Source organism: Silurus meridionalis, chromosome 11 (genome assembly GCF_014805685.1).
Source record: "Silurus meridionalis isolate SWU-2019-XX chromosome 11, ASM1480568v1, whole genome shotgun sequence".
Classification (NCBI taxonomy): Eukaryota; Metazoa; Chordata; class Actinopteri; order Siluriformes; family Siluridae; genus Silurus; species Silurus meridionalis.
The window spans coordinates 2,600,638-2,670,372 of NC_060894.1; the positions used below are offsets into that span (position 1 = coordinate 2,600,638).

The 69,735-nt window shown below is 38.0% G+C and overlaps 1 protein-coding gene across 2 annotated transcripts; it reads right to left on the reverse strand.

The window, feature by feature from the left end:
• Positions 1 to 6,513: 6,513 nt before the first annotated feature.
• phf24 (PHD finger protein 24) lies at positions 6,514 to 43,843 on the reverse strand. Of its 2 annotated transcripts, XM_046861880.1 has the most exons (9): positions 43,503 to 43,843; positions 30,848 to 31,239; positions 23,848 to 24,033; positions 14,700 to 14,778; positions 14,230 to 14,432; positions 12,789 to 12,955; positions 9,725 to 9,760; positions 7,899 to 7,991; positions 6,514 to 7,588 (listed from the first exon to the last, which is right to left on the reverse strand). In XM_046861880.1, exons 2-9 carry the CDS (start codon positions 31,235 to 31,237, stop codon positions 7,492 to 7,494), a joined length of 1,251 nt encoding a protein of 416 aa, XP_046717836.1. In that variant the 5' UTR covers positions 31,238 to 31,239; positions 43,503 to 43,843; the 3' UTR covers positions 6,514 to 7,491. The 2 variants fall into 2 exon arrangements, with proteins under 2 accessions (XP_046717836.1, XP_046717837.1); XM_046861881.1 differs by lacking the exon at positions 9,725 to 9,760 and having other exon boundaries at positions 43,503 to 43,832.
• Between the last annotated feature and the right edge of the window lie 25,892 nt (positions 43,844 to 69,735).

Here is a 69,735-nt window from a genome sequence, read left to right on the forward strand (position 1 = left end):
TCCAACCTCCCACCTTAAGAGTAACTCCAACCCCAACACCACCAATCTCAACCCAAACCACAATCTCCTAACACCTAACCCTAACCTCTAAACCTAACCCTAACCCTAATCCCTAACGCTAAACCCCCAACCGTAACCACTAACCCTAACCACAGCCGCCTAACCTCACCCCTACTCTACCTCTAACCCCCAACCACTACCCCTAACTCTAACTCTAACTCTTACCCCTAACTCTTACCTCTAACTCTTACCCCTAACCCCAAACCCTAATCCTCTAACCTTAATCCCAACCCCTTAACCCGCTAACCCCAGTGATAATCCCCTAATCCTAACCTTAATTACAGGAAATCATTCAACATGTGGATGATAAAAGTAACACCGTTTCATGGAATCACAACACTGTTGATTACTTACTTTGTTTTTCCAAATCAATATTTACTTTCACACCTGAAACATGGCTGATGTGCTTGTTAAATCCGTTCACTGAAGGTTAACAAGCAAGAGGACCCTCCTTTCCTTTTTTTCTTTCTCTATTAATGCACTCTTCTCCTTCTTCTAGATGGATTCACTCTACTATAAGAGATTAAGTAATAGATTAATGTTTAGGTCATGTGATTTTCAGTTTTTACTCTATTTTGAAGCATATGGATGTGAGTTCGCTGCAAGGGACTGGTCCTCCAAATGTGTGTGAGTGTGTGTGTGTGTGTGTGTGGTTAAGACTTTCATCATGTTTCAGAGTTATGTAACAGTGCTGCTGATGTGATGCTTCAGGGAGATAAAGTGACTGATTCCACTATAAATACCACTCCAGTTCCAGTTTTTCTTATTACTTATAATATATAATACTTATATTAGTACACAATTTAAAAGATTCTTCTTTTCATAGGGGATCAACCACAATATTGAGACACCTGATTTTTCCAGCCATATCTGCTCCTTAACCAAACTGTGCCCACAAAGTGCAAGGCACACAATTATCTAGAAAATCTTTAGATGGGAAAGGATTCAATTTTCCCTTCACTTAAACAAGGAGACCCGAACCTGTTCCAAAGCCGGCTCCATGAAGATATGGTGTTCTGTACATCAGTGGGTGTGGAAGATCTTCTATTATAGAGCTCCAACCCTATTGAACTGATGGATTGGGACACGGATTGGACCCCAGTCCTCCTCACCTCACCTACATCACTACCTGAATTTGTGTCTAAATTTTACACAAACCTCCACAAACACACTCCAAAATCTAGTGAAACATCTTCCCAGAGGATGGAGACTAAATGTGGAATGGGATGTTCAAAAAAGAAGGACATACCTATCTTATGGTCAGGTGTCCAGACAGACAACATAGTAGACTTTTGGTTGGACCATCTTCATCCTCACACAAGAGACAGGCATTTGCATAAAGCATACAATTATAGAAGATGAGTTGCGTGTGTGTGTGTGTGTGTGTGTGTGTTGGGGGGATGCACATCTGTGACCCATAAAGCACTATAGGCCTGGTTCTGCTCCCATTTTTTCCCACTTCATCCCAAATCTCAGTACATTTCCTGACTCTGAGTGCAGTCTGTAAAAGCTCGGAGAGAGAATTGTGTTAATGTTTCATGATGGCGTCCAAAAAAAAAACAACAAAAACAGATGAAGTAAAGATTCAGGATCTCCCTGGAGCTACAGAAGCAGACTCCACCAGCTGGTTTTGTGTGTGTGTGTCTGTGTGTGTGTGTGTGTGTGTGTGTGTGGAGAGAGAGTCTATGTGAATGTTTGTAGGAGTGTTGGGAGTTTTGTAGGTATGTGTGTATGTTCACTACTCTATTAAACAGTGGTGTGTGTGTGTGTGTGTGTGTGTGTGTGTGTGTGTGTGTGTGTGTGTGTTCACTACTGTGATAAACAATGAACACTTCTAAACACTCACCTTTTCATCACGTGTGTGAGTGTGTGTAAGTGTCTGTGTAGGTTTATAGATGTGTGTGTGTGTGCAGGGGGGGTGTAGGTGTGTGAGTGTGTGTGCACTACTGTGATAAACAGTGAACTCTTCTAAGAACTTTCTTTAAACACGTGTGTTTGTTTGTGTGTGTGTGTGTGTGTGTGTGTGTGTGTGTGTGTGAGTGTATGTACCTGATGCGGTGTTATGCTTGTGTGGGTGACTCCGTAGCAAAATTCACACTTCTCCTAGAGAACAACGCCTGTCTTTCTTTTTTTTTCTGCTGCTGAACGAGGGATAAAAATAAACGGCAGCAACTGCTTTAAGAAGGAAGCTCTTTGAGAAAGAAACGAGACGCATGGCCTTTTCAGGGCTGTTAGTGCTGCCGGGATGCACTGCTGCAGCCACGGTTCCTGTTCCGCCGAGACTAATTGGTGGACTCGGATCGGATCAGAACCCCCACGTCGTGACCTTTCAAAACATCTCTCTGTGATACCCAGCATGCCTCTGTAGACGGGCGATACTACTAAATGCTGCGTCCACATTAAAAAGTGATGCGTTTGTGATGTCGCATGCTGAGCGTGTCATCAAACTGACATACTGTAAACAGTTTCAAGTATATTTTACTATATGTCTATGGTAAGATCAATATCTGCTTTTTGAACATCCCATTCTACATTTAGTTCCAATTTGCTTTTATAAAAACCTCCACTCTTATGGGAAGATGTTCGACTAGCTTCTGAAGTGGCCTTCAGTTCGCTCCAAACCTTCTGATGCCACCTCATAGTTCAGTTTTGTTCATGTTTGTTTATAGAAAGTAGCCAAATTCGCTTTGGCGCTTCAATGCAAAGCTAAAGAACAATCCAAGCACGTCGTTAGTGTTATTTACATGACTAGCGAAATGTCTAGGATCCAGCTCACACAGAGGTGCTTACAAACAAGCTACTTTGCTCTGTAATGTTTACGATGAAGAAAATAATGCGAAGAGCAGCGATTGCAAACACCTGGACTGATTCAGGTCGACATGTGAATTTGATCCCATCCATACAGGGTTACAGCGCATCTGATATCATTTACCAATCCTTTAATTCCTGCTATTTCTATCACAAAACAGGTCATACTGGAAGAGGTTTAGGTTTCCAAGTTTCATGCTACATTACCACATCCAAAGATAATTGTGTACAGTTTGGCTGTAATGGTCATGTGTCAACAAATATTTGCTTATGTGGTGTAAGACCATAAAATATCTTTCATCATTTCTTTAAAAAAATGTAGCTGGTAAAGTCATTTACAAAATAACCTTTGATAGATGAACGATGATCAACAATACACTGAGGAATAACATCATGACATTATAACATTATGACTGGTGAACTGAATAACACTGAAGATCTCTACATCATGGCACCTGCTAGTGGGTGGGATTTATTAATCAGCTAGTGAACGTCTTGTCCTCAAATTCGACATGTTAGAAGCAGGAAAAATGGGCACGTAATTTGTCAAGCTCGAATTTGAACGAGTTTGAAACTGTGACGTCTAGACGTCTAGACGTCTGGGTCAGAGAAGAGAAGAGAAGAGAAGAGAGAAGAGAAGAGAAGAGAAGAGAAGAGAAGAGTGGAACTTATTATAGCAGCAAAGATTAGACTAAATCTGGAGTGTTTAAAAAGTATTATGGTTTTAATGGTTGATGTCCACAAACCATATGGTGTATTTTAAGGTTATGTGACAAGTCATGGCCACCATGCGCAATCTTCTTCCACCTCCTGAACAGCAGGGGGCACCCAGACTCTTTTTTATTTATTATTTCTTCTATTATTGCATGTCACACCTGGTTGCTGTTCCCCTGATTAGTTTGTCTATATAAGTTCTGTGCGTTTTTCCTCTTGTTAATTTTAAAGTGTTGTGTATGTGTTATTTGCCCAGGCTAAAGTCTAGTCCTGGTTTTTTTTTTTTTTTTTGTCCTTGGTTCAGTTATTTTTCTTGTTTATGATTAAATTTGGTCATATTAGTTGTTTATCATTGAATCACTCAGCACTCAGAGTTCGGGGAGTGAATCTTGAAAAGTGATAATTTAATGCCATTGTGACCTCATCAGCCAAAAAGTTAGGGGATGTAACAGTACAAAGCCAAAAACAAGAGATGGCTACAAACATGCTAGTGCGTTTGAAAAAAGAAGGAACCGTCACAATAGGATAAAATAATTTGTATAAATATTTCTTCGACATAAGCTTTATAAGAAAGCTCAGACCCTTTGCATCAACATTTGCTGGGAGCGCCAGTGCCTCCCATTTCTCTTGATTGTTCCTGAGATATTTCTACACCTAAATAAGAGTCTACCTGTGGAAAGGTTAATTGGACATGATTTGAAAAGGCACACATCTCTCTTTTGAAGGCCTCACAGCTGACAATGAATATCAGAGACAAGCCATGAGGTCAAAGGAACTGCCTGCAGAGCTCAGACACAGGACTGTTGCACACATCTGGGGAAAGCTACAAAATAGATTGTTGCGGCACTGAAGAGCAAAGTGGCTTTTTATATATATATATATATATATATATATATATATATATATATATATATATATATATATTGCTGTAGTCCAATTTTGGCCAAATTTTACTTTTAAAATGTATCCATAGTTTTAAAAAAAGTAAATAAATTACAATGACATACAAATGATTTCGGAAATACTTGTTAGAATCTATTTTTTAGAACAAGGTATTGATATTTAAAAAAAACAAAAAAAAACATCCCCCATCAACTATGAGTATAAAATCTGGCTGGAGGCAATCAGACACAATTCTATGATAACCCATGCTGAATAACTCAATCTGACATTCTAAACGGAGATCTGATATTTAACAGAGAATGTCAGATCCAGGATGTGTCCTCTGGGAGTGCAAGACTTCTGCCCTCAGAGCAAATTACTTTACACACACGCTGTGTGTTTTGTGAAAGAAAAGAGAGGAAGAAAAAAAAAAGTGTCCAACCTGAGGTCAAGTTTTTCCATCCTCTAAATCTACAGGAGCTTTTTCATATTAATAAGATTAACATTAAGCTTTTCAAAGTGCTGCATTTGTCTGAAAGGTGTGTGTTTGAGTGTGTGAGAGAGAGCGCATGTGTGATAATATGACAACGTCAAGTCAAGTTTATTTCTATAGCGCTTTTCACAACAGACATTGTCTCAAGGCTGCTTTACAGAAATCAACAGTGAAGGTGAACAATGTGTATTTATCCCTGATGAGCAGCCATGGCGACTGTGGCAAGAAAAAACTTCCTTAGATTTTATGAGGAAGAAACCTTGAGAGGAACCAGACTCAAAAGGGGAACCCATCCTCATTTGGGTGACATCAAGAGTGTGATTATAGTCTTTAAACAATACAGAACACTGGAGAGTGAGAACTAACATGAGCACTGAAGTGTGTGATTTATGAGCGATGTCTTTTCTACAGTCTTATACAGTCATTTGAGGTTGTGGAACCAGGAGCTACTGAGCAACTCATAAAATAGTTTAACATTTGTGATCATCACAGATCCAACACCAGCTTCCCCATGCCAGAGCCTTTAAACACTCCAGGAGGTCCACTGTCAAAACTCCACATGAAGTGGGATCCAATTGGCGCTGGTACGTCTCTAGATGGTCCGGGATGTTTGCTGGGTCGGCATCTACTTCTTTAAAGGTCCACAATCTTCATGAGGTGTGTGTGTGTGTGTGTGTGTGTGTGTGTGTGTATATATATATATATATATATATATAATAGTGTGTTTTGAAGTGAGGAAAGTTCCAGTTTGGTTCTTTTTAAGGTTCCTTGTTGACATTTCCTGTTGAAGTAATCAGCCTTAGCATCCTGGGCTAAAATACCTTTAGAATTTTGGGCTGATTTAAAAATTCTCAACTAGTAATTCCCACTTGCTGAGAAAGAACAAGGTTGAAATGAATCACCTCGAATAGAAAATAATTTTTTAATAAACATTTTTTTTTTCTCATTTAACTAAAATGATTTTTCTAAGCAAAAGCCAATGGGCTAAAGTTCTTCTGTGTCTAGTGAACTACTAGTTTTAGGCTTGTGGGCAAAATATACTGGACCATATTTCTTTAAATACCGTTCCTGGTCAGGTGTCTGTCCATTATTTCTATAAATAAGGTTCCTGGTTGCGTTTCTGGACATTATTTTATGAGTAAATTCCTGTTCATGTTTTTTAGATTGAACTTTTTTGATTAAAGTTCCTTGTTGGGTTTCTGGCCCTTATTTTTTTTTATGAGTTAAGTTCCTGGTCAGGCTTTTTGATGTTTCTGTACAAAAACCAGAGCTATGAAATATAGAAACTAGTAAATAGAAATTCAACTGCCAAAATTCCAAACAGATTTTTGGAAAGGTTTTGTATCTAAAGAAATTCCAGGCTTCATGTTTCTGGGTTAAAACCTCTGCGTAAAGACATACTTAATGTAAAGTGATCAAGTTTAGTCATAATTGCTAATTTAATTAATGTGAGCCATATGAGCCATAGTTTTTGATTAAACTACTTGAAATCATGTGGAAAATATAAATCTAATTCTAGTCCAGTTCAATATAAAAACGACACAGACAGCCCACACTTGTGGAGTTAATGCCATGCTTTTATTTCCAGTAGCTGCTGCAAAACTTGGATCGTTGCACTTTCGATCGACTCAACAAGTGATCACCACTGAAGCAAGAACACTGAGCCGGACCCTCAAGAATAACAACTGTAAAAGCCACGTACTGTTTAGAAGAGGGGATTGTTATAGCGAGGCTTGTTTTGCTTTGAAGTAGGGTCTAGACAGGGTTTCATCATATTGATCATTGGGATTAAACTGAAAAAAGAAAGATTCACACCTTTGGGAATGTTCAGGAGAATTTTAGCCAGGGATTTTAGATCATTAGTGTGTAGATTTAGTCGATAGATTCAACCCCTATCATTATAACAAAAGTCATAACAAACATTGTGCATCTAAAACCAGGACATATTTAAAACTGTGAGGTTCGGGAATAAATACACACATATAATACATATTAATATTCACATTTATATATTATATATAATATATATATTTTTTATATAATATGTAGATAGCTTTCTTTCCTGTTAGTGCTTGTGCCACTTAGTATTTTTTTATTTTTATATATTTTTTAAATGGCTTTAAAACTGGTCAAACACTGTAAATCCTGCATGGATTATGATCACAAGTGACTAAAACTGTATATTTAAAGGCAGATGGTTTAATACTGTGGTGCGTTTTTGCTATTGTATACGCAGTAAATGGCAGTGCTCCTTATAGCTTACATACAGAAATAGCTGTCAATCTTCTCACCCGACCGAGCGCTGAGCTGCGATCTGTCAGGTTACCGTGTGTTGCCAGAGATACATCATAAATTAGATTCTTGATTATTTTTTTCAGTGTGCTGCTATAGAAGTAATCGTGTTCTGTTTGAAACGGGGTGCGTCGATGGTTTGTCCAGCCTCCGAGCGTCGCGTCCTTCCTCAGTGCCAGGACAAACGTCTAGGGGGCGCTGTGCTGCTCTCCAGCAAACCCCAGCCTGGGTTTGGAGTGGGATTACAGGGGCAGGCGGATATGCATGGCACTGCTGTTGGGTCGAGCAGCCAGGATGTAGATGGCGCTCTCACGCAAGAATGCGTCCCATGTGACCGGCCTGGAAAGACATGTAAAGAATAAGAAAAACCAAGAGGCTTTGTATGTACATTATATGGACAAATATTTGTGGACAACTAAATATATAAGAATCATATATGTCTATGAGCATCCCCTTTGTTTTGCTCATTTCGTTCGAGGCATGTGACATTGCACCCCAATTGCTGACTCATCAACTGTTCACGTTCCACTATCACTCTCCACAGCAGATGTTTATTTAGCGTTTAACAGAACATGCGCTGGACCAAGAAGGAACACAACTATGACACACACACACACACACACACACACACACACACACACACACACACCTGTTGTCGTTTTTCTCCATGGCCTTGTCTCTGCTCTTGTCACTGCTTGAACTGGCAGGACTGCTTTCTGATATCGGGCCTACATGGCTGATGCTGTAAGAGAGAATAAGTTACATCATCAATTACAGTTTGTGTCTTGCGTGTACACACACTAGTTCATGCGTTCATGTGGACATAAAAAAAAAAAAAAAAAATCAACATTCTGGGATAAATTGCCTAAGAAAAGAGACAAACAATATAATGTCAAGGGAAATTATTTATCAGGGTTTATTTGCTCATTTTTGTCTTTCCTTCTGTCCTTTAACTTCTGTGCTTTTTCTCCTTTTTTTTTTTTTTTTTATAGAATAAAATACCTCGATTAGAAGAACTGTATGCTGATTTGCAGCGACCTCATAAATAAATAAATGCATTACAGTAAAAAAAAAAAAAAAAGGAAATAAATAAATAAATAAATAAATAGAAAGCTGTGGACTGCACGAAGCACAAAAATGGCACTCGGGACTCCAAGCTTTTGTATTTATTCTCAAGCCGATTTTAATGAGCTCTGATTGAAAGGCATTATTCATCACGGCGTGTAAAAAAAAAGCCGCATGAGCGTTTAACCTGCAGCGGTTTATAAGCGCTTCCCAAAGGAGAACTAACCTCTTATTTACCCAATAATTATAGCACAACTCTATTGGATAACTAATAAACGTTATGAGGACCAGTTCCTGTAATGATGATGATGATGATGATGATTAGCGTCAGATGATACACACACATTCACCTGCTTGTTTTGTAATAGAAATAGCAGGAATAACTATCAGATTCACTACAACTCCATATGAATGGGATAAAATTCACATGAACCTGAACCAATCCTGGTGTTTGCAAGTGCTGCTCTTTTCCTTTTTTGTTGTTGTTTTGCTTTTTACATTACAGACCAAATTAGCTTGTTTTTAAGCACCTATGTGTGAGCTGGATTTGTCATTTTGCGTTAGAAAAAGCTTTTTATTCGCTGTTACTCTATTATGTTCGAAACATTTCTCCAGTGGTGAAAATGGTGCAACGTTGTGCATGGTTTGCTTGACTAGCTTTGCACTGGAGCTACAAAGCTAACGTGGTTACACTAATACCTCGGTACTCGTCGGCTGTGGAACTCCTCGCGTTCTGACAATTGAAAAATGTTTTCGCACTTGTCGCACGCTAGGAACTCGAATCCGACTCTCGTGAGCGATTCAGTTTCGTGGTTAAACAAACGCATGAAGAGTCTCGTGTTAGCTGGTGAAAAGCGCCATAGAGTTCTGTTGTGCTTTCAAGATTAAATCATCTGTCCTGATGTGGTTAAAATGCTAACACCTACTTGAAAGTTTCAGCACTCAAGTTTTGAAATGAATTAACGATGAGTACCGAGGTATTACTGTATTTTCTAGAAACAAGCATGCACTAAATTTTACCATGTAGCTACAATATGTGGCCCCCTGGAGGCGTCCAACTGTATTGCACTCAAACCTGTTCCAGCATGGCAATGCCCCTGTGCACAAAGCCAGCGCAATCAAGATATTCTTTACATATGTTGGAGTTGAAGATCTCCTGTTATGAAGCTGACCTCAACCCTACTGGGATGAACTCAAAAAACTGACTGCACCCCAGGCTTCCTCACCTCGCCTACATCGGTATCTGATTCTCCACAAATCCAAAATCTAAACATCTTCCCAGAAAAATGAAAATTCTTATAACAGCTTATATTATATTTGAAATCTTTTAGATCTTGATATTCCACTTTTGGAAAAAAAAACATAAGTGTGGTAAGGAAAGGGTTTTTTTTTGTTTAGACTCTGACTTACCCCATGTTTGTTATTGGAGAGCACATTCCCCTGAGCCTGAGTGATCACACACATGTAATACAAGCACAATGGGAAAATGGAAGATGAATGACAGCAGTGAGACAACATGGAAGACAAAGACACACAGACAGAATCCATAACAGCCAGGTAGAAGCCATGCAAGCAGTGAACAGAATGAACTTCTAGCGAAGTGTGAATATTATGAGCTTTCATATTTTGATGAGGCATATTATAATCATACACTATCATGGGAACCGGTCAGGCATAACATTATGACATTATAACATGACTGGGGAAGTGAAAACACTGATTATCTCTTCATCATGGCACTTGTTAATGGGTGGGATTTATCTGGCAGCAAGTGAACATTTTGTCCTCAAAGTTGATGTTAGAAGCAGGAAAAAGGGACGAGCGTAAGGATTTGAGCAGTTTGACAAATTGAGACGTCTAGATGTCTGGGTCAGAGCATCTCCAAAACTGCAGCTCTTGTGGTATGATCCTGGTCTTCAGTGGTCAGAATCTATAAAAAGTGCTTTAAGGAAGGAACAGTGGGCGGCCGAGGCTCATTGATGCACGTGAGGAACGAAGACTGGTCCGTGTGGTCCAAACTAACAGACGAGCTCCTGTAGCTCAAACTGCTGAGAAAGTCATGCTGTTGATGCTCAAAGGATCAGAACTGTTTTGCAGCAAAATGGGGACCAACACGATATTAGGCACATGGTCATAATGTAATGCCTGATCGGTGTATAATGTATAAGGGGAGGGTAGTAGTGGAAGAAGGTCATGAGCTTAAATCCTAGGTACACTAAGCTGCCACTCTAGGGCCCCTAAGCAAGGCCCTTGACCCCATAGTTGTAGTCAATCAAACTATAATTGATCTGAAGCTTATTGTGATGAGACTGAAAGTTGGTAAATTTATAATCTATAAAATAAAGTATCGGATTTAAAGTATGAGGATTTATTGCTGTTGTTGAAGGTTTAACAGAAGGTGCCAGAAGGTTTCAGCTTGGTCGTAGGTGTATTAAAGCTCTTTTTACAATAGACTTGTACTATTAAAACAGACATTAACATTATTTATACGAGTCAAGCAATCTTCTCTGCCAATGCTTGCAACTTGAAGTGGGTTGGCTTCTAGGCAGAACTCTTCATCACACTGGCACTCATTATTATTCATGAGTGAGTTTATTAGCTTTTTTTTACAGCAGGCTACTTGACATAGAAAAAAATGTAGAGAAATGCTTTATTAATGCCAGGCTTTATCTCTCAATCCTTTGTCTCTATTCTTGCTTTTACTCAAACTTGTCGAAAATTCACGCTATCTATAATCTTCAGGAGGAACTTGTCAGCAATCAGTCAGTCATAAGAAAGAAACGATGCAGTATATTGCCCTCAAATGTATCAAATACCAACTAGCATCTCATTTATTCCCTAAGAGCTAAAGACTGATTGATTTATATTTCCTACCCAGAAGAGGATCATTTTTATGCTCAAACTCTTTGTAAGACACTCAGGATCTTGGCCTGTCTGGCCGATGTCTCTTTTCTCATGTATTGCAGCTCATCAGTTGGAGCTCAACCCAGCAAAATTGATCTATTGTTCATACCAGTCAGGATCATATCATCTCTATGGACAGCTCTCAGATCTCACCTTTATTCACTGTAAGTGGTGCCATGGTAACCATAGCAATCAACTGTCATTTTTTCTTACATTGCTAATCCAACATTCTAATGTTGGTTTCTTTTTTTCTTCACAAGGGCAACTTGTCTGGTTTTGTCCACACAGGCCACTCAGGTGCTTGTTCAGTCCCTTGTCTTCTCAAGACTGGACCTACTGCACCTCATTTCTTGCAGGTCTGCATCTATAAGACATTTAACCTCTGGCACTAATCCAGAATGCATTCACACAACTTTCCAACACCGCCATTCATTACGTCCACTGGCTTCATGATGCTCCTCAACAAGGCCGAAACGGCTCAGGACCTGTCTACCTTCCTAGAACCCCTGTGCTGCATTACGCTCCCACCATCCTCTGCTCAACTAATCCCTTTGTCCACTATCACTGCTCCACTGGTCCCTCCATCATCTACCACTGCACCAGTGATTGTTCTATCCTCTACCATTGATCCCTCTTTCCACTAAAACTGCTCCATTGATTCCACTATCAATTACCACTGTTCAACTGATCTCTCCATCCTTTACCACTGTTCCACTGATCCCTCCATCCTCTTCCACTGATCCCTCCATCCTCTACCACTGCACCAGTGATCCTTAAATCCTATACCATGTATCCCTCTGTCCACTACCACTGCTCCACTGATCCCTCCATCCCCTACCACTGTTCAACTGATCCCTCCATTCTCTACCACTGTATAACTGATCCCTCCATCCTCTGCCATGGATCCCTCTATCCTAACACTACACCACTGATCCTTTCATCCCCTACCACTGTTAAACTGATCCCCCCATCCATTGACACTATACCACAGATCCCTGCATCCTCTACCACTGTTCAATGATCTGTCAATCCTCTACTACTACATCACTTCCATCCTATACGACTGCTCCACTGCACCCTTCATCTTTTAGGGTATAAGGAAAACATGCTTCCTGACTCTTCATTATTGTGGCACAGAAGTTGTAGAAGAAGCTTCCACTTAATGTCCAAACAGAGTTTCTAGCAGTCTTCAAACAACATCTACAACGTCCAGATTGGTTTTTGACTGTTTTTTTGTGTGTGTGTCCTCAAGAACCAGCATTAGAACTTCTGTGTGTCACTGTCATTTCTGAGGGGTTCATTAGAAATCTTGATTCACATCTGGATATTATAAAAGCAGTTCTTGTGAGAATGTTTATCAGTGTAAGTGTAAGTCCATATCAAATAAAATATTCCTGAGTAAGTCAGTATTCACATTCAGACAATATAATTTTATTAAAAATGGCTCCCCTTCTCTCTTAAGGGCTCTGATGGACCACAAAGGACTTGAAATAAATGCGAAACTGCATACTTATTGCTAATTGTTTAAGTGCTCATCACAAACAGTGCATTAAGCGGCATCTTGACCCACCTGACGTTGCATGACTGGGGCTCTTTGCTGTGCTTTTGGAACCATGAGGCTTGAGCTCTCCGACTCTCTCCACCCGTGATGACACCGTCTTTATCCTGGTCAAGACTCTGGAAGACTGCACGTGCTCGATCACGCTCTTTAGCCGTGAGCAAACGCACAAGGGAGTTCTGGGAATCAAATCAAATATTAAAATTAGCTTCTTAAATCATTTTAATTTCAAACATGGTGAATCTTGGATCATGACACATTAATAGTATGCATTATGTAAGGATTAAAACACTTGGTCACATTCATGTTCCTTTTATTTTTATGATTCCTGTACCAACATGGCAACCCTTCTATATTTCAACACGATGCAAATTCCGTCTGGGCTGCAGCTCACTGGAAACAACTTTACCATCCAACAAGACGATGAGCCGAAGGGTACGTCCGAGTTCTGTAAGAGTTATTTACAGTGTATCCCATATAATGGGACAAAACATCTACTCTAACTCTAAATCTACTCAAACATCTTATTTTTTGGTTCTTAGTAACGTTATTGTAGTTTTTTTTGTAACCAGTTTCTTGTTAATTAGAATAATATATGTATTGCATCTTCTTTTTTAACATTAATTTGAATGTATAATTTCCACACTGTTTTTTTTTTCCAGAGTAAACGAATTTTCCTGGTATGTACTGAAAGCCTGTTTCTAAAATGCGCAGGCTGCCACTGAGAGCAGCAGATGGATATTAACAGCCGTAGCAAGAATAAAATATGTGCTTAGCATTTAATCGTCATTGCATTTCATTAAAACAGTTTCAGCTACTATGAATGTAGACAGGAGGATTTTATATTTTGAAATGTTTATTTAATATGTAAAACAGTTGGTTTTAGAGAATAAAATGCAGAGCATTTATTGGGATTGGGAAGAAAGCTTGATTAACAAGGGTAATTGGAGCGGTGATGGGAGCAGTGTCTGTTTTAAGGAGCTCTGGATTAGTCTCAGTATGGCAGTTGTGATTGTTAGTTTCATTAAAGGAGGTGTGGCCTTTGTAAAGGAGGTGTGGCCTCTCTGTTAGTCTCAGTCAAGGAGGTGTGGCCTTTGTGAAGGAGGTGTGGCCTCTGTAAAGGAAGTGTGGCCTCTGTAAAAGAGGTGTAGCTTCTCTGTTAATCTCAGTCAAGGAGGTGTGGCCTTTGTAAAGGAGGTTTGGCCTCTCTGTTAGTCTGAGTCAAGGAGGTGTGCCCTTTGTGAAGGAGGTGTGGCCTCTGTAAAGAAGATGTGGCCTCTCAGTTAGTCTCAGTCAAGGGGGTGTGGCCTTTGTATGGCTTATATGCCCCATGTACTGATATCACAGCTTTTCTTCATCTGAAACATAATCATCTCTACTAATGCTTGGTGAAAAGCAGAGCTTTAATAAACAAATCCACACACACAAACCATATTTTCCCCTCATCTCATACCTCTGTCCGAAATTTCTGCAGCATTGACAGCGACTCGTGATACAGAAAATCTGACCACTCTATCTGTCCCTTCTTTTCTGGGTCAAGAGCAGCGAACTGAGCCAGCACCTCCTCCTCCTGATCGTCCGTTAGATCCTTATCAAACAGCTGCTTAGACACAAAGTGCCTGTACTGAAGAAGCTCATCTGAGACGAGACAGGATTCTGCAACAAAGCAGCAGAGTACTGAAGTGCAGCCGTCATCAATCCTGGCGTGGAGACACAGAGCTAATTAGCACATGCTGTGATGAACGAACTGATGTTTTTAATAAGATACCACCATCTGGGGTGCACGCTTACGCTTTCCTACAGCGCTGCACAACTGAGTACAAAGGGGTCATGACGCACGTGTGTGTGTATATATATAGTATGTGTGTATGTGTATAATGTATGTATGTATGTATGTATGTATGTATGAGTGTAAAGATATACCTGGGATGATCTTGCACTGCTTAAATGTCTCCATCAGGCTGTACATCTCTTCTTCAGTCAGGAGCAAGTTCACATTGTCCTGGGAAGAAAACAAACATCTGCATATAATGATTCAGATTGGAAATCATGTCCAAGATGCTAAGAAATCATCTTCCTATAGCAGAAATGTATTGATAATGTCAAAGCTTCACACTGATAAAAGAATATTGAGGAACCACGTTTTGGACGAGCTAATAAGCCTGGCGATTCACTCAAATCCACAACATCCACTAAAAATCTACAATGCTGAAGGGGGCTTATCTTCTACAGAGTCCTCTTAAAACCCTTTTGAGCTAATTAATTAGCATTTGAGAGGTTAAAGTGGGCAGTGAAGAGACAACACTCTCGTCTGCTGAGGACACTGCAGTCTGGTCTTGGAGTAGAGAACTTGGTGGCTAAAACGATGCTAAGAAAAACAGACATTGCACACACTGTCTGAATCAAAGTCATTATTTCATTTACACTACACTGACAAATACATTTTGTGGACACCTTTTAATACATTCATAGAGTAGTTGCGTTTAAATTTGTGAAACATCAACAAAACTATTTCGTTCCTGTTATTGCTTATGTTGTAGCATTCAGGTACATCATTCAAGCGTAACATTGAGTGGTGAAGAGAATAAAACCGATTATCTCTTTATCATGGCACCTGTTACAAGTGAACATTTTCTCCTCAAAGTTGACGTGTTGGAAGCGGGAAAATTGCACCAGTGTAAGGATTCGAACAAGTTTGACAAATTAGGATGTCTAGACGACTGGATCAGAACATCTCCAAAACTGCAGCTCTTGTGGGATGTTCCCAGACTGCAGTGGTCAGTATCTATTATAAGTGCTCCAAGGAAGTAACAATGGTGAACCCGTGACAGGGTCATGGGCGTCCAAGGCTCATCGATGCATGCGAGAAGCAAAATCTGTGAAATAAGTGATGTGTTTTTACTTTGAAGACTTCCTGATGGTGGAAAAACCTAAAGTTGCCCCTTTCTATCACTGAATCCATTAAAAAAAAATTTATCTGCTTCATAAAAATCAAGGCATGTGGCAAAAATCAGGTATTACGGCCCCCAAGTCCCTGAAAATGAGTTTTTACTATAGTAAAGATAACATTAGTTGTATCCTAATGAGTAAGGTTCCCTGGTGGTCTAGTGGTTAGGATGCGGCGCTCTCACCCCTGTGGCCCGGGTTCGATCCTCAGTCAGGGGACCAACCCCAGCCATTAGGGTTGCACAAGCCAGTGCACTCTTAGTGCCGGTCCCAAGCCCAGATAACTGGGGAGGGTTGCATTAGAAATCACATCCAGCATAAAAACGTGCCAAATCAAACATGCGGCTCATGAATACGACCTCTAATGGGAGAAGCCGAAATAAAGTTTTTTTAATCCTAATGAGTGAATATAATTCTGTAATTTGAAGCTGCATTATATTCATTCAGAGCTGCTTTTATTGAAAATTCAACACCTTCTGTCCAATTAGATTCAAGAACTGAGCAGCACTCAGGCATAAATAAGAACCATATTAAATGGTTTGCGTAACAGATAACGATGAACTTTTCTTTTTTGAAGCACATGCTCTATTTTTCCCTTTGTTAGAGCTCACTATTCTCTATAGTCTTGTGAAAGAAGTGGGTGAGACGAACAGGAGATGAAGAGAGGATTATAATCACACTGATTAATTGGACTTTAAAAAAAAAGAAAAGAAAAGAAAAAAGAGGCCTGATGAGTTCATGGTCCCTGAAGGAGGAAGCTCTCGAGATCAAATGCCGCCAGGTCTCTTTGATATCAAGAGCTGCTCGTATTCAGACAGACCTTTCACTTCGCCCTTACTAATGCACACTTTTAAAGGCTGTTAACACCAGAGGTGAACGAGATGCACACTTTATCGTCTCCCTTTTAACAATAGTGAAGAAACCTGTGGAGAAAGCATCAAGCGTGGTGCCATGATTAAACTTTTTATCCTTAAAAAAACTGTTTTTACTAATATAGAGTTCTTTAAATACTGACTGTGGCTTATATTATCTGGGTTATAATTTATCCTAGTATTTACAGATGTGATTTTTGCTTGATAATGCAAAAGCCATCACCGGACATTAATTTTCACCTCAAAGCTCAAGTTGTGGTTGTTAAGACGAGCTTTTAATTTTGTTATGTTGTAGCAAACTGCAGTTGCAGTATAGAGTTGTTTACCTGATGTCACTCTATAACTCCTTCCATTGTGCGGTGGTAGATTTCACACGTCCATGTTGGTGCAGGTTTGTTAAGTTTGTAAGGTGTTTGATTTTTGGCCTTGACAAAGACTTATGTTGGTTTGACTTTAAAATTTTAAGAAAAATTAAGTTTTTGCAAAATTATTTTAGTTGATAGCTTTGCATTGTCCTCAATAATCCATTGTTTTTTTTATTGGTCACATGCACTTTACAGTACAGTGAAATTCTTTCATTGCATGTCCCATTGATGTTTTAAAGCTGGGTTCAGTCATGATACAGCTCCCCTGGTAGCACTGAGCATTAAAGGCCTTGCACAAAGGCCACAAGATTGGCAGCATAGTGAGCATAGTGGCTTGAATCCGTGAGCATCCAATCAGTAATCCAGAGCCTTAACCACTAAGCTAATTAACCACAAAAACAAGCAAAAATTACAGTTTAAATGGTGAAAGTTATCCTGAACCAACATGGCTACCATTCTATACTTTAACACTATTCATTGTATCGATTATGGAATCCGCAACGAAATCCTGCTGAACTGCTCTGGGATGAACTGGAGCACAAGAAAGAAATCTCCATCTAGTGAAGAGTACCTTTGGCAAGTTTTGCAAGAGCCACAGCAAAGAATTTCAGCTAAATGTTTGGAGAAACGAGGATTTTTAAATAAAGTGGAACCTCTGGACATTGATATATTAGTTAGGTTAAAGTAAATCTTTATACTGTTAAATGACAGTTTGTTGCATAGAAACAAGAGGAACATGCACATGTCTCTCAAAAACCATAAAAAGACTAGGCGTTTCCAAAATGTTGACAGGTGCTGCATCTCTTTATAAAATCTTTTGTACTTGGTGCCTTGCATCTTTATTTATTTAACACTCAGGGGAGTATATGTGTTCAATCCTATTCTATACAACAGACTCCTACCAGCATTTTGCAAGACAAACTTGCAGAGGGACAACAAATGATATCGGGTCAAAACTGCAGGCGGTTGATTTGGCTGCAATTGTAAAGGAAACAAAGAATGGTGGACAAAGTGCCAAAAAATGAGCATTCTCAGTGACTGACTAGATATACAAAACAACAAATATAAATAACCTGTGTATTTTTAGGGTGTTTTCCAGCTCACCATGTGACATACTGTAGCACTTTAACTGTAGCTGCATTCAATCATTCTCAATTCCTCCTCGTTATCTGTTTCCTGAGCTATGACAAAAGACAAACAAACAATACATCGATCACGATCTACCGGTCGATGACAAAGGTAATGTGGGTAGATCGCATGACAAAAAAAAATTGATATTTATTTATGCATTTTTATAGTAGGTAGATCATTTTGACTTGATCATTTTATAAGTAGCTTGCATGTTGAAAAAGTATGTGCACCCCTGCTGTACACAAACTCCATGCATTCAGAGGATGGGGACTAGAGCCCTGCCTGGATTATTTTCTTAACCCATCTTTCGCCCAATCCTTTATGTCTTTGATGGCCCACTACCACCCCAGCAAAGGTAAAACTGGCCACTCCCACAAGATTTGCGTTGGGTCCCGCGGAATACCCATCCCAATGCAGCCCTCTAGTGGGGACCCACATTTAAACTGTGATATTAACTGGTTCTACGTCAGTTGAGTGACAGTTATTTTTTATCCAGTGGACAAAGAGTCTAGTCTTACACTGCTCAACTTGATTTGTGAACGAGTGTATACTTTTGTTATTGTTATAGATGTTCTGCCTCCAAGCCTGAGGCCCTAGGCAATTGCCTGCTCTGATTACAGTTAGCACTAGCCCTGTAAATCAGACAGAAAACTACAGAGGACAGTCCAGACTGCTGCTGAGAAGATTATTGGTGCTGATTTGCCAATTGTCTACTAACTGTACAGCAACAAACAAGCATCTAAAACACCAGCATAAAAAAAATCCCCATCACACACACCCAGCTCACCACCTCCCCCAGGCACTCGACCTCATGAACACACACTTAAACTGGTGCTTTTCTGTCCACGTGCGTTACCACGTCTTTGATTACATCATGGACTGCAAGTTAGAACAACGAGCAAACATGAAATTCAGTGTAAAACTGGGCAAATCTGCCGCAGATAAGTTTATGATATACGTTTGACATACAACGATGCTGCAATGAGTTGTTCGAGGTGTTTCGAGAGGCGCTTCAAGAGTGAAAGAACACCACTGGAAGACGACGAGAGATCAGGAAGTCCTTCAACGATCTCAACTCCAGAAAATGTCGAAACCATTTGTTAACATGTGCACGATGATCAACAGAAAACCACACAATCTCACTTCCGCAGACACCATACTTGCCAGATTTGGCTCCTCCAAACTTCGCCCTCTTCCTAAAGTTGAAGATTCTGCGATCGAAGGTCACCGTTCTGACACCGTTGCGATGATCCAGTGTAAAGCGCAGAAAGTTCTTGACACCGGGACCGCTGTATTAGTGTTTAAGGGTAGTCTTTTGAAGGTGATAAATAAAGTACTTTCTTGTAAACAGAGCCTGTCTCAAAACTCATTGATAGCACCTCGTAGTTTAAGGCTCTGAGTTACTCAGACGTTTGGGGGTTCAAGCCCCAGTACAGGTGCAACTGCTGGGCCATTGAGCAAGGCCCTTAACCCTCTGTACTCCAGAAGCACTGTACCATGAACAATCCTGCGCTCTGACCCCAGTTTCCTAGAACCATTGGATATGGAAAGGAAAAAAGAATAGACTAGAGAGTTCTGGTCCTGGCAAGTTACTCATTTTGTCCATGTTTTGGCCCCAGCCATAGATTTTGAGTAATAAACCCTCAGTCAAAAGCTATATTGATCTTTTAACCAGATCATATTGTGGCTTCTTGTTTATTGTTTCCTGCCTAAATTTTTGTTTTCCACCCAATAATATTATTAGGAAATGTTTAATGGCTGTAAAATGAGGTGCAAAGAGTACATGATTACTGGTTCAGGAAGCTCTATAACAGCTAAATGTGTATTGAAAAGAGCTCTGCTCATGATAAGGGCAGTTGCATCATCAGAGGCTGGAAACCGTTTCCCGAGACGCTGGCCATTGGCGGAAAAAAATCGATGTGACACCTTGGCTAAAAGTCTCCTCAAGCCAATTTTGTGTGTGTTGCCGAGTTTCATCTTTCCACCATGCTGCTGTCGTTCCTTATTAGCCTGAGGTTCATCCTGACTCATGGTGGCGCTCGGGTCGTCTCGGCTACCGTGTGGAGTAATATGCCAGAAATCATGTAGGTGTCAGTCGGCTGGGAATTGCGAGGTGGACAAAATCATAGAAAATAGGTTTTCTGATGCTTCCCCCCACCAACACACACACACACACACACACACACACACAGAGATTATCCAGAAGCTAGTATGAAGTGAGAAAATGAGAAGCCGTGAAACAACTCCTCAGAGGAAACATGTGCAAGACGAAACAACCATAATAATGACAAACTGCTGAGGGAATGCGGGATCACAGCTGCTAAAAGGCTTTTGTGATCCAACCTGTTGGAAAAAAATTAGCAAACAATAGATAAGCTGGCAAAGTAGAGACATGAAACACAGCGCTAATATGCTGCCTCAACATTATCTTTCTCATTATCTGATGTATATCTAGAGAATGCTAGCGGCCCAATGAATTCATTGGTTTGTATTGTTTATTTACACTAATACAAACAAGTACATTAGCATGCTCGATAAAATTGTTCTATTCATTAGAAACCAGTAGGTATATTTACAAATATGATAACATAGAGTTTTCATTTGTAATTAAAAGAAAAGACTAGCATTATTTGTCATTTAGCAGGCAATACTTAAAGGCTATAGCCTAGAATAAAAGTATGCTAGCTAACATTTGAGCTCATTAGTTTTTTATGCCATTAGTACAACTAGAAAGTTAGCTAGCGATGTGTTTAATATACAACTTTGTGTCTATTTTTTAGGCTGAAATAACATACGTTTAAATATATTATATAAATAAAAATTTATATTAAAAAAAAGAAACTACTTTCGCTAGCAACTTATCTACAGTAACATTACTAAGTACTAGACCCATTTATTAATATTAAATAAAAAATCAAGTCAAAACAATAGGCCAGTCTGCTAGTAAGCTACTTTTTTGTAAAATAGTTTAGCATGTAATTAAAACAAGTGGTCAATCTATTAACAAGCAACATATTTACTTTTAATTTGATAATAAATCAAATAATTGAGAATCTAAATGAAAATATGACTGGATATACTACAAATGGCTAACATTTGGTTAGCTATTAGACCTAGCATGTGTGCTAGCAAAATTTAAAATAATCAGATAAAAATCTATACCATTTAAAATATAAACTAGAGGCAATTTTTTAGCAACTAGCAAATCTAGCTAACGTTAGAGTTTACAGGCCATACTTGCTAATCTATACATAATATAAATTATTTTAATTTTATTTAAGACTAAAGGCTAAGAAGATTAGCAAAAAAGCTAAGAAAAAGTCAACTATTATATATTTTAGTATATCATTTAAAAAAGTAGCTACATCAATTAGTAGGATAATTAACACAAGGTAAACTTTTTATTGCGGTATAAAACTTTGTTAACCAGCTACGAACTAGTAATTTGACGTGAGTAGCTACTGGAGATGTTTGCTAGCTATTATTAAATAATATAAACCAATTAGTGACTAGAACTAGACAATTAGACAATTGGTGTGGAATTATAAACCAGTGGCCAAGTATGCTACTAAGCTAGCTAAAACGTCATAAATTGTTTGCTTTTAATGCTAAACAACATGGAACTTTTTTGTCTCGCTTGCGGTACATTATTTTAATGGAGCACTGGTCTCGGTTACTGAATACCTTTTACATTGCAGGAATCAGGATCGGCCGAGTCTAACAAGTGCCTACACACAGTCATACATTTATTCATGAATACACATAGCCCTAAGTGTGCACATGTAGACACGCTCTTTCACACTCCTGCAATAAAACAACACTCTCCACGCTCTCCGTTGCTCTTCACCAGCTGGCTAATTTCCTTAATCCTTGGCGGGCTGCAAGGCTGAGATAAGCCTTGTGTTTCAATCTGAAGCACGTTGGCGCCATCTGACATACCTCACCGCAAAAATTCAGCTCTATAAATCTTTACCAGTCAGACAGGATCAGCCTTCACGAGCATCCAAACACTGCAATATGACAAGATAATCCTCACACACTTATTTCCTATTTAACCTTAAAACCCCACGAGGAGACGCACACCACAGTGATTCATCTGATTGGAACACTGTATCGGCAGGTGCAGCAGTGGATTAGGCTAATGGGAAAATATACAATCGTTTTGTTAATGGTTTGTTTTTTTGTACTAATTACAACAACTAAACAAATCCCATCATGAAGATAAAAGCGCTCACAATGTTGTGAGTCCTGGATGATGTTCATCAAGATATCAATCAGGCTTCGGGTTAAACGAAGAAAACAACATCCAAATCTCTACATGCTTCATTAAGTCATAACTGTCAATTTGGGTGCCAAAGTCCAGGACATGTCTAAGTGGGGATGGTGGGGGGGTTATTTAGCAGTTCTTCTGTCCAACTGTTAAATTGACATGTTTTTTACATTCTTCTCCTTTCATTTCTACCACTGATACTTGATTAAACTTCCCACATCTACTACCTGCCTAGATATCAACAAAACCGGGTTGCAGGTTGCCAGGTTGAGATCACAAATTACTTAACATTTGTATATTGTTTCGATTGTGTGAGGTAAATGTGTTTCATACAAGATCTGGCAATTAGACGACCTTGGAATAAAATAATAATGTGATTATTTATATAACTTGGTTTTGGCCATAAAAATTACGTGTTTCCCCGTAGAAATAAGAAAAATAGAGGGTGGGGGGTTGGGGGGATATGAGAATGGTGTAAAATAAGGGAGTGTTGAGAGTTGCGCATTAAATCCTTTATTAAAAACGGAAAAACCGACACCACTATGGTTCTAGTCAGTGGTATCTCAATGGTTAAGGCTCTTGGGTTGCTGATCCAAAAGCCAGGGGATGAAGCCCCATTATCGCCAAGCTGCCATTCTTGGGCCCTTAAGTGAGGCCCTTAATCCACTGTTCTCCAGGGGTGCTGTATCATTGCTGACCCTGGGCTCTGACATATGCAATAAAAGAATTTCACTGTGCTGTACTGTACATGTGAGGAGTTAAAAAGAAAGCCGCAATACATTAAGTGTAACCAAGGCATTTTCAGAGAAAACATACCCGAACAAACAGCATTGTGCTGACAAAAGAGCTAGCGAAACAACAATATTCTGGGAAGCAAAGAGCAACACTCTTAATCTTTTTAGGCATCAGTGTATCCTTTATTAAAAAGATTCTGCTCTCAGAGTCAAAATAGTAGGCTATTCTGCTAGCAAGCTAGTTAATGTTAGCATGTAATTAAAATTAGTGATCAATCTATTATCAAGCAACATATTTACTTTTCTTTTCTGGTATATTACAAATGGCTCACATTTTGTTAGTTATTACCTGTACCAAGTGTGTTTTTTTTTAAATATGTTTAATATTTAATAATTATTAAATATTAAAGTCAGGGAAAATAGATTTAATCAAAAACACCATAAAAAAAAATCTAGAGGCCATGTCTTAGCAGCTAGCAAATCTAGCTAACGTTAGAGCTCACAGGGCACGTTTGCTAATCTATCATAATCAATTATTGGACATGTAAACTGAAACTAAAGGCTAAGAAGGTTAGCAAAAGATTAAGTCAACTACTATATATTTTTATATATCATTAGCTAAATCAATTAGCATGCATTCAACACAAGGTACACTTTTTATTGTGGTATAAAACTGTAAAAATTGGTCCTAGTAAAAAATGGTCCAATTGTCTTGACCATTTTTAGACGTATGTATTGTGAGCGCAGACTCACGCAGTAGTAGCAGCTCCAGCCCGTGGTGGTGTGAGCCGTCTCCCTCATCTCCTGCACGGTGTCAGCTCGCGAGTAACCGATCTCCTTCAGGCAGCCATCGTGAAACACCCTCGTACACGTCCGGCACGGGAACAGATCGTCCGCCGTCCACACTTCGCACACCTCGCACATTTCATCATTCACTGGCTGCAAAAAAAGACATTTGGGTCTTACAACCTGCAACGGTTGCAATAAGCTGATAATGGCTTAAGTTAGATTTTTTTATAGTCTCTGGCCGCAGACTAAGAAAAATTGAGCAGTAAAAGGAACTTGGCCTGGATGTTTAAAGTCATTTCATTCTGACCACAAGGGAACAGGGTGTTTTAATACCAGATATTACTTATTAATATACATATTTCAGCATATTTGGCCTCTTGAGGATTGATTTGTGAAGGAACTAGTTTAGGAGGTGATGTCAGCTTTACAAAAATGAGCCTAATAGTACGAGGTGGTATCAAAAAGTCTCAAAACGAGCTTTGTTTACAAGAAAGTATTCCACAGTATGTTTACACACCGTCCCCTTTAAAAAGTCCCCTTGCACTGAAATAAAGCACTCCCAGTGTTCCTGCCACTTCTGGAACGTGTCCTAGAAGATCTTCACCTTCCGGAATACTTCTGGCGAGTCGGGTGGGTGCAGAAGTGAGATCATGTGGATCGATCTCCGACGATCATCATGCACAAGTTGCCTAATGATTTCGACATTTTTAGGGGCTTGGCTTGTTGAAGGTCTTCCTGAGGACGCTAATTTGCGGTTTGGAACTTGCGGCTCGGAAAATTCGCAGGCTCTCATTTGGAAGCTAACTAACAGCAAGTTGCGGAATAAAATCCGCGGGAATCCGCAGCGGGACCGAATGTTAAGGAATGTTAGGAATAATATTTTAATCTATGTTTTCACTAACAAATTCCATACAATTTTTAAAACACATTATTGTATTAAAGTGACATAATGTCTAGATGAATTCACTACGGTACCATAGGGACTGCGGGGGTGCGTCCAAAATTAACAGATTTTTGTAGCTTATAACGTCTTAAAACTTGACCCCCACAAGTCCTGGGGGACGACTGCATTTGATCCAAGGTTCAAAAACTACTACAAAGAATAAATATATCTCAGATGTCACTTCAAAACACCTATTAGTCGGAAAGCTCTTCAGGGTAGAATGTTTTTTACAGTCTTTAAAGGTGTAGGTATTGATATATCATAGGAATAAACATGAATGGAAAAATGTTTGACCTTGGGGTAAATTTACAATGCCAATGGGAAACAATTACTCATCTTTATTGAGATTTAATTCTAAATCAGATCCATAATAGTTCATTCAAACCAATAGTTCATTCATTCCAATGCATTAAACCTTGGAGCCAGTGTACCATAAATGTGTTCAAACACTGTGTTATTTAGGAATATTAAAGATTTAGGAAGAATATCCAAAAATACAGAGGTGAAAGTGTATTTAAACATTTTATTTGAGTGATAGGATTGTTACTTCGATGAAATTTTACTTAAGTTCAAGTAAAGTTACTGGACTAAAAATGTACTTAAGTAAAAAGTAGCTCATTTAAAATGTACTTGGATTGGTGGATTCTAGAGTACGTCAAACAAAGGATATAAATCTCAAACTAGTTTTTAATTGAAGAAACACCATATAACGAAAAAAAAAAAAAAACACTACAGTCTATAAGTAAAAAAAAACTCCTGTTACAATGTAATTTATGATACTGAGAGAAATCACAAATGCATTTTCCAAATCAGACAGCGAGCGCACGCATTGAACAACTTTTGATTCTGGGTCTGTATCGTCTTTCTTTCTTGTGAGTTAAACACGTTTGTTTTCCGCCCATCAATCAGTACAGTAGTTTCCGGGGCGTGATTTCTTTCCCCTTGCTAAATTTTTTACTTATTATTCTTTTACTCAGTAACAGATATGATTTAAAATGTACATAAGTACAATACTTCAACAAAATATACTTAAGCCAAAGTAAAATTACACATAAAATTACAGTTTAACCACTTCAAAAAGTAGAAGTACTTAAAAAAAACTACTTAATTACAGTAAATGTAATTTGCTACTTTCCGTCTCCGCAGAAATGAAATCAAACAAAATTTAATAATGAGCTAATCAGACAAGCCCTGGTTGAAAGAAAAAAAAGACATTGTGTTTACTGGAAACTAGGATGTAATATAACCTTCATTTCTCTGACTGCTGGGTAATAAAACTGAATAACCGCTTTATTTCTAAATTTAAAGGAGCGTTGATCCGTTTAGTCTAGCTTCTTGAACCTCGTGTGAACTTGAATTTCCATAATCAAACTTCCATAATTACTCCATTAACCTTTTTCCATTTCCGAGGTTTAAATATAGCAACAATTACCCGCACACCACTAGTGTATGTAGGTACACTGGCAAAGATGTCTGTGAGAAACCTTATAAAATGCAAATACATTATTTTTCAAAAGTTTGCGGACACCAGGTCATACGTATGGTATGTGCTTTTTGAGCACCACATTCCACGTTTTACTCTCAGTTTACTTTTATAATTCCCTCCATTCTCCTGGGAAGATGTTCCACTAGATTTTGGAGTGTGGACATTTGTGTTCATCAGCCACAATTGTGTTAGTAAAGTCAGGTACTGATGTAGGTGAGAAGGTGAGGAGGCCTGGGGTGGTGTTCACATTCATCCCAAAGATGATCAGTAGGGATGAGATCAGAGCTCTATAGCAGGCCACTCAAGATCTTCCCCTCCAAAGCATGTAAACCAGATCTTCATGGAGCTCGCTTTGTGCACAGCAGCACTGCCATGCTGGAACAGGTTTGGGTTTCCAAGTTCAAGTGAATGCAAAATTTTATTATAGACCATCCAAAGTACAATTCTGTACCTCCAGCTTCTCCAACAGTTTGGAGAAGAACCACATATAGCAGGAAAGGTCAGGTGTCCCAATACATTTGTCTACATAGTGTAGAAAGGTCCTGCAGAACCCCACACATGGTTAAAGGTCAAGTCCGATAAACAATACAACAAGATATGCTCTAGACCAGAACGCGTTATTTTTTTCCCAACCTCAAGAGCATATTTTCATGCCGACCTCATAATAAGCACAGAAATACTTGTCTGATTATTTGGCATGATAATTTTCTTTGCACTCTCCATGCCAGAGCTGCCTGACCGTGTTAATGCCAAGATAATCAGCATTGCAATTAGCATCCCACAAGCCCCCTTGTAATCCCAGCACTCGCAATAGACAATCTGTGCTACATTTCCCTTACGAAAAACAGCCCATGTATTTAAGGTGCCTTGGGAGTTAATCCGTCCTTTCACATGCCGATAAACAATATCCAGCCTTTTCTCTCGGCGGCACGCAGGAGGGCAGGCGAGTGTAAAAGGACGCGAGTGCCAATCAGCCTCCCACGGGTGCCATCAGTGAAACAGAGCAGGATCTCAGGGTCTGAATGTGATGAGGAGGTGTGATGAGATTTCTTTCGCAATCTGGAGGTATGCAAGCTGCCAATAATGCTGAGAAACCTTTAAAGGTGTTGCCTTAGCAAAAGTTGTGTTTGTTTTTCATGGGGCTTTTTTTTGGCCCTTGAACAACAGCCCACCTTTACTAAAGTTCAAAGGAAAGTCATTGGATTCAAATAGTAATTTCCTTTTCCAGATGATGAGGTAATTTTTTTTATCTTTATTATGAAAATATTAAGGTGAATTATGGCTTCAATACCCATTATTGTTACATAATATTTTGTTTTTTCATTTTTTCCCTCCATGTACATTTTTCTGGTGATCCCTGGGTAATTTGTTGTGTTGTTTTTTTTTTTTACTTACAGTTTCTATGTAAGTAATCAGGGCTGAGAGACGCTTAATGTAAACTAAAACAAAACTGTGTTTTTGATACATAAATACCGTATATACAATGTGTGTGTGTGTGTGTGTGTGTGTGTGTGTGTGTGTGTGTGTGTGTGTGTGTGTGTGTGTGGATGGTATGCTGATCTTCTTGGACATCAGAATGATTTTTTTTTATTCATTTAAAAGACCGTGATTTCAAATGTTATAGTTCGTTTCCATGCTCCCTCGTTTTGTTTTTCAGTGAGTGCAATTCGATCCTTTCGCAATCTGTGTCATAACGAATCCATTCACTTCCAGCTCTCCAGCCGAGTGCTCGACACCTTTATCACGGGCTTCACAAAAACCCATACAGCAAACAGTTGCTAAGTGAGCGGAGCCTCTCCTACCACTCTGCTCGCTTGGTTCTCCACTGAGAGAGAGTGGCTTGGTAAACAAAGCAGCTCTGTGGAGAGTTCTCATCCAACACTGTGGAACCAGTGACCTCGCTGCTGTCAGCCTTAATCAGCTGAATTAATCAGCCTGGACACTAACAAAATTTGTCCCTTCAGCTTTCAGCTTTCTCACCCAATTTGGGCCCCTTGACAACCCGCCCACAGCCGGCCTGGTGCCAAACGCGCCGACGCAACCACACAAACAGTCGCTCGCTCTTCTCATAGCTCCTGGGAGAGGTTCCCTTTCAAACTGAGCCAGAATCAAAATCCCTTATTCAGAAGGATTGAAGAATCTCCACAGCCTTAGAATTTCACCCACACTGTATCACTACAATGGGTTTGATATGTAAGTAAATATTGACAAAGATCAGAAGCCACATTTCATTTACCATGAGTGACAGGCCACTAAAAATAAATAGACCACACAGCCTTTACAATGACTGACAGGTACACAGGCCACACCTCTTAGACAATATACTAAATAGACCACACCTCTTTTACAATGACTGTCAAGCACACAGGCAACACCTCTCTGATGTTTAGACAAATAGACCACACCTCCTTTACAATGACTGACAGGCACACAGGCCACACCTCATTGATATGAAAAAAAATAGGCCACACCTTTTTTACAATGTCTGTCAAGCACACAGACAACACCTCTCTGACGTTTAAACAAATAGACCACACCTCCTTAACAATGACTGACAGGCACACAGGCCACACCTCTCTGATATGAATAAAAAATAGGCCACACCTCCTTTAGAATGAATGTCAAGCACAAAGGCAACACCTCTCTGACATTTAAACAAATAGACCACACCTCCTTAACAATGACTGACAGGCACACAGGCCACACCTCTCTGATATGAATAAAAAATAGGCCACACCTCCTTTAGAATGACTATCAAGCACAAAGGCAACACCTCTCTGACATTTAAACAAATAGACCACACCTCCTTAACAATGACTGACAGGCACACAGGCCACACCTCTCTGATATGAATAAAAAATAGGCCACACCTCCTTTAGAATGACTGTCAAGCACAAAGGCAACACCTCTCTGACATTTAAACAAATACACCACACCTCCTTAACAATGACTGACAGGCACACAGGCCACACCTCTCTGATATGAATAAAAAATAGGCCACACCTCCTTTAGAATGACTGTCAAGCACAAAGGCAACACCTCTCTGACATTTAAACAAATACACCACACCTCCTTTACAATGACTGACAGGCACACAGGCCATGCCTTTCTGACAATAGCATAAACTGACCACACCTCCTTACCTAACAGGCATCAGGCAATGCCAAAAGCCTATAAATTGACACGCAAAGAGGCCACACCTCCTTTGCCATGAATTACATTCAATAAGGCTACAACTCCTTGACAAAGCCTAACAGGCACTTTTCCTTAATACAATGATAGAGTTATGCTATAAATGTTAACACTGGTGCAACAGTGAATCTTTCTCACACACACACACACAAACAAACACATGCTGGTGTTTTTGGTTGATGTTAGAACAAAAAAAAGTCTGAGGGACATTTTGTGCCTTGGGGCAGTGACAGCTGAGTGTGTGGAGAAGGAAAGGTCTTATTTGTAAAGGTGTGATATGAATCACCAGCACTTGTCAGGTACCTCGGCTGTGGACCTTGTGGACTAGATGACATTTATGCAGGTGAAGAGAGGCACAAGTCTGATAGGCGTGAAAATTACAAGAGGAAATCTACGATTGTTGCCATGGTAACCCTTGATAGCACCTTTGTGATTTTGTGGGAACTAGTATGTGTTGTTAGCAAAATATGCCCACATTCAAAAGAAGTTTAAGAAAAAGATGCCTATAAGTAAAATGCAGCATGTTTTCTGTCTAATACAAACTGACATAATGAGGTTTTACATTGAGGAAATATTTATATAAATTCAAATTGAACTTATATGTTCTACGATGCACTGAAGCCCCATAGATTTTTCGCCGCTACCCAAGCTGATCAAGATGATAATGTTTTATCATTTTACAATAAATGCTTTACTCATATCATATCTGTATTTAATAATAAAAGTTGGCTTTCAAACTAAAATTTAAGTTATTAATATAGGTTGAGGCACCAATAGTTGATAGTGCTGGAACTCTCGTCAAAAATCAAAACCAATAGTTTTTCCGGTGTTTAGTCAGCTGTCATTACGAGAGCGGCCTCTAGAGGCGAATCACTGACACCACATGCTGTTTGTTTTTACACGCGAGACGGCGCGCTGCACAGAGAGCGCTGTTTTATATTTGTTATTTATAATTTATTAGTTACCTAATTAAATGTATTAATATATTCATATTTATTCAGTAATGTTTTCTATTGTTTTTTATTTTCGTAATAACATTTGGTACTGTTTTACATAGTGTTTGTTTACTTTTTTCCACTATCACTCAACCTCTATTTATTAACATAGCCTAATTATTTGTTAGATTTACGTATTTTCAAGTAAGTAAATGTTTAGATTTCAATAGCAATGAATAAAAAAAAGTAATTATAATAGTATAACAAAATAATAAACTAATCTAGCATTAGGAGGCAAAATCATAAAATTTACATTAAATATCATAATCAAATCTCCACAAAAAAAGATGTGGCCCTCACAGAAAAAAACGTAAATATCTTAAATGGTTCTCATGAGTACGGTCTGACCTGTTCTCTCTTTCCAAGCTCGGTCTGTATGGGCTGATCGTCATTTGGCTGCCTCTTCGGCCTTATGAATGCTGGCGGCGTGAGCTGGTGCACTTTATTTAGCTCCTCCGGCTCTACTCCTTTCCCATCCCGTAAGCGGCCCCAAGCCTCCTGATTCGCTTTGTTCTCCTCCTTGGTTAGAGCGTTGGAAGGCCCAGGTTTCCCGTCCTCCTCTTTTCGTCCAGAATCTTCAGACTCCAGCTGGTTTGGCGCCTCGTCTTTGCTCTCCGAGTTGTTTTGAGTCAGAGGGGCACTCGGTTGGTTCTTCAGACCCTCCCGAAATGCTGAGACCACCGCATTGCATTTCTGGACCTTCTCCACCTGCTGTTTCTTGGACATCAGAACGCCCATGGCTAGAATATAAAAAGAGAGATGGATTAGATGCCTGCTGAATGAGTTACATAGAGGAGAATGGAGCTCGTTATCAGGTCTCATCTGGTACAACATAAAGCTGTTTAAACTGTTGATATTATAATATCAAGCTGTAAAATAGAGCATGGCCCATCTCAAAGTAAAACTTGAAGCTCATTCATTCACCTTCATTACTGGCTTCATCCTAGTTAAGGTTGTGTTGCGAAATTAGATATAAATTATATTGAGTTATTAACTTAAATTGATGAAACTTTATTAAGTAACATAATCAATCATACAGGCAGTTCTCCGAGTTACAATGGTTCCACTTACGATTTTGTGATCTTACAATGATAATGACACCAAATTTTTATTTATATTTTACATTTCATGTGACATTTTAATTTCCGTAGGATATGTTTGGAAGCTGCCTGGGTTTAGTTACCTTGCTGATAGAGCGCCTTTTTTTTGGTGTTTCAAAGCATAATGTTAGTTCTTGTGTCTCTCCTTTTTAACGGATGTCACTTTTATGGTGTTATTACTGAAATTAGAAATCTTGAAATATAGTTATGGGGCACGGAAATGCTCTGTAGTCAAGTCAAGTCAAGAAGCTTTTATTTTCATTTCAACCATATATAGCTGACACATTACACAGTGAAATTTAACAATGTTCCTCCTGCACCCTGGTGCTACATACAACAACAAGAAATTATATGAAAGTATGATTGCACTTAATTCAGCTTGAATATTAATAATCATATATACATTTAGTCTCCAACTTATGGTGGAAATGTGTTCAGATGACACATTTGTAACTTGAAAATATCGTAAGTCGACACATGGCCTACCCAGGAGTCTTAAATGAGTTCATACTCATATAGAAATGTAAATAAATAAATAAAAAACAGTTAAAATTAAACAGATTTGAGTACATCATTTAGCAAAACAGAGCAATTTTGTAATGTATACACTTTATAGCAGATATACGTATGTGACGAGCGCCGGTTCACGAGTGGAGGGTGGAGCCAAACGCGCTCTGTTTTAGTGCTCGGTGAAGCCGATAAAAAGGAGAGAAAAAAAGAGCTAAAATTGAGCTTTAAAACACCAAAAACACAGAAAAAATACGTGCTCCATCACCGAGAGAACTCGACTCTTTCGACCGCTTTCGAGAATACGCATCTCACAAGGGTGGACGTGTACAACCGGGTAGCGTTCCAACATATCTTATCAACATCTGCTGCTGCGTTTGCCTGCTACGCAATACGTCAAATATTTTCACCATATTTTTCTTATCGTCATTGTAAGACCGAAAAATCGTAAATCAAACGAACGTAACTCAGGGACTACCTTGTAATTGGAAATATAGTTTCATGTGCCGTATTTTTCACGGTCAAGAACATAACCGCAAGTTGCCAAATTTCAAAACAAGCAGATAAAAAATCTTCACGCTAAAGACTATTATACAGACATAACTTCACTATCAAAAGCAAAGTTGGATTTACATGAGGAATCTGATTTCTCATAAACCATATTACGGAACCCCTTCTGTATTGTGTATAGGGTATAAACCTGGGAGTATTTTGAGACTGAGTTTAGAGGAATTTGCAACCTTATCTCTGAAAAAGAACAGTTCAGTTTATCCAATGTGGCTAGAATTGTAGAAGAAATTTCAATCGATTTTAAGAGTTTTAAACCTTTAATTCAACAGGTCACGGTTTGAAATGTATTTATGGATATGGATGCCTGGAAAGCCCAATCAATAGCTATTTAGAGATACTTTAGAAATGTTATGAAAGCCTGAAAAGAAGATTCTTCCACAAAGTAGACAATGGAACATACACTGGAACATACACTGGTAAATACACTGTATTAACGATTAAAACAGATTTGGAATTGAATGTTATAGGACAATAATTAGTCACTATTCACTATATTCACTATAAGTCACTATTACCTCCTGATGGCTGATTTTTTTTTCCCCCTAGGATCCCTAGTCCTGCAATGATTCCTCTGATTATTACAAATAATTCCATTAGAATTGCATTTAAAACATTAAAAAAATATATTATATAAATAATAATTATAAATAAATACAAGTATTAATTATACTAAATAAATTGTGTCTATCCCAAGAATTGACCTCTGAGAAAACCCATGCAACTAACTGTAGGTGTAAGGAGAATATAAAGCTTTACAATTTTTGTAACCTCAAAGTTCAGGAACAACCCTAAGATGTGAGATAGACACCTTTTGATGAATAAAAATAGAACTACAAAATTTTTTTTTTGCTATTTCTCTGCTGGTTTTTTTCACTCTGTGCTGTCGTCTATCATGCTGGTCAGCACTAAAATATCCACTTTCTCCCTTAGGATGGAGTTGTGTGGAGCAACTTCAATTAACACTAAAGGTGACGAAGTACTCCAGAACTTCAAGGGAGCTTGTGTGTCTATGATAGACAGCTCGCAGCAGCAACTAATCTCCAACCTTAAAATATCCACAAACGATTTCCTCCTCGATGTAAACCGCTGCATGATCAGATGTCTGGCTTTTAGACAACACCGAGGGAGACGGTTAATTCTGAAGCTTTGCTGTAGATCAAGCTGCATGTGGAAGTAGATGTGTGGGTGTAATGTTGCAAAATCCTTTGTTTAAGCTGGCTCAGAGAAATCTGAATTCCTAACATGGAATATCTGATCACAATATATTACACTCGCAGCTTTTAACTCGACCTCAGAAAAATCAATATGTATAAAACAACAATTTAAGAAACAGATGAATAATTGACAAAAACAATTAAATGTTAATAATAATTAATTAATAAAATGATAAAACATTAAAACATGTCTGTACACACACTATTTCCAAAAGTATTGGGTCACCTTGTCATAAGTATGATATGTGATTTTTGAGCATTGATTCCACATTTAGTCCCAATTTACTCTTATAATTCCCTCCACTCTTCTGGGAAGATGTTCCACTAGATTTTGGAGTGTGCTAATGGATATTTGTTTTCATCAGCCACAAGGGTATTATGAAAGGTTAGGAGGTCTTGGGTGCTGTCAGCATTCACATTCATCTCAAAGATGTTCAGTATGGATGAGATCAGAGCTCTATAGCTGGTCACTCAAGATCTTCCTCTTCAAAGCATGTAAACCAGATGTTTAAGGAGCTCACTTTGTGCACAGGGGCATTGCCATGCTGGAACTGGTTTGGGTTTCCAAGTTGAAGTGAATACAAAATTTTAATAAAGCCCATCTAAAAACGTCCTGTACAGTTGAGTGCCTCCAGCTTTGTGGCAACAGTTTGGAAAAGAACCAGATATAGCAGAAAAGGTCAGGTGTAATATTTATATATATATATATATATATATATATATATATATATATATATATATATATATATATACATATACATATACGTATATATATATATATATATATGTATATGTATGTATATATACGTATATGTATATGTATGTGTGTGTGTATATATATATATATATATATATATAATGTACAGTATATATAATACACACAGTGCTGTGAAAAAGTATTTTTACAGGCCATTCATGCACGAAATCCCCCCAATGTGGTTGATTTAAAAATGATGAATGGGCCACAAAACTCTTCCACAGGCGAAATTCCTGTAAAAGGCTCATTGCCTGTTATCACGGATGCTTGATTGCCACCAGAGGTGGCACAACCAGTTATTAGCTTCAGGGGGCAATTACTTTTTCACACATGGCTGGTCAAGTATACTCAGCTTTTTTCCCTTAATAAATGAAGTCATCATTTTAAAACTAAATTTTGTTTTTTCTCGGGTTATATCATTATATTGTGATATTACAATTTGCTTGATGATTTGAATCATTTGTGTTTTCAAATATAAAAAAAATGTAATCAAATCAAGAAGGGGACAAAAACAATTTTCACAGCACTGTATAAAACACGAACAGATCAAATTGGTACAAAATGACAATAACAGTGACTTCACAATCAGTAGACCAACATAGACGAGATATAACAATATTGATAGACAGTAACATCAAATAACTACAAAAACTATTAATAATAATGACGGCCAACAACAATAAAAACTGAAAGAAAATGACAGTAAAATGAAATATTTTAGGAAAAAAATAACAACAATTATTATGAATGAATACTAAATCCAAATTTAAAACAGAAGAGAAAATGACAAGAACAGTGACAATGATAAAATAAAAAAGAAAGAAAAAAACAAAGAAGAGAACATGACCAACGAAAGTAGCAACCAAATCAATAAAGAATAAAAGAAAACTATCAATAAATTATAAATATATAAAAACTGAAAAATTAGAATAACTAAAAAAATATATATATATATTTTTATATAAATATATATATATATAAAAAAAAAAATATATATATATATATATATATATATATATATATATATATATATATATATATATATATATAATTTATAATTTATTATTATTATTATTATTATTATTAATTAAAAAAAATTTATATATATCAAATTATATATAATCATGTTTTTTATCTTCAAAATAAATAAATAAGTGAATAAAAAAATTATAAAAAAAAAAAATATATATATATATACAGTATATATAGTTAACAATTACATTTAAGGCATTTGGCATATGTCTTTATACAGAGCAACGTACATTTATCGCATTCATACAACTGAGCATCTATGGGGTTAAGGGCCCTACTCAGGGGCCCAGGTGTGGCAGCTTGATGTGACCGTATTCTGAAGATCATGAGTTCAAATATCAAAGTCTAATGCCTTAACCACTAAGCTACCACTTTATACTTGCGCTTCTGAATGAATTGTCAGGAAACCTATATGCTGTATAAAAATGTTTGAGGTTTTGTTTGACTAGGATTGAAAAATCAGGAATTATAACCTAAATATTCTGATCCTTTCTAAACATTCCAACATGTCATTTTTTTCCTGGCAGATGGAAGTGAACATTCTGAATCTGGGCTATGAATTTTAAACAGCAAATTGAATTATTTTCTCTTTCACTGGAAACTTTTTTTGCCAATGAATCCATCAGTGCTATCAGGAAAACTGATAAGAAGGATTGAATAACGCACATTTGTAAACAAACCGCTGCTTCCTCAGTGGCTGGAAACGGAGATGGATTTGAAGGTTTTTAAAATAGCTGATCACAGATTTATGTTTTTCGCATGAAGGAGGTCATGATGACGGATGGGTCTGGCTTTCGCAGGGTCACATTTATTGAACTAAATACGAATCAATTTATTTGCAGATTGATTTTAGGAGCGTTTACACAAGGCATAAAAATCACATTATAAAAAAAAAAGGGTAAATTAATGACAATTGATTACAAGTAAATTGGATGAGTCTCGGTTCATATTGAGTCTCCATTATATTTGTATGGCACCCTGGAGCCAGATGGAGTTTAATATCTGTCTCTGGTTGTTGATGCACTGCAGTGTCTTAGCTGTATTATTTAAAAAAAGGAAACCATTCACCTTTTGGTTGCCATTTTGTCCTTTTTTTAGCACTTTTTGCTTTTGCCTTTTATGGAGTTTTGCAGCTATCACATTGCTGTGCATTGCACAGGCTTGGGAATTTACAGCCGTTTAATATTTTTCAGCATTGAGCCAATTTTCTTTGTTTGAACAATTGACAGAAATGGAAAGCTTAAACTGTTTCTTAATATTAATTTTATATTATTTATGCATTTTGAAAAATGTCAGGGATTTACCGCTTCTCTTGCTCTGTGTCAGCTAAAGCCTCTAAAAAAAATAGTCATGCTAGCCACAAAAATAATCATGCTAACCACAAAAATAGTTATGCTAACCACAAAAATATTTATGCTAGCCACAAAAAGTCATGCTAGCTACAAAAAGTCATGCTAGCCACAAAAATTGTCCTGCTAGCCATAGTTATGCTAGCCACAAAAATAGTTATGCTAGCCACAAAAATGGTCATGCTAGCCACAAAAAGTCATGCTAGCCACAAAAAGTCATGCTAGCCACAAAAAAGTCATGCTAGCCACAAAAATGGTCCTGCTAGCCATAGTCATGCTAGCCACAAAAATAGTTATGCTAGCCACAAAAATGGTCATGCTAGCCACAAAAATAGTTATGCTAGCCGCAAATTATCAAAGAGAAATCCCAGACCAAAAAGGTCTATAATCTACAATTCCCATATGCAAATCTCAGAAAATGAGCATTGTGAAATTGAAAGCAAAATGTGTGGTTATTAATATCTTGATGTCATTTGGAGCAGATAAGTGAAAATGGGCATGTATTAATGGCAAACATGTCCAAGTATTTTAGCTTTTAGCTACACAATATCCATTACAGAGTTAAACAATCAAAGATCCTGCATGATTTGACCGATTACCTACATTTTTTTTTAAATGTATGCAATGTTCATTTTTGTTCATTTTTTTTTTTAAAGAAAATCTGCTACATAATTCATTTTCCCCCAAGCCCCTGTGTCAGACAGACAGCTCTGGGAGCAACCAGAGCGCTGAAAATTTAAACGCCTCCAGATTAAAAAAAGCACTGCGGAGGAGAGTAAGAGAGATGACAACCTTGAAGTCAACCCTAAAATAAGTGACTGCTGTTATTTCCTCAGTGAATCAGCTGCGCATTAGCTCGTATGTCGAGGTAAACACGGGCCTCACATTCCTTTCCATAAAAACAGATATTATTAAATAATGGCTAATGCAGAAATGTGATAGAACGAGAGAAACTCTCCTGAACACTCGATTATGGAAATCAGTGCGCTGCTCTTTAATGGTATGATCGAGCTAGAAAAGCTTGTGGGCTCGTTGAATCGATGCAGGAGTCACTGCACCAGGAATGTGCTCTTTTATTTGATTTGATTTTATTATTTTATATTAAACACTATCAAATGATTATTTTCCTGGTTCAAATAGGTTCTCTGTTCTGTGCCTGTGTCTGTGCTGAAGGAGAAGGCACCATCATTGTGTCTGTAAAGTTTAATCAAGGAGGTGTGGCCTCTGTGTTTTTAGTTCCAGTAGAGGGGTGTGGCCTTTGTCAGTTACTTCCTGTAAAGGAGGTGTTTGTCTGTTAATTTTCATTGATGATGTGTGGTTTCTATGGCTACAGAAATTCCAGTGGACGTCATGATGCTTCTCTTTGAATGTTAGTTTCAGTGAAGGAGGTGTGGCCTCAGAGCTTTTTAGATCCAGTCATGGAGGCAGGTCACCCATGGCTATAGGTTCCCATGGAGGAGGCGTGGTTCCTGTGTCTTTTTGTTTCCATAAACACAAGAACCACGCTTCCTTAATGGGAACTTGGACACAGAAACCATGCTCCTCTAAGTTCCCATAGAGGACATGCAGGTCCTGTGTCTAAGTTCCAATGGAGGAAGTGCAGGCCCTGTGTCTAATTTTCCATAGCGAAGATATGGTTACTGTGTCTAAGATCCCATGGAGAAAGTGCGATTCCTAGGTCTAAGTTCCCATAAAGGAGGTGTGGTTTTTGTGTCTATAAGTTCCCACAAACACACGAACCATGCTTCCTCAATGGGAACTTAGACATAGGAACCATGCTCCTCTAAGTGCCCAATAAGGAGGCATGGTTTCATGGCTATTGATTCCATTGGAGAAGGCGTGGTTTCCATTGCTATAGGTTTGGTTACGGTTCGTTTCAATAGAGAGGGTGTGGTTTCTGAGCTTGTTTGATCAAACGAAGAGGAATCTCAAACATGAATATTACTTCCAATGAAGGACACATGCCTCCTGTATCTCCAGTCATGGAGACATTGAGCTCATAAATGTTGGCTCCAATAGATAAGGTGTAGTTTCAATATCTATCAGTTTCCAAGATGGAGGTGTGGTTTCTTTTCATCGTAGTGAGGAGGCGTGATTACTCAGACTTAGTTCCACTTAAGGAGGTGTGGCTTCTGTTCCTGTTAGTTACAATGATAGAGGCATGGCCTCTGTGCCTGTTACTCCAAATGAATGAAATGTAAGTTTTAAGTTTTGCAGTTTCAGTGAACGAGGAGTGGCCTCCTTGTCTGTTCCTGTTAGTTATTTGTGAGTCCATTTAAAAGAACTTGCTTGATAGTCTCAGTGAAGGATGTGTGGCCACCTACTGTTTAAAGGTATATATCTTTAATTAATGTCTGCACATAATATAATAAGAATAAAACTGCAGCATCAAAATAGTTTTAATGTTGTATGGAAACATCAAATGCTTTTATAGGCATTAATAATAAGAATAAATAGTATCATTAATAAATAAACAGCTACACACCATTTATGTCTATATGGTTATATTTAATGATGAGGGGCAGTGTTAGTGTTAGTAATATTTCCTATTACTTTAAACATATAAAAAACTAAAGCCAGCCTCACTGCTGGATTGGAAGCGTTTGGACCCAACTTTTTAAAGAAATTTTTATGAATTTTATGAAGACCAGATTGGCCAACGTGTAATCATGATTAGCTGTATATATTTGTATATAAAAGCTTTTTTTTTCCCACACTGTCATCATTGTCATTTTTAATCTCGTGCAGGTCTGCTTTTCCCCTGCTGCTCAGTACTGACTGGAATCCCAACCAGCTCTTCCTTTCATTCCTCACTCCTGTAGGGACAGCCTCTGTAAATGAGGCAGCTACAAAGCTTTTATTTTCTCCATGGGAACTGCTCACTATTGATTCGAGTCCCCTGCAGCACACGGACCGAAAACCCTGGAACTAATCTCGCTAACGAGTTCACTGAGGCTAGCTTCTGCCCATGCACCCACAGAATCCCAAACAGTCGCTCGACCCTCTCGGCCAAAACAAAAACAACGACATGGACGAGCCGAGACAAAGGCGAGCAGCATCTCAATGAAATATATACTGTTCATTTTGTGTAAATATTTATGAACCATCTGTTCTATAATAGCCACGAATAATAAAGATTTACGTCATTTAGATGTAATGATTCAATTCTTTGCAGGCAGCTCTCTGGACGAGTGGGACTCTTTCAGGGACATGCAGGAATTTGGATGTAAATTCCCACAGCGATCAAAGGAACGGCAAGAGAAAGAGCCCCCATGCTGGGATTACGAATTCTGCCAGGCAAAAAACAGAACAGCTTGTGCTTAGAAGTTGTGAAACACAGCAGATCGAGTTAACATTTTGTACTCCGTATTTCACCCACCATTATTCAGTATTCATAGTCCCTCCACTAATATTTCTCTTTCCACCAATTACCAAACTCATATCCCTATACCTGATATAAACAAGGAAAGTTTGTGTGAAGACGTAAAAGGTGGGGCAGGTCTCTCCTAAAATGAGGACATGATGATAAGGACAGGATAAACGAACTGGCACAGGAACGGAGCCAACACTAACGAGCACTGGCGAGCCAACAGACGTCCCAAGGAACCGCGCTTCCATTTTAAAACCTTCCTCTTGGACGTTTTTTGCGATTTTTAAGGATTAGCAATTTGAAAGAAGTCCAAAAGAAAGGTCAAGAATGAGCAAGCTCTCAAAAAAGCATGCACTGGAAGCTGTTAATATAATAAAGTAAAGGTCAATAGCTGCAGCTTTCAATGCAGATGCTTATTCCTTTTGTTTATTTTTTAATAGATACATTCAAGGAAAATTACTTTTCTAATAATTTATTATTTTTGGTCTTAGACTCTCTGGGACAGAGTGGAGAGACAGATTGAGATGGAAAGAAACTTGGATGTTGCATAATTATAAAATCTGATCCAACAGATAAAAAAAAGTGTAACAATTTTTTTTTATGTGTATTAAATGAATTTGTAATCATTGGCAGATTGCTGTGATTTTCATATTATGGAAACACTCTTGACATTTTAGCGTCTGTTTCATACTTTATTGTAAGTGGGTTCTAAAGGTTGTAATTGGCAACCCTACTGCATCAAAAACTATATTTATGAATTAACTGCCATTGCTGGAAACTTTCGAGAAAGTATTTATTTTTGTTTATTTCTAGTGCGCTAGTTGAAAGTCTTTACTAATCTATGGAACAGTTATCACAGATGCATTGGAAAAAACATTATTTTACCATACAGATCTGATTTTATGTGTCCATGAAAGGTTTTATTTTGACTCATTTTAGTGCCTTCATGCAGCTAATTATCCATGTATTGAAAATTCACTTATTTCTTATCCCATTCAAATAGAAATTTCGAATCACCTTTCTGTTTTTCTTCCTACTTTCAATAATTGTTCTTTTTTATTCTATTTTTTCCTGTTTTTGATTTTCGGACCGTCATTAAAAGATTTGACTTGCGATTCCCTTTAAATGCCTCAGAGTTCATGACGGCAACAGCGAAATTTAAAGTTATTTGAGGGTGTAATTGAAATTTGCAATCACCATTGGCCCCTTTGGAGAACAACTTCCATTCGGTTTGGACAGCACTTCTGATAACATTGTCACAAAGATTTAAGATTTCTAATGAACAAGCCAGAGGCGATAATGGAAAGGAGAAACTAATTGAGAAAACACACGTAATTTTGAGAGACTCTGTGTGACACAGTGTTATTATAATCCTTGCATGGATTCATGGATTTATAGGAGTCCTGTAGTGAGCAGAATGTCGTCTTTATTATTACCACATTCTAAAATGTACTGCAAATGAGGAAAGATTCGGGTTGGTTTTCGGGCTCTTTGAAAAAACACCCAAGACTTCTACAGTGCTCAATTTTTACTTAGCTGGAAAGTTTATTGCTGATGCTATATAGTCTAGTATAGCATATTATATAGTATATAGTATAGCACCAAATTTTCTTTGTTTCTAGGGTGATACCATCAAAAATACATCCTTCATATATTTTATGTATTTTTCACTTTTAAATATTGCATAAGGTCATAGGCATACAGACTCACCGATTGCACGTGGTTTAAACCTTTACTACATGCACCTTCCCAGGGTAAAGATGCACACTACATGTTGAGGGAACCATCCAGCAACAAACGAAAGCACTGTTTGGTACGATTATCTCTAATTATCTCTGCAATGCACTCATTTGAAATTCGAGCCAAACTAATTAAACCTTAATGGCTTGGAAATTGAGGCAGTAAAGCAAGAAAAAGCAGCCATTTGTGAATAAAGCACTAAAAAGTGTGCTTCAGAAAAGTTGGTATGAAGTTCAGGCAGTATGTTTTACTCACACACCCTTGTGGTACTGTAAGGGGGTACTTATTTTTGTACCTATACAGATACATTAGTAGGTTCCTTTCACCTTTAAAGGTACAATAGATGCTATTTTCCTGGGTTATAAAGTACTCTTAATGCTACCAGTTCAGTGACAGGAAAGAGTACACTGAGTAGGAATTTCATTGTATGGTATAATAAAGATTTTCTAGCACATATGGCAAGAAAATTTCGAATACCTGAATCATTAAATGAAAAAAAGGAAATATAAACTAAACACACACCTACACATCTTTCCAGTTGAAAGATACATCATGTGGAGACAAAACAAGTATCGGAAAATGTTACCTGTATTTCAGAAGAAAGTTGCAAAGAATAACAGCCTGGAAATAATTTTTGTTCTGACAATATTTTGGACCTTTAGTGTATATTTTATAGAGTAAAATCAAATGAATTAATAAATCATTGGACCTTACTGACTTACTGAACGACCATTAAATCTTTATCTCTTATGCAAGTGTGAAAGAGTACCATTTCAACACCAAGGGTAAAAAAAGTACCATTTGGCACCATGTTCTTTCTGAGAGTGTAAATGCATGCGTATCCACAGGATACACGTGGTGATTCTTGAAAGACGTCAGAGACGACGCAGGAATATTATAAAGGAGGCTGATCAGCTACACTCAGCTCCGCAGTGGCGATTTTTACTGCTACACACACACACACACACACACACACAGACATTGAATGAACCTTGCTGCAGGGCGCGAGCATTTCAAATGCAAATCAATCAAGTACTACATTCAATCAATTCCCAGATTTTTGTCCTTTTTGTTTTTCCCCAGAATTGCACGCATTTGTGCACCCGGGGTGGGAATATTTCAAATGCCTCTTTTGTTGTTGCCTCTGGTGCAATTAAAGCCTATGCACGCACTCAACACACCCTGACCCAAATACCCCAGCTGTGCGCGCGCGTGTCGTAATCAATACACACCGCGAGTAGATTCCTGGTACTGCGCGAGGACAAAAAGTGAAACTCCAATGCAATAAATGCAAAACAAATAAACAAACAGAGCAAACAAAAATGGCTCGACAGGTTGAAAAGGGAAAGAGCAAGGAGACGTACCCGCGTTGAGACTCGGAGCACTCTGTCTGCACTTTGTGTAGCTTCTCCTTTCTCATGCACTGCAACCCGGCATGTCAGTGCTCCCTGCTTCAAGTGTGAAAGGGTGTGTGTGTGTGTGTGTGTGTGTGTCTTTCTGCGTGTGTGAATCGTGACGCTCAGGGTGGAGTGTGAGTAGTAAGTGGACAGCTCCGGTGCTGAAGTCCTTCAGGTCTCTGCTTAGGTGATGCAAAGCAACGCAAGATAAAAACTTGAATGAAAAGGAGGCTGCACTGCACTGAAGCGTCACTGAGTGCAGAAGATCCTGCTAATGGGGGAGAAGAAAAAAAAACTGGCAACATCCTGCACACGGTGGCCCTTCATTGGTCCGGCTGAACTGGACCAATAAGATCAGAGTGAGGTTGCAAAAGACGTAAAAATTCATCAGCGGCTTCCTGAGGCGTGGAGTGTGGAGCTCGGTTCTGTCTCTTTAGTGTGTGTAAACATGAGCATCATCATCCTCATCATCATCACACATACACACACACTCAGCTTTAATTGAGTTCATTCTGGGATGGACTGATGGTGTTTTAGAGCATAGGGGAATTAGTGAAATGTAACAATTACTTACTACTACTACTACTAATAATAATAATATAATAATTGTCACATGTGGACAAACCGGGCTAAAATACATATATGTTTTACAATACACTGAGAAAAAAAAAGGAGGAGGAGGAAGGCAGAAAGAAAGAATGATTATGATGATGATGATGATGATGATGATGATGATGGTGGTGATCATTGTTAGGTAAATTATCACTAATGATTATTATCGCAATGATAAAAAGAAGGAGAAAAAAGAAAATTTTGATTGTGACTTAATGATTGTGATAAAGATGATGATAATGACAAAGAATAGATCAAAAAAGAAAAAGAAAAGAAAAAAACAGAAGAATATGAAAAAGATAGCGATGATGATAATGGCATGGATGACCCCAGAGAGAGGGAGAAACTAAAGAGAAGAACGGTGATTATGGCAAAGAAGGATGATGGAGAAGAATAGGGACAAATGATAATGCCGAAGATAATTATGATGATGGTGGTGATGATGATGATGGCAATAATAAAATGCTGATGACAAATTATAATAATGACAAAAGGTTATGATAAGTTTGGTGAAGGAGGAAAAGTATGATGAGGTGACCGACCTCAGTAAAACTATTTTTTTCTTCAGTGTCTGTGCTCTGCTGCAGTCTGTTCATGTTCAGATGTGAGCACTGATGAAGAGTATAAGTGTCCTTTTTTTACACTTCACTGGTGATGATGGAGTTAAGCTGGCACATCATTATGTAAAGTTGAAACGAACTCATTAGACAATATCATTTGGATAAAACTCCCAACTGTTCGAGTTCCGCCAGTGATGCGGAACCCAGTGGAGTGGATTAAATATAATGATCTTCCATTTTAAAACACCAGTGTAACCTTATAGCACTGCTATCTTTATAATCTACCTGTAAGAAATCTCAGCAGAGCTGCAGCAGATACTGTAGAAGCCAGGGGTCAGAATGTAATTACATTGAAACGTTCTTTAATTAGGACTCTTCATGAAATATGAGTCATAAGATTCCATAGGCAAGTGCTATAGATGAATGTATTCCCATAATAGAAAGACACAATTAAGACATGTTCACAATGAAATAAAAAAAGAAAGAAAGAAAAAAAAATCAGAAAAATATATAAGAAGGGAAAGGGCTGCACAAGTCAGTGCGCTCTTAGTGCCGGTCCTATGGGGAGGGTTGCGTTAGGAAGGACATCCAGCTTAAAACGTGCTAAATCAAATATGCGGTTCACGAATCAGAATTCATACCGGATCGGTCAGCAGTGAAGTGTGCAGTAGGAACGACAGACTGGTTCAAGGTGGAGGTTGGACTGCAAGGATTGTCTCTGAGCCCTTTCCTGTTTGCAGTGGTGATAGACAGGTTGAAAGACGAGGTCTGACAGGAGTCTCTGTGAACTATGATGTTTGTGGATGATATTGTTATTTTTGGGGAGAGTAGGAAGCAAGTTAAGAAGAGCCTGGAGAGGTGGAGGTAGAGAAGGGGAATGAAAGTCAGAAGGATTAAGACAGAGTACATGTGTGTGAATGAGAGGGGGCAGTGAAATGGTGGGGGGTGCAGGGAGAAGGGATGGAGAAGGTGGAGGAGTTCAGGTACCTGGGGTCAACAGTGCAAAGTAATGGAGAGTGTGTTAAAGAAGTGAAGAAAAGGGTGCAGGCAGGGTGAAGTGGGTGGAGAAGAGTGATAGCAGGAGTGATTTGTGATAGAAGAGTATCTGTGAGAGTGAAAGGGAAAGTTAATAGGACTGTGGTGAGACCTGAGATGTTGTATGGTTTAGAGACAGTGGCATTGAGTAAAAGACAGGAGGTGGAGCTGGAGGTAGCAGAGCTGAAGATGTTGAGGTTTTCGTTGGGAGTGACGACGATGGACAGGATTAGAAATAAGTTTATTAGAAGGACAGAGCATGTAGGATGTTTTGTGCAAGGAAGGGAAATGGGGTATATCAGTAGGAGAATGCTGAGGATGGAGACACCAGGAAGGAGGAGAAGAGGAAGGCCAAGGAGGAGGTTTATGGATGTGGTCAGGGAAGCCATGCAGGTAGTTGGTTTGAAAAAAGCAGATGTAGAGGACAGGGTATAATAGAGACAAATGATTTTTGAGTATTGCAATCGACATTTTGTCCCAATTTGCTTTTATAATTCCCTCAACTCTTCTGGAAGCTGTTCCAGTGTGATTGTCACTAAAGTGTCCATGTGCTGATATTAAAGTCAAACTAAAGTGTCCAGTCCACTGTTTAACAGTCCAGTGTTAAAGTGTCTAGGTGTTTTCCTGGATAAACTTCTCCTCATTCTCTCTGTGTTTGCCTTCAAGGAACAGAAGTGCTTCCTTGAACGCAACAGAGAAAAGAGTCCTTTGTTGGAATAGCTGAGGTTCTTCACTATCTTATTGTCTCTGGTCCGGCACCGCTCACTGTAGATGCTGTGGATTTGTACGTTGATGGAATGCTCATCTGATTGCACGACCCTCTTTAGGGCTCACCTGTCCTGCATGCTGCAAATCACACTGGTTGGATTGCAACCCGCCTTAAAAAAAGTGGAATTTCCCTACTTTTACTGAACCTAACAAGCCAGGACACATTTCACCAGAATAGTGTGATCTCATTACCGCTTAATTCTGCTTTTACTGCTTCGTCCTCTATCATGAATATAAATAATGCATGGCTGACCGCTGAAAGCCGCAGAGTGTGAATAGCTTGACCAAACAAAAGCCCTTATGACTGAAACGAACACTGTTCGTTGCTGTACAGAGGTCGAGCTCAGGATTGTCTAAAAAGAAAACATAGAAAAGGGTGCAGTCGGCCTACCTCCATCACCATTAGAGGCCCATCAGCAGAGCAATGCCTCCTCCATTAGTGCTCATTTGGCCAAACCCAGGGGAGGAGGCAAGCCCATCAAGCCTGCTGCCCAGAGCCGTGATGAATAGAAGAGTCTTAGTGCCAGACGCATAGCACTTATAATCCAGCGGACAACCTTACTGGTGCCAGGGCCTGTAATGTATGATGTTCAAATGTACATGCCTTGTTGAAGGGAATGATACCATATATCCTGCTTTCTCATTCCAAAGAGGTAATAAATGACAGTAATAATGTCATTTTCTTATTTTAAGCTGCCAAACTACATCTCATAGGCAGTCATTAAAACATTCAAGGTGCTTCAGGCATTTTCAGCACCTTTTTTAATTTTCTGTTGAGTGTCTGTTGACAGAACCATCATAATTAAGAACACTTAGAATCACCTTCTAAAGGAAGCACTTACAAATACACCTGACAGTATTGTGGCTTTCCGAGGAGCTAATATCGTTTAACCTTTGGCAATAATTGGCAATAATTCTGTTATGCTAACACTGAATGTGAAAGAAAGATCCGTTACCCTAAGGAAGTCCTTAAGGTCCAATTGTGCTCTGCAGGATAAAGCAATAATCCACGAGAAGATGTGCATCATTGTGATTGTTTTTTTATTGCAGTCAAGGGTGTTCTTAGGCACAGTGCACTACAATGCAAAATGTTTTTGATAAATCGTAAGTTTTTTTTGTTGTGGCTTGAATCGGTAACAGATATCAGAGACTGCGTGATCAAGTCTGCAGTCCATGTAAGTAACCTAGGTACAAAATATATCAAATAATATCAAAATCTGACTTTTTACTATAAACCATACCATGTAAAAAATTGAAAAATCCTGCTCAGACAAGAGTTCTGGCCAAGATCTTACAGAGCATACATACATTCATAGCCAATATCACCACTCTAGGCCTGGTACAATACAAAACAACTTTAAAACCTAAATACACAGACAAAATACACCAGATATACTTTATACTGTACATACCTTCCAGAAATGGACTGCACATCTGAAAACAAATTGCTGAGCAAATATCTAAACTCATGCCATCCCACTCTTCTATCTTCAATGCACTTATTTGAAGACACATTTGGGCTCAAAATTACAAAGCGTGCAACCGTTATTCTTACAGAGCTAAATACTGCCATGTAAACCATACGAACAAACCAGAGATGAAAGAATAACATTAATGCCATACCTTGGTAAAAAGTTAATAATTAACAAGAAGGTCCTAAAATTAAAACTATCCTATTTTATTTCATTTGGACACCATTCGTCATCCATATACACAGAGGAATGGCCAAAGACATTTCCTACAGACAATCCACAAAATCAAAGTTATACCACACAACTCAACCATAATACTCAAAAACACACACCCAGGTGTTTACGAACTCAACTACTATTTTTTGCACACCCCTTCCATACCCCTCCTCCCACTTAACCCACCATCCCGAAGTACCAGGCTCATGCAATTTTCATTGTCTTGTTTTGTCTTGTCTGGTCTATTGGGTATTGTTTAGGGAAGTGGAAGCTCAGTAGCTAAGACATTGGATTTCTTATTGGAAGGTTATGAGTTCAAATCCCAGCACTGCCAGTGTGCTGCTCCTGGGCCCTTGAGTAAAACCTCAACTGTTCAGGTGTATAAGTGAAGTAAATTTCAAGGGTCCAATGTCCTGTCAGTTGCATTACTACAACCATTTCTCACCAATTACCAAACGTTAAACACAAAGTACAACCCATTACTGTACATGTATGAAATTTAATGTTTCCATGGTACCCCAAAGATTGTGGCAGAAGCCATCAAATGTTTTTTGTCGACTATATTTGGTCACAAAGGCAATTATGATCATAATTAGCCATATAATCAGTGACTTCTGACTGCAGTAGCAAACTCCAGTCCACCATCTTCATGTAAATCGTAATTAAACTCCAACATTCCAGTCCACTATCCTCATGTAAATCCTGATTATGACCTGGAGATTCATTCCGCATTCAAAAAGGTACAATCTGGCTACTGGGATTCTATCTTCACAACTAGCTCACTGATTTGATCATTCGAGCTTTGACTTCCTTCACCAGATATGGGATTTTGTAGAAGTGCATCATTACAAGCATTTGTTTCAAAGATGAGCTCAACCTTCTTGGTAATAGTTGAATAATCTCTGCCTGCTTTCTGGCATTTTCTTTTGCTCTGGAATTTTCTTTCAGATGTTGTATTTGCTTTCAATGGATCAGTTTTCTGCTCTTACTTGGACCTGAGAATGTTCAGGATCAGATTTCGAAACCGAGCCGAATGGACAACACGACCGGCTCATATTTCAATTCATCCAGATGATTTAATTATTATTTACAAATAATTTTTTTTTAACAATGTAAAATATACATTGTTTATTTGAAATGGCTCGAAACATCTGGAATTTACACTAGCGATAAAACAACTGGCACCCTTAGCTGGGCTTCTTTTTATTGATCATCTATTATATGTTCTTCTCTAATTTCAATTCTAGTCAAAAGGCTACGGTTTAAATGACAAGGACAATGGGAAACTGATCCACTCCTCTAAAGATATGTATAGCTATAGGCTCAAATTAATCACAGCCATTTTCTGTTGCTATTTCTTTCCCTTTTCTTTGCTCTAGCTGTTGTAGAAGATGAGTGTGTATTTGGTCATGATGGGTACTGTCAGAACGTTTTCACCGGCTGATTTTAATTCATGTATTTATGCACCTTTTGTACACCATTAGAATCAGACCCTACTTGACCAGTGTGCAGGGATTTTGTGTGAAAATGCCAGACATGGCCACCAGGCAAAATAACCTTTTTTAACAATGACTATAACTAATACATTTTCACAAAACATGTACTTGAGTTAAAGTAGGTCAAATGTGACTCCAATAAAAGTAAAAGTGCTCTTTTCAAACATTTGAGTGAAAGTGCAAAAGTATTTGCCCCAAAATGTACTTAAGTATCCAAAGTGCTAAGATTTATTATGGCTATAATGTTCCTATTATCATTTCTCTCACAAGACTTTTTCAACTGAAAAGACTAGTGTTACTCCCAACACACTGATCTATTAATAGAATGATATAAATGAGTCAAAAACTGATTATTAAAAATATCACGAGCCCAAAATCATCTTTTCAACCACTTAAAAAAATTTCAACAAATGAGATGTTGTGGTGAGTTCGAGTCAGGAGTTTCTTCCATCATTTATTCCTCTCTAAATGTTCTGCTTGATGTTGAACTGATGTTGAACTGTATGTTGGTGATCAGTAGATACTACAATAGATAGTAGAATTTCCACACTGCATGTCTTTCTTTCTTTCGTTCTTTTTTTCTTTCTTTCTTTCTTTCTTTCTTTCTTACTTACTTTCTTGCTTTCTGACGTGTGGAAAGATTTTGACGATGCTGTAAAGATACGTATAAAGCGCCTTTACCTTTATCTAGAGCTGATTACTATTATTTAATTTATAAAACAGATAGTCTAAACAGATGAGAGTTAAGGGTATGGCTCAAGGGCCCACCTGTGAAAGCTTGGTTGCCACCTCCTTGGAGAATAAACTCTAGCTGATTTTAGCTTGTTGACATTGTCTGTTCTTGTCGTACCGCATTAGAAACCGCATAAACAAATCGAAACAGATCAGTACAGTTGTTTGAGACGAGCATGTGTCTATTCAGGCAAGAAGAACCCACTAATATCAGTGCAGAAACAAAAATATCTAAGACTAATATGATATGTTTATTATGGTTGATTTTATACATTTAATGTTTTATATCTCCTGCGTTTAAGAAGAGATTATTCAGATCCCACATTTTTTCCAGCCTGTAATACGTCATTTAATCTGCACTCTAACTGTTGATTACGGAGACGCGAGAGGAGACCGAGCGCTATCTCAGTGCCTGGATGTGAGCCAAACAGAGGAGTATTGCAAATCACCTACTGAAAAGGGAGAAAAAATAAATAGATACATTCATTGCTGTGATGCAAAATGTGTTGCCTAGCAACCTCCTCCATCTGATTTGAGCTCATTGGCAAAAAGATTAAAGCTGCAAAGTTTCACTGCTTTGAAACATACAAATAAAATTATGTCCCGTATGAAACTTAGAGTCGGGAAAACAAAGGAACAAGACCTCCACAACTTACTGAGTCCCCACACTGCATGTCTTTCTTTCTTTCTTTCTTACTTTCTTACTTTCTTACTCTTCTTTTCTTACTTTCTTACTTTCTTTCTTCTTTTTCTTTCTTTTTATCTATTTTTTTTTTACTTTCTTTCTTATTGTATTTCTATCTTTCTGTCATTTTTTTTTTTTTTTTCCTTTTTTCCTTGTTATGGCATTTGCTTGTCTCTTTCTTTCTTTCTTTCTTTCTTTCTTTCTTTCTTTCTTTCTTTCTTTCTTTCTTTCTTTCTTTCTTTCTTTCTTTCTTTCTTACTTTCTTTCAGAGAACAACAGAGATAAAGTTAGATGAAGGTTTTGTCTCTAATGGTGCATGTTATATCTGGATAATGTTTCAATTAGAACATCAGGCATGTTGTGTAATGTCCCTGAAAAAACACCACCAGCATTTGATTTCACAGTCACAGTTAAAACACTGTATGGACAAAAGTATTGGGACACCTGACATTTTTCAGCCATATGTGGTTCTTCCCCAAACTGGTACCACAAAATAGGACTGGATGCGGAGCATTAAATGTTTCCTTCAGTTACAGAGACTGAAACCTGACCATTACAATGCTGCTGTGCACAAAGCCAATGAATGTGAACACTGACTGCACCCTCACACAACATCAGTAGCTGATTTTACTAATACCCTTGTGGCTGAATGAGCACAAATCTTAACAAACTCCAAAATCTATTGGAACATCTTCCCAGAAGAGTGGAGGTTATTATAACAGTAAATGGAGACTAAATGTGGAACAAGATGTTAAAATAGCATGTACCAGTCAAGCTTATTGTGTATTGAAAGAAAGATAGATAGATAGATAGATAGATAGATAGATAGATAGATAGATAGATAGATAGATAGAGAGATAGATAGATAGATAGATAGATAGATAGATAGATAGATAGAGAGATAGAGAGATAGACAGACAGACAGACAGACAGATAGACAGACAGACAGACAGACAGACAGACAGACAGACAGATAGATAGATAGATAGATAGATAAGCACCTTCCTTTTTTGTCCATTAAAAGCATGTGAACTGACAAATGTCACTCTCCAAGCAAATGTTTTTGTGTGTTTGTGTTTCCGTTTTTTTTTCCAGCTAAATGTTTTTTATTAAACATCACGACCGCGCCATTTCAAACGAAAAGACAAATCTTCTCAGATCAAACATAATAGAACGAGCGGATAATTGCGTTAAAGTCGATGATGCTGAAATCTGATTGAGACGCCAATCAGTCCTTATTTACATTTCGTCTCCATCCCGAGCGCTCCGAGATTCGAGGCCGCAGCGGCGTAATATCCTGGACACGGACAGCTCTCACCCATCACTCGGTATATTCTGGCTTCTAAAGGAGGTTAGATCTGTAATGTGTCTGTGATTACAGCGGAGTGTTACACAGACCTACTCTAACATACAGATTTCTTTACTCCATTATATTTACTAATACTAGAATAATAAGTGTTTTCTGAATGATATTTATTAAATATTATAAAAATTAGTCTTAGTCAGAGTTGCTGATTAAGCAACTTATTTCCTATTTTGGGAAACGAAATACCATACGTTAGAAGATATCAGAGGCAGGTACAAGCATAAAGGATCTTTAATCTAAATTTAAGATCTCGCTAAAATTGATGAAACACTTAAGTGATGTAGCTGAGGTCGAGGAACTGTTGACGCCAGAAATCACACACCATTCCATACAGTTCAGTTAGTAGGGACCTGATAGTAAAGTTACTAATGTAAAAAAAAGTAAAAACCCCTAACATGCCTACTTTGTGTTTAAATAAAAATTCAGGCAATGAGATTGTGTTACTACTAAAGTAACTGCTTTCCAAATACAAACACAATAACCTTATTTTCAACAGGATCCCATTAGATTCAGCCTTCTGTGTATGAGGACCAGAGTAAACACAGCACCCCAAAGCTAAAGCAGTCTCTCCTGGATCGCTTGTTGATGTGTTTCATTTACACACACTAGGTGTTGAGCTTGTTTATGGACCCTATGCAAGGATACACACCCTCATCCATCTGCTTTTCGATAACATCCGTCAAGGCAGAGTACCAAACCCAACATATCAGCAAGAACCAGAGTGAAATATATATATGAGGAGGCTTTAGGCGTTCTCACGATTGATTAAGAGGACACTTATCCTCCAGAAAGAATTCTGCCAGCCTGGAACCGCAGACATCCATTAAGTGTTAAAGCGCGAGGCAGCACTGGCACCTGCGCGAGCAACTTGTTTAATTAAACATGTCAGATATTGGGGTGTAGTTATTGAACTAGCAACCAGAGCAGCGTGTCGCTACTGTTCTCAGCGTATGTCAGGGGGAAAATGGAGTTATAAAACGTTGATTATAGGCTGCTGAACGCACTCAGGGTAACAAATTATAGGTTTGGTTGAAGACAATAACAAGCTTAGAAATGAATTGGGCCAATAATTGGTTCTAAAATCGGTTAGAGAATCCAATCCCAATCAAGCCTTCTGTGCAGCCTTTATTCTACACTATATTGTCAAACGTTTGCAGACACCTGGTCATATATATGGTGCTTTTTGTGCATCACATTTCACATTTAGTCCCAACGTGCTCTTATTATTCCCCTCACTCTACTGGGAAAATGTTCTAGATTTTGGGGTGTGCTTATGGACATTTGTGCTCATCAGCCACAAGAGCTGTTAGTAAAGTCAGGTACTCATGTAGGTGAGAAGGTGAGGAGGCCTGGGGTTTAGTCAGTGTTCACATTCATCCAAAAGGGATGATATCAGAGCTCTAAAACAGAAGATCTTCCTCTCCAAACCATGTAAACCATATCTTCATGGAGCTGGCTTTGTGCACGGGGGCATTGCCATGTTGGAATTAAACACAAAATTTTATTATACCGCATCCAAAGACGTGCCTCCAACTTTGAGGTAAGAGTTTGGAGAAGAACCACATATGGCAGGAAAGGTCAGGTGTCCCAATATTTTCTATATAGTGTATGTTCACATTAGACAGAAGTCATTTATAGTTTTTTTCTTTGTTCTAGTAGTAATAGCAGTGATCAATTTCCTGAGGTGCATAAGATTTCCAATCTAACATCCAATTTTAACCTGGGAGTAAAAAGAAATTTTTTATTAATATTATTGTTTTTTCTTTTCAGTCCACTTTGGGGCCATATGGGGATGGTTGTTTAGTGGTTAATGCATCTGAAGATCAGGTTGAGTTTAATTCCCAACCACACCAATCTGTCACTTCTGGATAAGGATAAGGGCGTCTGCCAAAATAATGTAAATGTAAATAAGCATTAATGATAAATAATATGATACAAACAAGAGCAACATATACAGAGATTGCAGACAATCGAATAAAACATGGTGGAGTGGGGCAGGACGGGGTTGTTCTGCAGTGAGTGTGTAAAGATTTTGTGCACACCATTACGTTGTGGTCAGAGGACATTATTTTTTATGAATAAAACAATATGGGACTTGCAGTTACACGATAACCAATACAGGAAGTGTTTCATTTAATGCAATAAAATACATTAAAAAAAATCTTATTAATGGCTAGAAATAAATCTTACATTTATAGCATTTGGCAGAACTCCTTTTACTGAGCATTGTTTTTTGTACAACGAAGCAGGTGAGGGTTAAGGGCCATCCTCAAGGGCCCAGCAGTTTGGTAGTGCTGGGATTCTAATTCATGCCTATCTGATCAGGAGTCCTTATCTTAACTACAAAAGTACCACTTTCTTTTCCCTTTTGTATACGCGTATTGTTGTAATTGTAATTGTTTTATATGTCTGTACTGTTTTCTATGTTTGGTCACTTATTTGTGTTAAAAGTCCACCGATTGATCAGTCGGTCAATTAATCGGCCAAATCTTTGGCATTTTATAATGATCCGGAATCTGCTGATTATGCAACAAATTAGTTTGAAAATTATTTGGCAGGCGCATCTGACACACCAAACTGTAAACCTTATATATTTCATTGGTTATTCTGTATATGATGCTGCTTTTCGAGAAAGAATGAGAATAACAGTTTGAGAGAGAATGAGAATCTGAATTGGAATTGTATCAGCTTTCAGCCAGCTGTGGTTTAGGCCAGCGGTCCCCAACCTTTTTTGCGCCACGGACCGCTTTAATGTCAGACAATGTTTTCACGGACCGGCCTTTAAGGTGTGGCAAAGAAATACAACAAAGTAAAATGATACGACCGGTATAAAAACTGGTATTTTCTAAATATAATAATAAACGTGAATCCACTGTGTTGTTTTTTGTTCATTTTGCTCGCTTAGGGGTTTGAATTTAGCAGTAATGTATTATGTGTTAGCGGCCGGAGCAGCACCTTTAAGAAGGTAGCGGATGGAGGTAAGACATGTGACCGAGGCATCATGACATGCATCAAGAGTGAGTCATAGACAAATGTGGTGGAGGGAATCCATTAATTTTCCAAAATAAAACATCGTTCAGAATCAGATAATAAATAAAACGGAAATAATGTAAGTTATATATTCTTTCTGTGTGGCCCGGTACCAATTAACCCACGGACCGATGCTGGTCCGCGGCCCAGGGATTGGGGTTTAGGCTACAGATAGGCACAAATACCAAAGCCTTTTTTGTCCAAAACATGACAAAATTGAATGCCTGTAAAAGTCATCAAAAAGAATAGAATCTCCATAAAATGCCCAAAATAGCCCATGATAAAGCTGTAGCTCTGGCACTATATACTGTACTATCTGTAATAACCTACTTCTCCTGTATAGGCCTCTGAAGACCTGCTGGAGTCGATTAATTATGAAATGAAGCGACAGCATCAACGGAAGGCAGCATGTAGCGCTCGGTTAATTGGAAAAAACCTCACCTTGGGTCGGTAATGAAAACACATGACAATTTAATGTAGTTAGAATCATATTAGGCGTGATGAATCTCACGGAAGCACGCAGTCACGGGCAAAATCGGATCAACTCAGCACCGGGATTGAGTGAGTCGAGCTTACTAGTGTGTATGTGGATGTAAGTGTGTGTGTGTGTGTGTGTGAGTGTGTTCCCGTACCTGTCACAGCGATGATAAGCAGCCCATCTTTAATTCATTACAGTGGCACTTTATCAAGATTGAGCTATTTTAAAGTGGGATGCCTTTTAGACTTTTGAGAAGGTAATGAATAGAAAGTGCATCAGGGCAGACGCCGAAACGCAGAGCGAACGATGGAAGAGAGGAACAAACATGAGAGACCTCCATCAAATACGATTATGACTTAATGCCAAAGTTAATAGGGTTTACGGTAAGAGGAAGGCATCTCTATTATTTATTGCCCGAATGAACAGCGGGTTCTCCATACAGTCGATGTACTTAAGCGCCAACTTATTTTCTTTTTTTTTCCCCTTTTTTTCTCCACTCAGGAAAGTCTAAAAGAAAAGTAGGTGTACGAAACTGAGAGAGAGTTTTACACAATGCTTATTTTCAAGAGTCACTGAACAGATGAACACAGACTGCTCTTATATCAGTGCTGATGATTTCTCAAAGGTCCCAATTTATTTTTCAAGATTAAAATCTACATTGCTTCACTCAAACCTTTACTTTCTTGTGGTTCCCATAGTAACTGTTAAGTAACAGAGACTTCATCATATCAACAAATCTGAAAAAAAAATTTTATTTCACTACAAGGCGACTTTTATTAAAATTCTTATGGACGGAGTCTCCAGTGCCAGCACTTGTCATTTGAACTGACAATTTCTGCCCAATTACTGCCTAATTATTTTACCAATTACTGCAATATTAGTTTACCAGTTACTGCTGATTTCTGACCAATTACTGCCCTATTGCTCCCTGATTACTGCCCAAACACTGACAATTACTGGCCTATTACTGGCCAATTATTGGCAATTGCTGCCATAGTATTTTACCAATTACTGCAGATTCTTGTCAAATTACTGCCCTATTATTTGCCCAATTATTGCAATATTAGTTTACCAGTTACTGCTGATTTCTGCCCAATTACTGTCAACTACTTCCCAATTCCTGCCAACTACTTTTCAATTACTGCCAATTACTGCCTGATAAATGCCAATTATTGCCTGATTACTGCCCAATTACTGACAATTACCATCTGATTACTGCCAGATTACAGCAAATTACTGCCTGTTTACTACCAATTGCTGCCTGATTACTGCCAATTACTGCCTGATTACTGATCGATTACTGCCAATTACTGCTGATTCCTGCCACTTTGCTGGCAAATTTCAGCTCAATTATTGCAGATTGCTGCTCGATTTCAGTCATATTGTGGTAATTGAGTGTAATTTAGTGGCTTTTGAGGGAATGTGTATTTACAGCTAGTACATGACAATCAAAACATTCAGCATAACCAAAAATTGTACAGAGTGTTTCAAAATAGATTGTAATTAAGAAATTTCTTTGTTTGCTTGTTCACCTCCTGTCCTCATGAGGCGTCATCATAACCATAACAGTAGGTGGAACTGAATTTAGCGCTTAAATTCTCCATTTAGGTTCCATCAGATTTCATTGTTCACAAGTTTTTGTGAAATTGGTTTCATCTTATTTTAGGGGGAAAAAAAACCCTACACAAGTCACACCCCCATGCAAACATCTATTATTACAGAATTCTGAAGGACCTCAACACCCAGCCCATGTTTTGCCTTCGAGACATCCGGAAAGTTAATGTGCATGTTAAAAGAAATAGGGAAAACATTTCAGTCAGCTGCGCTCTGCTATTAAAGTAGCCATTTCTCCACCAAGCCCAACCAGCGGAAAATTCTCCATTATGCTAATGTGATTAGCCACCTCCGCACATCCTCGACGATTACCGCACGCTTGTCCCAGACAATGACTCGCCACATCCGTTTACAAGGCGTGCACATGTGGACAGGAAATGCTGCTAGAAAAAAGAAATGGAAAAAGGGGGAAAAAAAGTTCAAGCGTTAGATATTGTCATTTCTGACAGGAGTGAATTTACTCTTTTTTTTTTCAACGCTTGATTTTTTTTATTTTACTGTGACCTTATTGAAATTTTTTAAATCCTGTACTTTTGGCACATTGAATGACCTGCTACAGAGCTTTGACCTCAACCCCAGGCCTCCTCACCTCACCTACATCAATACCTGACTTTACTTACAAACTCGTAGCTGAATGAATTTCTCCACATGCTCACTTCAAAATGTAGTGGAACATCCTCCCTGAAGAGTGGAAATTATTATAACAGCAAATGGGGAGTAAATGTGGAATGGGATGTTCGGTAAGCGTATACCAATCTTCTGGTGAGGTGTCCTGAATACAGAAAGGATCCAAAAGATGGAGAACAGTTCATCAGCACTGTTGTTTCAGGGGTTGAACTAGATATAAAGGTTGTTGGGGTTTTGATGTTGTATAAGAATATGTATTTTAGTAATGGGATGGTGTCATGTGATTTTTCATCTGTTTGATTTATTAAAAATGGCACAGTGTACTCTGTATCCCTAAACCAGCTAGTTCCTAGTCTTATATATACAAAAAAAAGGGGATATCTCTGAATGTTCCAAAACACTAGCACCAGAGATTCCTTCTGTAAACATCTTAGCTGAACTTATGACAAGAAAAGCAAAAAACAACAAATAAATTAATAAATTTGAAGGAGTTAGAACTTTTAGGGTGAACCCTAATACACTCAATACGGGGTAATTGAGACAGACTTGGCAACAATGAGACCGTTTTAGTCACTATAATAGAATCAGACAATCACTGACTTTACAAAGTGGGATTTATTGCACGTGTCATCGTCAGGCCACTCGATTCCGCTAGAGCGTTATATAGACGCCATACATCTTTGTAGAGCGTGTGATGGATGGTGAACCGATACACGGTTACAGAAAATTTGAGCTGGGAGAAATATGTTTCTGCCAAGGACCTGAGAAAACCAAGACTAATGAATGTGCCATATGATTATCATATAACAGTGACAGCTATTCATTATTAATTATTATATTTTTGTGGCTGGTGGGTTTGACTGCAGATCCCAGACCAGAGCAAAAACATCTAATTGTCCTGATTGTCAGGACTTATCGCCCTGGTATACAATTCCTATCAGTCACCGTACCATCACATACAGTGGCAGACAGTAACGAAGTAAATGTAAGTTTCTTACTTACAACTGTGCTCAAAGACCCAGCAATGGCAGCAAGGATCCAAAGTCCAATGCCTTAACCAATTCCTTGTCACCCTTGGCTCAGTGGTTACGGTGCAGAATCACAGATGGAAGGTTTGTGGTTCAAGCCCCAGTATTGCCAAGCTGCCGCCCATGAGCGAGGCCCTTGACCCTCTGTGCTTCTGGCTCCTGTATCATGGCTGACCCTGCACAATGAGCCCAGCTTCCTAACATTGCTGGGATATGCAATAAAAGCATTTTACTGGGCTGCGATGTACATGTGTTACAAATAATAAGTCACCACCTTTTACAGCACTCTTGGTTTTATGTTTGTCTTTCTATGCTTCTTCTTGTTTCATGCTGTTGGTTTAAGGGCATACAATTGTGCACAAAGCCAGTTCCATGAACATATGCTTTACATGGGTTGGAGTGGAAGATCTCCTGCTATAGAGCTCTTACCTTAACCCTATTGATCACCTTTGGGATGAATTGGAAAGGCCTCCTCTTCTCACACTGATCAGGCATAAAATTATGACCACCTGCCTAATATTGTGTTGGTCCTCTTTTGCTGCCAAAACAGTTCTGACCAATCAAGCATTAATAGCGTTCACTTCTTCAGTTTGAGCTACAGGAGCTCGTCTGTTGGATCGGACCACATGGACCAGCCTTCGTTTCCCACGTGCACCAATGATCCTCGGCTGCCCACGACCCTGTCACCGGTTCACCACTGTTCCTTCCTTGGAGCACGTTTTATAGATACTGACCACTGCAGACCAGGAACACACACAAGAGCTGCAGTTTTGGAGATGCTCTGACCCAGACGTCTAGACGTCACAATTTGTCAAACTCCTAACACTCGCCCATTTTTCCTGCTTCTAACACATCAATTATGACGAAGAGATAATCAGTTATATTCACTTCAATGCTCATAATGTTATAATCTCAAAATGTTATAATGTTATGCCTGAAAGTGTACATTCAGCTCCAAAATCTCTCTTGGATTCCACTCTTCCCAGATGAGTTCCCAGAAGACTAAATGTGGAATTGGGATGCTCAGAATGAACATACCAATCCTGTGGTCAGGTGTCCTCAAACATTTCTTTATATAGTGTATGTTTAGTTATGTTATGGGGATGAATTATTCGCTCACGTTTGCATCAATTCAAAGAGAGGAAAAGCAGTTAAACACCCGATGAAGGAAAAAATGACTTTTTAAAACACCAGTGTCAACAAAGAATGCAGTTTTCAGATCCACACAAATTAATGTTGCCAAAAATGTACGGTAGATCTTCTTTTATTAAGGACGGAAATAAGAATATAAAATATATAATTTGTTGACCTTTAACAGACCTTTGCAGCTTACCGTAAGTGTCGTTTAATGACTCATGCTAACATTAATAAACAGAATGAAAGACGCTTGAAACATCTCCTCGCTTCATGCTAATGGATCTTATCTTCTTATCAAAGGCAATCTCCTCTTCCTCCAGCCGTAATGAACTCCTCCAATGCTTTATCCATCTCTCTAAACAGACTCGCTCGTGCATCTGTGTGTATACAGTAGATTAGCACTATAGTCTTTAATACAGGGTTCAACACAAAGCAAATATATCCACTAGTTTTTATTGAGATGAGATGGTTATACATTAGATCGTAGATAATAAAGATAAAGAGATACTTTTACAGATACAGATATCTGTTTGAAAATGTTCGGAGCTTTGCTTATATTTATCGGCAGGTTGTTTTGATTGTGTGCTGTTTGTTCATAATTATCTGAAAATCAATATCTTGAAAATCAATATCAAATCGATATTCGGTTTTCTTATAAGAAAATACTAAATAAAACATCACTATATAATATTAATAACAATTCATGAATATTAAGCATTAAATCTTTTTTTTTTAAATAATATTTCAACTAACAAACAATTAATTTTACAGGAGCTAGCTCTTATTCTTGATTTTTTGGAATAGGAAAAAAAAATTGTAGTAGTGTAAAGGTTTTGTGGCTACTGTTCTTTCTAAAATAAATAAATAAATAAACACATCAAACATCAAAGCTATATGGGGTCATTTTATTTATGTTATATAATTTTTATTAATTTATCTTTCCAATTCTTTAAAGACAATTTGGTTTAAAATCTGGTTAAAAATTTGGTTTCAAAATATCCAAATTTTAAGGTTTAAACAAATTAAAATCAATACGTATGCATATAAAAAAAATCAAAATTAATGGTGCTAACTGGTGCTATTTTGACCAAGTGTTACCATGTAGATTTCTTCATGGACAGCAAGTTAAAAACGAAGAGCAAACATGAACTTGATATCAGGAAGACCTTCAACAAGCTCAATTCCCGAAAATGCTGCAATCGTTCAGAAACTCGCGCATGATGATCGTCGGAGAACAATCCACTCGATCTCACGTCCGTGCCCACCCTACTCACCAGATTTGGCTCCTTTGCCCTCTTCCCGAAGATAAAGATGGTTGCGTTTTGACATTGTTGCAGAGATCCGGCCCAAATCTCAAAAGTTTCTTGACACGCTTTGAAAAGAAGACTTCCAGGACATGTTTGAGAAATGGCAGGAACAATGGGAGCGCTGTATTGCTGTGCGAGGGGACTGTTTTGAAGGTGATTAAATTGATCACTTTCTTGTGAGCCAGTTTTGAAACTTTTTGATATCACCTCGTGAAGCGCATGCATTATATAAATGCATTTTTCGTTTGTAAATTATGTGACTTCTTTCCATTCAGGGTTCTGCTCTATAACTGGAATGTCATATGATTGCTTACAGAATACTTGAATAAATTTTTTTATATTTTAGATGCACGGTTGCTGCATAAATGCGCCAATTAAAAAAAACTTGTGCATGCAGATTGGGTGCTAGTAAGTAAAATAAAATTCACATCCCTTCGGATTTTTGAAAAAAAAAGTGTAGCGCCTGAAGGGTGAAGGTTTTTTAAAAGCTACTGGGAATTGCTCATTAATCATTTACAAGCTTGTTGATTGAGGTCAGCGCTATGTGGCTTTTCCCTGTAAGCTGGACGATATTATTATCCGACCGGGTAAAAATTGCTTTGAGCTGTTTCGTAATTTTCTCTGCAGCACCCGTTTGGACTATAGCTCCGATTTCAATGCCTTCAATGTTCTTTTCACGTATGCTGATCCGTTTCTCCACTATCTAAAGAATCTACGCTCAGCAGTTTTTTTTTCTGCTCTAATCTGGGAAGCAAGGAAAGCATTTAAGTGACAGGCAGCTGGATGAGATGGATGACACGGAGCTCGGTGCAAAAAAAAAAGATAATCTCAAGAGTGTCAGCGTTTTTTTAAGCAAAAAAAAAAAAAAAGGATGAGCGAAAAAGCAAGTGTGCTGAAATGAACATTTACGCATTTAGCAGATGCCCTTATCCAGAGCGACAATGATCTTATTCATACAACCAGTTAAGGGTTAAGGGGGAAGACCATTTATAGCTGCTATAATGTGAGGGATTTTCATATGTTTGACAACATTGACTGAATCCATGGAAAAACAGCGAAAAAAAATGTCAATTGGCGTGTTTTTGGAGCAGAAAAACAACTGCTGTTATGTGTATCACTGATTTATTTCATTATTTGATCAGCAAACCTCCATTCTGCCTCAATCCAACCATTTGCCAAAGAAAAGGCTTTCTAAAAGAAAAGAAAAAAGACTCTCGGGAGACTCCTTCCTTCTATCAGGTGTGATAAATATCGCGAGCTCGGCTGCGGTTTCTTCACTTCGGAGGTGAGACGTGCCACAGCTCTGAGCACCTTGTTTTTTTTTTTACTGAGGCATCTACGGGGCACTTAAGGGAGTTCCTGGAGACTCAGACCAGATCAAAGCATCCGTTCCTTCATCACGAAAAAGCACGGATTTATATCATTAAAAGCGCATCAATTAAATGAGAATCCTAACTGGCCGTGGAGCCACAGCAAAGTGCACTTACTGATGAAACTTTGGGGTTTTTAAAGCCTTTAATAGATGTGGATATCTGTAAATGAGGCTTTATTGACATAAAATACAGCACCGGAAGATGTCGGATTTTCACTCTTTAATATTCGAAGCTAATGAGTGTGTAGCATCCTTTCTTCTTCTTGTCAGTCATTGACATGCGGTTGTGTGTATGTGTGTGTGTGTGTGTGTGTGTGTGTGTGTGTGCTTTATGGTTGAAGAGTTTAATTTGGCATTTGACTATATCCTCATTATAAAACACAGAGGAAGCCTGCTCATGACCCCTTTGCGACGCTTCAATCTTCCTGATTAACAGCGCTAATAGGATTTGCTATGACTTTACTGTCAGACTGAGCATCCACTCCCTCTGAATTACCGAACACACGCAGTGGCTGAATGTACACCATACAACCAAAATGCTGTGGATACCTAGCAATAAAATATATCGCATATCCTTTTTCAAAATCCCATTCCACATTTAGTCCTTATTTCCTCATATATTAATCTTCACTCTTTTGTGTCCCAGGCATAGCGTTAAAAATCCTCCCAAAGGTGTTCAATAGGGTTGTAGCTCTACAGCAGGAGATCTTCCACTCCAACCTATGTAAGGCATATATCCATGGAGCTGTCATAGGTGTAATAGTTCAAGGGAATGAAAAATTTCATGCTACCACATCTAAGGAACCATATATGGATGAAAAAGTCTGGTATCCCAATACTTTTATATACTATATACTGTATACCCACAGACTCACACACATTAAACATGCTTAAATTAGAAATGGGTGATACCATTGAGCACTAAGACCAGTATCGTCGATATCAATACTAATACCAGTATTTTATACCACAATTCCTTATAATACATAAACCATATTCAAACTGTCACATGATGTTTCTACATTCCTTCTCTTATTTAGATTTATTCTGAAGGAACAATAGAAAAAGTTGAATCTCTCCAAAAGTCTGGATGATGCAGCAAAACCCAAGATGTATGACCAAGCGACAGAATGCTGACTCATCCGTACGATGAACGCAGGCACAGCCTAACAGGAAATCATTAGTAGTCATGTTAGATAAATATTAAACTCACCCACATGGGATTGATGGGGCAGTCGATCTTCTCAACGCAAACTGAAGGTATTGATGATTTAGCATAGATCCGCCTATCCCCATCTCAAATGCACCTTTATCTTAAAAGTATAAAAAAAATAAAATAAAAAGCACTCAAAACTTTCTTTACTACGTCCAGGATTTACATTTGGACTCAAAACACAATCCAACAGTGTCGAACAGTGTACATGCTCTGCGTTCAGATTCTGCCAATGACCTTGTGTGTGCAGTTGATGCCAGGGTTTTTGCTAATAAATGATGCTTTTAGAGGAAACCATGATCGAGTGTTTCCAGGAGGTTTTCCATTCTCCAGCAGGGATACAACCGACCTTCTATTTCACCCGCCTAAGCTGGGTTCTTCTGTGTGAAGAAGAAAGGAGGAGATCTACATCCTTGATCATTGTGGATTGAAGTACAGGAACCTACTATCTGTTTTTCCAGCAGAATACCTGAATAGCTCCAATACGGTCACCAAACTGGTCACATGCAGAATATGCAATCTAGTAGGCATCAGGGAGGTCTGGCTCGACTTAAATTCCAATCAAACACTGCAGCTTTTAAACATGGCCGCCCAAATTGCAACACACACACATTTTTGTGTTATTGTTTTGCCCAGTTTAAAAGCAGGGTCCTGGAGAGCCCAGTTTGGTGTTGGGTCCAGTATGGTGGTCGTATGGAGCTACAGAGCTGCTGCTGGGGTGAGAGATAGTAGGTACCTGTACATCAGCCCACAATAATCAATACAACGAGTAAAAACCTGCCTCAGCACAACCTCTAGACGCTATAAATACTTTGTAATGTCATACGAGCTCTCCAGCGCCCTCTTTGTGTTATATTTATATATTTCTTCAAGTACAGCGCCAATGAAATTCAGTTAGCATCCAACCATACATACACTATATTGGCAAAAATCTGCAATATTGCATAAATATGGTAAAATAATTTTTTGAGTATTTTGAGTATATTATTATTATTATTTTGAGTAACTTGCAATGAGTCTGTTACAGCGCTGTGGAGCACTGTAATGTTTCTCATTAGTGTGTATTTTCTATTAGCGTGTTGAACAATGTAGCTACTGTGCATATGAAGTCTGAATTGTACAGATGTGTACAATTTTGGCAAATTCTGTTACTGTTCCTATATTTGGTTCAACGTTTAAGGGTCTGGGTTACTGATTACGCCAGAAGGTTTGGGGTTCAAGCCTCAGAGTGGCCAATCTCCCAGTGTTGGTCCCTCAAACGAGGCTTTTAGTGGGTTTGCCTGCAGGGGGCTCTGCGCTCCAGTTCCTGACATAGTGGGATATACAAAGTTGTAAGAAAAAAAGATCTACTCTAATTGATGTTCTGCTTTTCAATAAGCCTTTCAGACCTGATTTGGATTTACATGGGAATTGACAGTGACTGGTTGTTATTATTGGTCGCTAAAGCCTTGTTAGCCGTGTAACCTTCAGCGAGAGAATACTGTTTGTCGAATCATTGTTTGGTTTAACGATCATTTTCTCCTCCCCGTGTTTTGTGTATGCGCCGACCTCTGTGGCCCTCCTTCAGGGAACCCGAGATCTCTCTGCTACCATTAAAAAGCACGAGTGTTTGGGTCTACAGGCTGGGTTTTACAAGTCATTAGCAGTACCATCTAGAGCAGGTGCATTAGTGCACTCGGTTGATAGCAGTGGTGTTTGTTGCGTGCAACAGTCCAGGAACTCCATCCCACCTCCCCGGGCAATGTCCATTAGTTATAATGTACTGGAGAGGTCTGCTTCTTTTCCTCTCACGCCAGTCTAGCCAGCAATCTCTCTTATACATGCTTTATTCTGTCTGGATACTGTTTATTTAAAAAAAGATATATTGTTATTAAAACGTTGTGGATGTCCACCCATGTGACTGATTTTGGGACTCATGAATGAAATTAATTATTTATATATATTTATTTTTTCAAAAAAAAAAAAAAAAAATTATTTTCTTTTGCTTAATCCCACTCTTTTTCATACATTTAGTTTTCGATTTGAGGTCATTACACATTTGTGGTATTTCGTATCTTTTGATTTGTATTGTGCTTTGTTGTGAAAACGAAATGAAAAAAAAAAAAAGGAAGAAAATAATTAAATTCACCAGAATTTTTTTTCTCACTCTGGATCTGAGAAATAATTTACTCATAATTCGATGACTTTTTTGATATTATTATTATTATTATTATTATTATTATTATTATTATTATTATTATTATTAATATATTTCTTCTTCTTCTTATTATTATTATTATTATTATTGTATTTATTATTATTATTATTATTATTATATTATTATATTATATTATTATTATTATTATTATTATTATTATTATTAATATATTTCTTCTTATTATTATTATTATTATTATTATTATTATTATTATTATTATTATTATTATTATTATTATTATTATATTATTATATTATATTATTATTATTATTATTATTATTAATATATTTCTTATTATTATTATTATTATTATTATTGTATTTATTATTATTATTATTATTATTATTATTATTATTATTATTATTATATTATTATTATTATTATTATTAATAATATATTTATTATTATTATTATTATTAATATTATTATTATTATTATATTATTATTATTATTATATTATTATTATTATTGTTGTATTTATTATTATTATTATTATTATTATTATTATTATTATATTATTATTATTATTACTATTATTATTATATTATTATTATTATTATTATATTATTATTATTATTACTATTATTATTATTACTATTATTATTATTATTATTATTATTATTAATATTATAATGATATTAATAATAATAATAATAATAATAATATTATTATTATTATTATTATTATTATTATTATTATTATTATTAATATTATTATTATTATAGAAAAGCTGACTACAATGCTCGAAAGCTCCTGTGTCACCTAAAAAAGTATTTAAGAAAGCCCTAGAAAGAAAGAAAAGATAAAAAAAAATCAAAGGGAAAAGCTTGACGAGAGAAAGCAGACACACGAGGTGATGAGAGCACGATTCCACTTCCGTCTCCACGATCGAACGCAAGAGCATCATGCAATCTTGGGCTGTAAATGATTCAGCGCTCTGTTTTCTTGCTCTCATAATCGCCCTTGACTTGCATTATGCATCATCCGTGTCTATTTTCTCCTTTCCGCTGCTTCACGAATGAAACGTTTCAGCGGTTTCAATGGCCAGATTGGACACTGTTTCCGAGTTCAGTAATTAGTGCGTTTTATGCTCGAGGCTGCAAAGAATGCTGGGACATCTGGCACAGGAGAGAGAGAGAGAGAGAGAGAGAGAGAGAGAGAATTATTTTCCAGATACACACTTGATAAAAACCCTTACTGATGTAAGATAAGTGTCAGACGGTCTCATAGCCGAGGCTGGTCCTGAGGATCTGAGGATGAGCAGGCAGCTGGGAGAAGAGTCAAGGCTTTGCGTTTATCTCTCCTCATCATATTACACTGCAGTCACAGTGCCAGCTTTTTGTCCTCCAACAGTAAATACAATCACATTTGCATGCAAATAGAGTTTTACTGTGATCAATCAAACCAAGAATAAAAATCCCTCTGCTGGAATAGAGGAGAGGATTTGTTTGATAACATATTAGGAACCTCCTACTGAAAAGATGGTGATGAGGGCCAGCATTTTTTTCTCCTTCGCCACCAGGGGGCGAGATTTTTCTTCCAGATTAACACATTTAACATCATTTCTCAATGTACTCTTTGTACTCTTTATTTGAGTAAAATAAAGCAGTTATTAAAGGGATAGTTCTCTCCTGTCATCATTTACTCTATTGTTCTAAACCTGGATGAGTTTCTTCTGTTTGAAAGAAGATTTGGAACAATATATGGGTGAGTAAATGATGACAGAATTTTCATTTTTCATTTTTCATCAACTATCCCTTTAAAAACTCATCTTCTCAGTGCATAATGTGTGTGTGTGTGTGTGTGTGTGTGTGTGTGTGTGTGTGTGTACATACAAATGTATGTTTCGAATTTGCCTCCTCGAATTTGTTAAAAAAGATCATCTGTTTATTGTCTTTGCCTGGAAAACACGGTTGTCACTGTCAAATTTTCTTTTCTTTTTACTCATTTTGGTAAACGTTCTCAATAGCACGCATTTCCTACTATGTTTGGTGACTATGCTGTACTGTACTATCCTATGGTGACTTTTGAAAACAGTGCCCTCTCCTGGTCGGAGGTTTAACATTTACATATATGAAAGCTTTTATTTTATTTTTTTCGATTAGACTGACATTGACCTGCTGTATTTTGTCAGGATGAAAGAAAAAAATTATTTCTATATTTATTTTGACTGTATCATAGTGGATGTTGCTGCCAGATGGGCTGGATTGAGTGTTTCAGAAAATGCTGATCTCCTGGGATTATCCAACTCTGCAGTCTCTGGAGTTTACAAAGAATAGTGCAGACAGAAACACTTCACTGATGAGAGAATCCAGATGAGATTTGCTATACTGGTTTGAGGAAGGTTCAACATATTGCGCTTTATAAACAGGACTTAAAGGCAATAATAATTTCAGAATTTGGTGTTAAAAGCATGAATCCACGTCCATTAATCCATCATGTTTTATGTCAAGCATACAGGTTGCTGGTGTTGCTTCAATAGTGTAGGAAATGTAGAAGATTAAATTTATTAGGATACGTTCCAGCATGATAATAAATCATATCACAGAGCACAATCAGCTCCTACTGGTTCCAAGGATATAACATGACTTGTCTTATCATTGGATATGAATTCTCTTGAGGAATTATATCTTCTTCTTCTTCTTCTTCTTCTTTCGGCTTCTCCCATTAGGGGTCGCCACAGCGGATCATCCGTCTCCAGACCCCCCCTGTCCTGCATGTCTTCCCTCACCACATCCATAAACCTCCTCCTTGGTCTTCCTCTTTTCCTCCTTCCTGGTGGCTCCATCTTCAGCATTCTCCTACTGATATACCCCATGTCCCTCCTCTGCACATGTCCAAACCATCTCAATCTCACCTCCCTCACCTTGTCTCCAAAACATCCTACATGCGCTGTCCCTCTAAAAAACTCATTTCTAATCCTGTCCATCGTCATCACTCCCAACAAAAACCTCAACATCTTCAGCTCTGCTACCTCCAGCTCCACCTCCTGTCTTTTACTCAATGCCACTGTCTCTAAACCATACAACATCTCAGGTCTCACCACAGTCCTATAAACTTTCCCTTTCACTCTCACAGATACTCTGTGTGTGTGTGTGTGTGTGTGTGTGTGTGTGTGTGTGTGTGTGTGTGTGTGTGTGTGTGTGTGTGTACAAAATATACAAAAATATATATTTATATTAAACATTTTTTACTTGCAACCATCTCAACTTTTGTTTTGGTCAGTAAAGCGTATTAGCAAACTTGTTTTTTTTA

Excerpts from the sequence above, each read along its gene's own strand:
- phf24 (XM_046861880.1), bottom strand. The coding sequence starts at position 31,237 with ATGGGCGTTCTGATGTCCAAGAAACAGCAGGTGGAGAAGGTCCAGAAA. Across the intron at positions 14,779-23,847 it reads GCTGGAGCTGCTACTACTGC|GACAATGTGAACTTGCTCCT; the intron begins GTGAGTCTGCGC and ends TTTTCTTCCCAG. Across the intron at positions 7,992-9,724 it reads TCTCCAATAACAAACATGGG|CATCAGCCATGTAGGCCCGA; the intron begins GTAAGTCAGAGT and ends TCTCTCTTACAG.